The sequence below is a fragment of the Oncorhynchus kisutch genome, linkage group LG23 (genome assembly GCF_002021735.2).
Source record: "Oncorhynchus kisutch isolate 150728-3 linkage group LG23, Okis_V2, whole genome shotgun sequence".
Lineage (NCBI taxonomy): Eukaryota > Metazoa > Chordata > Actinopteri > Salmoniformes > Salmonidae > Oncorhynchus > Oncorhynchus kisutch.
The window spans coordinates 32,835,007-32,907,095 of record NC_034196.2 but is presented as its reverse complement, the minus strand read 5'-3'; the positions used below and the strand labels follow the sequence as shown (position 1 = coordinate 32,907,095).

General features: G+C 43.5%; 2 protein-coding genes across 4 annotated transcripts in view; both read left to right on the top strand.

The window, feature by feature from the left end:
* Positions 1–3,904, top strand: part of LOC109868604 (KN motif and ankyrin repeat domain-containing protein 1) — a 23,935-nt gene extending 20,031 nt beyond the window's left edge. For both annotated transcript variants that reach the window (XM_020458284.2, XM_020458285.2), the window contains 7 exons: positions 1–86; positions 259–346; positions 1,809–2,028; positions 2,379–2,521; positions 2,694–2,894; positions 3,004–3,102; positions 3,239–3,904. The exon at positions 1–86 is cut by the window's left edge and continues 85 nt beyond it. In XM_020458284.2, coding sequence (XP_020313873.1) covers positions 1–86; positions 259–346; positions 1,809–2,028; positions 2,379–2,521; positions 2,694–2,894; positions 3,004–3,102; positions 3,239–3,301 — 900 coding nt within the window. In that variant the 3' untranslated portion in view covers positions 3,302–3,904. The remainder of the gene's footprint in view (positions 87–258; positions 347–1,808; positions 2,029–2,378; positions 2,522–2,693; positions 2,895–3,003; positions 3,103–3,238) is intronic.
* A 26,567-nt stretch (positions 3,905–30,471) lies between these two features.
* On the top strand, positions 30,472–38,449 carry LOC109868804 (probable global transcription activator SNF2L2). 2 transcript variants are annotated; one of them, XM_031802216.1, is made up of 6 exons: positions 30,472–31,312; positions 34,767–34,993; positions 35,417–35,522; positions 37,017–37,118; positions 37,281–37,419; positions 37,701–38,449. In XM_031802216.1, exons 1-6 carry the CDS (start codon positions 31,145–31,147, stop codon positions 37,838–37,840), a joined length of 882 nt encoding a protein of 293 aa, XP_031658076.1. In that variant the 5' UTR covers positions 30,472–31,144; the 3' UTR covers positions 37,841–38,449. The 2 variants fall into 2 exon arrangements, with proteins under 2 accessions (XP_031658076.1, XP_031658077.1); XM_031802217.1 differs by having other exon boundaries at positions 30,475–31,312; positions 34,764–34,993.
* Positions 38,450–72,089: the final 33,640 nt, after the last annotated feature.

Genomic DNA, 72,089 nt, shown 5'->3' with positions numbered 1-72,089 from the left:
CTCCAGGATCGGAGCCGAACGGGCGGGAACAAAGGGGTGGCCAACAGAGAATGTAGTGGCCATGGGCAGACGGAGATACAGGAGAGGTGAATATGGTAGTGGTTTTAGGGGATGTACTTCACTTAATCCCATCTCCCCTCAGGGAGCATCAGCCATCAATAAGTTTGCATCGCACTCTGGGAATTATTCTCCAGCTTGTTCAGGGTATATAGTTATTGTGCAATTAGTTTATCAAGTAACTAGGTCCTATCCCTACAGTTTTCAGTTGAGTGAGAAGATGTTGTCTGCTTGCCATGCGCTGAAGACCCATCTGAGTGACGACCAGATTTTATCCAGCAGAGAACTGGTGAGTACTGCTAAACAGAGGCCGGTGGCACAAGTAGACTGAATGGAAGTGCGTATGTATGAATGTGTTTTTGTTTGTCTGTTAACAAGAATGTATGGGAATGGTCATGAACATTACTGGTTAATGACTACAATTGTGACTTTAGGAGCTCTCTAATTGCCTGTGTCCCTTTGATTCATCATACAAGAATTTATGAAACCATATAAAATGTTGGCACGAGGTCAACTCGATGTCTTGGAATCTAAACTAGAGGAAAAAATATTTCATTTGTGACATGTATAACTGAGGAATGTGCCGACTCCTGTAATTTTCTGCCGTCTGGTAGTGTTTCTGGGCAGGGACTTCAAGGCCTGGTTGTGTATGAGTTACATAGACACCCTCTCTCTCTGTGTTCCACCCAGACAACAACATCTAGCTCAGTCTTGGTTTACGTCCTTTACGCCTCTTGAAACCTAACTAACTCTGACGCCACCATATGTGTTCCACATCATCTGCTTTTTATCTTGTCATAGTGACTGGTTGAGTGATAGAAAACAGAAGGAGAAAGAAGAGCAGGGATGTAGTGATTAGTCCAAACAGTTTCAAAATGGAACGTTTTGCAACTAAAAATGTCTACTTGACAAATTCAGGTACTGTAGGTCCCTCCCCCATTTTGTTCTGGTTGCTTCCGTTTAAGAAACGTTTTTCAGAGTTGGTATAATGAATACATCCCAGGGGAGAAAGAAGAGCAGGGATGGAGAGACTGAGGTCTGAATTATTCCCATATTACAAGAACAGGATGTGATATCCAGAAGTGTTTCGGCCCTCCAGGACTGACATTGAACTGCCCTGTGCTAGACCAACCATGTGATACCCTTCACCACTGTTCCTAGTCCTAACCAGACCTAATGTTCTGAAGACTACTCAAAATGCCCTGGGCACTAGTCCCCTGTAATAGTTATTTTTGTGGTGAGAGGGAAGTTGTGGATGATCTGTCACTGCCATCGGCAGTCAGTCTTCCCCCTAAGGAAGAGGTTTTGGTGAGGTCAAAGGAACTGAAGTATTGGCTGATTATGTTTATTTTCATTCAGTAATGTCCCTATAATTACAATATGTCTTTGGTAATTCACTGTTAAAAATTCTCTGCACACACTGCATGATGGAGGGTTGCTAAATTACAGTACTGCGTGTTCGTCCTGACAGACAACAACGCCTGTTTGTGCTTTTTCCGAATTAAAAACATGAAGGCTTGACAGTGTGTGTTTGGCTGCATTTGTTTTAGCTCACCCTGGTTTGCAGGGTTTGGACATTTAGACCATGCCATTGGTTCTGAAGTGAAATCTCTGCCTGTCCAGGCGAGCTAGAACAAATTCACCCAATGTAGGTCTCTACTAGGAGTTTGTATGTCATAAATGTTTGTGTGCCCATACATGTGTTGGTTGACGTCCTGCTTAGAATGTATTATCCTGTGTCCCACCCTCAGCGGTCCTGCCTGAACATGCTGCAGCACGAGTGGTTCCGTGTGTCCAGTCAGAAGTCAGCTGCTCCGGCTGTGGTGGGGGACTATTTAACGGCGTTCCGGTCAGTTTCTCCAGCCGTGCAGAGACACGTAGCCAACTTGGCAGACGGTAACGGTAACACAGCACTCCACTACAGCGTGTCCCACTCCAACTTCACCGTCGTAAAGAGGATGCTGCTGGCAGGTACTGATTCTGACTCAGACCTGAACCTGGCTTCCATTTAAACCTCTCACTCATATGATGTTCTGTTGAGTACATTAATCTAAAATGTGTTCTTTCAGAGTATATAAAAGTTTGTGGTGGTCCTGTGAGGTGAAATGTGTATATTCTGGGATGTGAGCACTCAGTTTGTTTGGTTGACCTGACAAAGCAGTGAATTGGGAGCTTTAACAGTGTGCAGGCCTTCTTGTTCTATACTTCTTTCAGAGGATCCCCACAATCTGGTCACAAGAGTTTTAACTGAGCTACCCGTAGTGTTATTTTTAATTCTGTGCCATTGTTTTGTCACATTTCCTCTTTGGCTTCCATTCAAGATGTGTGTAACGTGAACAAGCAGAACAAGGCAGGATATACCCCCATCATGCTGGCTGCCCTGGCTGCTGTGGAGGCCCCAGAGGACATGGAGGTGGTGGAGGAGCTCTTCATTAAAGGAGATGTTAATGCCAAGGCCAGCCAGGTATGTGGAGGGGGGGGGGGGGGGGGGGGGGTGTTAAGCTTTGACAAGTTAAGTCCGAGCTTGTCTGGTCACTGGCTGAGTGTGTCGACTTCAAGCTCCCGAGTGGCCATCTCTTTGAGTCCATCTTTTTGTCTCTGACCTCTTACTGCTGACCTCTAACCCTTGACCCCAGGCTGGTCAGACAGCCCTGATGCTGGCAGTGAGCCACGGCAGGATGGACATGGTGCGGGCCCTGCTGGCCAAGGGGGCAGAGGTCAACCTTCAGGATGATGAGGGCTCTACAGCTCTAATGTGTGCCAGCGAACACGGACACGCTGAGATAGTCAGGCTGCTGCTGGCCAAGCCAGGCTGTAACGCCACCCTGAGTGACAGCGTGAGTTACTGTGTGTGTGTTTTTCACTCACCGTAGCAGACTATCACTGTGTTAGTGTCTTTGTTTGTCTGATTCACTGTTTGTGCCCTGTTTGTCTGTGTGTATGCAGGATGAGAGCACGGCCCTGTCCATAGCTCTTGAGGCTGGACATAAAGACATAGCAGTGCTGCTCTATGCCCATGTCAACTTCTCCAAATGCCAGGCCGGGGTTGGTAACACACAATATCTATAGATCGGGTCCCTCCGTTCGTTTTTATATACCTATTCTGTAAAATGATGTACATCTGTTCCATACCAACTAATCGTGTGCATATGGTGTGTGTGCATCCACCCTCTTTCCATAGGGAACCCCTCGTCTCGGTAGAAATACACCCCCCAGTTCCGCTGGAAGAGCCGTCTTTGAATGAAACTACCCGCAAGCCCCTCAAACCTCCACCCTTTGCTGCTACACATAGACGTATGCTTAGTGTATGGAATAATTTGTGAAGGTTCTATGTGGCCCTTATATAGGGTTTATGAAGGCTTCAAAGTTTATGTTCATTTTAAAGATGATGCCCTCGTATCCAAGCACTCAACAAGCGATCTGAGACCACAATTGTAAATGTTAGCCTAATGAAACGAACGAATGATGTAGCCTATATGGACTGCCTCTTCTCTTGTCCAGGTTGACAGCCTGAAACTTAGAGGTTGCTAGGCAAATCACTCTCCTACAGTAATTATATCCCCACGACCCTTGGCCTTTCTGTGTAGGAGTTTAATTTCTGACATTTTAGTCTCTAGATTGAATACATTGCATATACATGCAGATAATTTCTTTCTATGCCCTAAAACATCAATATATTTGCATATATTTTTTATGTTATTGTCATTGTATATATCATATATTTAAGCCCATTGGAAGTACAGTTATGCATTTACAATTAGTATATTAGTGTTAAATGTTTCATTGTTAGTATAATGCTCTGTGCCTTATGCTTTTAAATAATACAATAAACTGAAGTAGCTCAATATCTTCCATGTGATTTTTACCCTTTCTAAATAAACAACAGAAAAGACAGTTGATATTTGTACCTGGTGCCACCTGCTGGGACTTTCTGGTTGAACAGCTTCAGAACATCACTGTGTGAGAAACAGAACTCTGTAATGTTTCCTCCTGGTGGTGCTGTGGTGAATGGTTATCATGATATAACGCAACAGGAAAATATTTCTACATTGTTAAAAACCAACACATGCCGGGGAGTATCAGGTGAATTCTACATGCCGGAAAGGTTTACTTTTTGCAATACAAAAGCCTTCTCAAATTCTGCTTCCTTTTGTCCTAGAGAGGCTGCATATTTTATTATCTTCTGTTTGCTCTTCTGTTCACCGTGGTCCGAGGGCGAGGAAGTAGTGCTAGCAACAGGATTCATTTGTGAATGTCATCACAGTATTTCTCTGACTCACTCAGTAGGGCCTCACAGAAGTTGTCCAATAGTTACAGCAGTATTGTCTGCAACAAACCATTCATCTGGGGACCTCACCTCTAAATGGTCATTGTCTGGTTCGTTTAATTTCCTTCAGAAGCGAACAGAGAGCGAGGGCAACTCTGATTGTAGAAATTTTACTTGAGGTAAGAGGATGCAAGTCTAACTTTAGTGCAAACCCCATCTCCCTCCCTCCCACCTCCAGAGTTGACAGCCTGCCCCCATTAGAACTTATGTTCTGTTCTTACTGTTCTCCAAATGCTGAGAAATGTGTCTGAGTATTTGGAAGCGAGTGAAGGTGATTAGCAGTTTCCCCTCATTAAAACTGAGGGATTAAATGAGATGAAGCAGATACTTCCCCTCATTCATCTCCATCCTAGGCTGTGTCCCAAATGGCATCCTATTCCCCCCTTCGATCTCCAAGGTGGCATAGCAGTTCAGACGTCTTTTGTCCTCGTCTTGTCGTGTCCTGTATATATATATATATATATATTTACAACTTTTTCACATACATTTTATTTTTATTTTCCATCAACTCATCTTCAAAACACTCTCCTGCAACCCGCCTCACCAATGTATATTTATAAAAAAGTATTATTTACCTCAGATCTGTAATCCTCCAAGAAGCTAGCCAGAAACTCCAGGAGGCTGGCCTGAAACTAGCCAGTAGCTAATCCAGAAGCTAGTTCAGAAGCTAGTTGGCTCCTTTACTGGCAAGTCGTTGGTGTTCAGCTAACCACGGTTTGTGGTCATCGGCTATCCTTTGGCTCGAAAGTCTATCGCCAGTTCTGTACGGCGCAGCGCGGCTCGGAGTGGAGCATACCGGACCAATTTTTCTCTCCATGTCCCTGGATTTCGACTGCTCTCTGGACATTCATGCCCGGATCTCACAGCTAGCTAGCTGCTATCCGTGTGACTATCGGCCTTCGTCGATTCCGGAGCAAACATCAATTGTTCCGGAGCTAGCAAGCTCCGTCAATCACTCCTGAGTTCCATCAATCGCACCTGGGCTGCAGTCGCCTATCCGGACCCGTTTTGCTGCCTTCGCGGAGCCCCACCGGGCCTTCACAACTGGACTGCCGACGTTATCTACCCGAAGGAGTTATTCGGCTGGCTCCTCCGTCGCGACGTTACCTGAACGCCCATCTGCGGCCTGCTAACCGTTAGCTGTCTTACCGGCTGCTATCTGAATAGACAATCGGACAATTTTTTTTATTTTTTATTTATTTTTTATTATTATTATTATTATGTTTTCTTCTTGGGCCTCTATAACTATATCTATTGTTTTTATTTTTGTTGTTGTTGTGTGATTTGGATTGATCCCCTCTACCACACGGAACCCCACTAATCTACTGACGGAGCGCAGGAGGTGGCTAACAACAGACCTCCATCCTATGCTAGCTTGCTACCGATGCCCTGGCTAGCTGTCTAAATCACCAACCAACCTCTCCACTCACCGGACCCTTTTGATCACTCGACTAAGCATGCCTCTCCTTAATGTCAATATGTCTTGTCCATTTCTGTTCTGGTTAGTGTTTATTGGCTTATTTCACTGTAGAGCCTCTAGTCCTGCTCACTATACCTTATCCAACCTATTAGTTCCACCACCCACACATGCAATGACATCTCCTGGTTTCAACGATGTTTCTAGAGACAATATCTCTCTCTTCATCACTCAATACCTAGGTTTACCTCCACTGTATTCACATCCTACCATACATTTGTCTGTACATTATACCTTGATGCTATTTTATCGCCCCCAGAAACCTCCTTTTACTCTATGTTCCAGACGTTCTAGACGACCAATTCTCATAGCTTTTAGCCGTACCCTTATTCTACTCCTCCTATGTTCCTCTGGCGATGTAGAGGTGAATCCAGGCCCTGCAGTGCCTAGCTCCACTCCTATTCCCCAGGCGCTCTCTTTTGACGACTTCTGTAACCGTAATAGCCTTGGTTTCATGCATGTTAACATTAGAAGCCTCCTCCCTAAGTTTGTTCTATTCACTGCTTTAGCACACTCTGCCAACCCGGATGTTCTAGCTGTGTCTGAATCCTGGCTTAGGAAGACCACCAAAAACTCAGACATTTTAATTCCAAACTACAACATTTTCAGACCAGATAGAACTGCCAAAGGGGGCAGTGTTGCAATCTACTGCAAAGAGAGCCTGCAGAGTTCTGTCCTACTATCCAGGTCTGTACCCAAACAATTTGAACTTCTACTTTTAAAAATCCACCTCTCTAAAAACAAGTCTCTCACCGTTGCCGCCTGCTATAGACCACCCTCTGCCCCCAGCTGTGCTCTGGACACCATATGTGAACTGATTGCCCCCCATCTATCTTCAGAGTTCGTGCTGCTAGGCGACCTAAACTGGAACATGCTTAACACCCCAGCCATCCTACAATCTAAACTTGATGCCCTCAATCTCACACAAATAATCAATGAACCTACCAGGTACCTCCCCAAAACCTTAAACACGGGCACCCTCATAGATATCATCCTAACCAACTTCCCCTCTAAATACACCTCTGCTGTCTTCAACCAAGATCTCAGCGATCACTGCCTCATTGCCTGCATCCGTAATGGGTCAGCGGTCAAACGACCTCCACTCATCACTGTAAAACGCTCCCTGAAACACTTCTGCGAGCAGGCCTTTCTAATCGACCTGGCCGGGGTATCCTGGAAGGATATTGATCTCATCCCGTCAGTAGAGGATGCCTGGATATTTTTAAAAAATGCCTTCCTAACCATCTTAAATAAACATGCCCCATTTAAGAAATTTAGAACCAGGAACAGATATAGCCCTTGTTTCTCCCCAGACCTGACTGCCCTTAACCAACACAAAAACATCCTATGGCGTTCTGCATTAGCATCGAACAGCCCCCGTGATATGCAGCTGTTCAGGGAAGCTAGAAATCATTATACACAGGCAGTTAGAAAAGCCAAGGCTAGCTTTTTCAAGCAGAAATTTGCTTCCTGCAACACTAACTCAAAAAAGTTCTGGGACACTGTAAAGTCCATGGAGAATAAGAACACCTCCTCCCAGCTGCCCACTGCACTGAAGATAGGAAACACTGTCACCACTGATAAATCCACCATAATTGAGAATTTCAATAAGCATTTTTCTACGGCTGGCCATGCTTTCCACCTGGCTACTCCTACCCCGGACAACAGCACTGCACCCCCAACAGCAACTCGCCCAAGCCTTCCCCATTTCTCCTTCTCCCAAATCCATTCAGCTGATGTTCTGAAAGAGCTGCAAAATCTGGACCCCTACAAATCAGCCGGGCTAGACAATCTGGACCCTTTCTTTCTAAAATTATCTGCCGAAATTGTTGCCACCCCTATTACTAGCCTGTTCAACCTCTCTTTCGTGTCGTCTGAGATTCCCAAAGATTGGAAAGCAGCTGCGGTCATCCCCCTCTTCAAAGGGGGGGACACTCTTGACCCAAACTGCTACAGACCTATATCTATCCTACCGTGCCTTTCTAAGGTCTTCGAAAGCCAAGTCAACAAACAGATTACCGACCATTTCGAATCTCACCATACCTTCTCTGCTATGCAATCCGGTTTCAGAGCTGGTCATGGGTGCACCTCAGCCACGCTCAAGGTCCTAAACGATATCTTAACCGCCATCGATAAGAAACATTACTGTGCAGCCGTATTCATTGATCTGGCCAAGGCTTTCGACTCTGTCAATCACCATATCCTCATCGGCAGACTCGACAGCCTTGGTTTCTCAAATGATTGCCTCGCCTGGTTCACCAACTACTTCTCTGATAGAGTTCAGTGTGTCAAATCGGAGGGTCTGCTGTCCGGACCTCTGGCAGTCTCTATGGGGGTGCCACAGGGTTCAATTCTTGGACCGACTCTCTTCTCTGTATACATCAATGAGGTCGCTCTTGCTGCTGGTGAGTCCCTGATCCACCTCTACGCAGACGACACCATTCTGTATACTTCCGGCCCTTCTTTGGACACTGTGTTAACAACCCTCCAGGCAAGCTTCAATGCCATACAACTCTCCTTCCGTGGCCTCCAATTGCTCTTAAATACAAGTAAAACTAAATGCATGCTCTTCAACCGATCGCTACCTGCACCTACCCGCCTGTCCAACATCACTACTCTGGACGGCTCTGACTTAGAATACATGGACAACTACAAATACTTAGGTGTCTGGTTAGACTGTAAACTCTCCTTCCAGACCCATATCAAACATCTCCAATCCAAAGTTAAATCTAGAATTGGCTTCCTATTTCACAACAAAGCATCCTTCACTCATGCTGCCAAACATACCCTTGTAAAACTGACCATCCTACCAATCCTCGACTTTGGCGATGTCATTTACAAAATAGCCTCCAATACCCTACTCAACAAATTGGATGCAGTCTATCACAGTGCAATCCGTTTTATCACCAAAGCCCCATATACTACCCACCATTGCGACCTGTACGCTCTCGTTGGCTGGCCCTCGCTTCATACTCGTCGCCAAACCCACTGGCTCCATGTCATCTACAAGACCCTGCTAGGTAAAGTCCCCCCTTATCTCAGCTCGCTGGTCACCATAGCATCTCCCACCTGTAGCACACGCTCCAGCAGGTATATCTCTCTAGTCACCCCCAAAACCAATTCTTTCTTTGGCCGCCTCTCCTTCCAGTTCTCTGCTGCCAATGACTGGAACGAACTACAAAAATCTCTGAAACTGGAAACACTTATCTCCCTCACTAGCTTTAAGCACCAACTGTCAGAGCAGCTCACAGATTACTGCACCTGTACATAGCCCACCTATAATTTAGCCCAAACAACTACCTCTTTCCCAACTGTATTTCATTTTTATTTATTTATTTATTTTGCTCCTTTGCACCCCATTATTTTTTATTTCTACTTTGCACATTCTTCCATTGCAAAACTACCATTCCAGTATTTTACTTGCTATATTGTATTTACTTTGCCATCGTGGCCTTTTTTGCCTTTACCTCCCTTCTCACCTCATTTGCTCACATTGTATATAGACTTGTTTATACTGCATTATTGACTGTATGTTTGTTTTTACTCCATGTGTAACTCTGTGTCGTTTTATCTGTCGAACTGCTATGCTTTATCTTGGCCAGGTCGCAATTGTAAATGAGAACTTGTTCTCAACTTGCCTACCTGGTTAAATAAAGGTAAAATAAATAAAAATAAAATAAAGAGTAGGAAACTATATAGCCCATAGCTTTCTGGTCAAAAGAAGTGCACTACGTGTGTGGTGTGTGTGTGTGTGTTTGAGAGAGCGTGCTTGAGCATGTCCCTCAATTCCATCTTCACATTCATATGCACAAACACATACCGACACAAACACACTTGTACACTAATCATATGCTGTTGCTACTGTTCTTTATTGTACCACTGTTATTATATTCTGATGCCTAGTTACTTTACCCTGTCTTCATGTACATACAGTGCCTTCAGTGAGTATTCAGACCCCTTGACTTTTGCCACATTTTGTGTTATAAAGTGGGATTAAAATGGATTTAATTTTAAATTGTCATCCATCTACACAAAATACTCTGTCAAAGAAAAATGTGAGCATTAAAAATGACTGAAAAATAAAACACTAATGTCTTGATTAGCGAGTCGATACATGTTAGAAACACCATTGGCAGCGACTACAGCTTGGAGTCTTTTTGGGTCAGTCTCAAAGCTTTCCACACCTTGATCAAATTGTATTTGTCAGACCTTACCTTGAAATGCTTACTTACAAGCCCTTAACTTAATTTTTTTGTAAACCTGTATTGTTGGTTAAGAAAATAATTATGAAATTAACTACAGTAAGAAAAGTAACACAATAAATAAACAATAACGAGGCTATATACAGGGGTACTGGTACTGAGTGTGTGGGGGTACAGGTTAGTTGAGGTAATTTGTACATGTAGGTAGGGGTAAAGTGACTATGCTTTGATAATAAACCACGAGTAGCAGCAGTGTAAAAACAAAGGAGGGGGGGTTATTGCAAATAGTCCGGGTGGCCATTTGATTAATTGTTCAGCAGTCTTATGGCTTTGGTGAAGAAGCAGTTAAGGAGCCTTTGGGACCTAGACTTGGCACTCCGGTACCGCTTGGCTTGCGGTAGCAAAGAGAACAGTCTATGGACTCTTAGACAATTATTTTGGGTCTTCCTCTGACTCTGCATAGTATGTAGGTCCTGGATGTCAGGAAGCTTGGCCCCAGTGATGCCTTATGGTCTGATGCCATAAGTTGCCACACCAGGCGGTGATGCAACCGGTTAGGATGCTCTTGATGGAGTAGCTGTCAAACCTTTTGAGGATCTGGGGACCCATGCCAAATCTTTTCAGTGTCCCGAGGGGGAAAAGGCGTTGTCATGCCCTCCTAATTACTTTCTTGGTGTGTTTGGACCATGAGATTGTTGGTGAATTGGGGAGTGTTTGACCCTCCTTTTCCTGTAGTCCACGGGCTTCTTCTTTTATTTTGCTCATGTTGAGGGAGAGGTTGTTGTCCTGGCACCACACTGCCAGGTCTCTAACCTCCTCCCTATACAGTCGTGGCCAAAAGTTTTGAGAATGGCACAAATATACATTTTCACAAAGTTTGCTGCCTCAATTTGTATGATGGCAATTTGCATATACTCAAGAATGTTATGAAGAGTGATCCGATTAATTGCAAAGTCCCTCTTTGCCATGCAAATTAACTGAATCCCCAACAAAACATTTCCACTGCATTTCAGCCCCGCCACAAAAGGACCAGCTGACATGTCAGTGACTCTCTCGTTAACACAGGTGTGAGTGTTGACAAGGACAAGACTGGAAATCACTCTGTCATGCTGATTGAGTTTGAATATCAGACTGGAAGCCTCAAGGAGGGTGGTGCTTGGAATCATTGTTCTTCCTCTGTCAACCATGGTTACCTGCAAGGAAACGCATGCCATCATCGACATTCAATGTCTTGGTTAGCAACTTCAGTATAGATTTGGTCTTGTGATTTAGGTTTATTGTCCTGCTGAAAGGTGAATTTGTCTCCCAGTGTCTGTTGGCAAGTAGAATGAACCAGGTTTTCCTGTAGGATTTTAACTGTGCTTAGCTGTATTACATTTGATTTTAATCCTAAAAACTCCATAGTCCTTGCCGATGACAAGCATACACATGAAATGATGCAGCTACCACCATACTTGAAAATATGCTGTCAAGGCAAAGGGTGGCTATTTTGAAGAATATCAAATATATTTGTTAAACACTTTTTTGGTTACTACATGATTCCATATGTTATTTCATATTTTTGATTAGCTAATGTTCTTGATTCTAGTTACTAAGCTAAATAAAATATCTCAAATTAGCTACTTACTATAAACTTCCTTGAGGTAGTTTTTGAACAGCTTCACACTTTGTTACTCCAGTTGTCAGTTTGATCACACACCATTTACACACTCATTGTGGCGCCCCAAATTAAAAAATGACTGTTGGAACTCAACCGCAGAAAATACTTGATTATTGTTGCTAGGCTACCAGTTACAGTGATTTTAGTTTGTGTGCACCTTTATGCAGAGTGAATACAAAAATTATAGCTAGTGTATGAAAGAATGACATGGATTTAATATTTGTCAAATTATTGAGCATGTCCTCAAATAAGCATCAGAAACTGTCCTTATTTAGCATATCAAAAAGCAAATCAAGATCCTGATATGGACCTCAGGCAAGAGCATATGAATTGTATCTGCTGAGAAAATACACTATATACACTATATAACTGTATTTGTCATCATAGGCCTATGTGGACATCTTATTTTCTCTATCTCAGGATATCTAATGAGTCAATATCCGACCATATCATGTATGATATCCTGAGGGAAAGATTTTTACATAAAATAAATATCTCTTTCATATTTGTCAAGTTATTGAGCATGTGCGGAAAACTCATGCATCTGATATCGTCCTTATTTTCACCATATCAAAAAGCATATCAACATCCTGATATGGACCTCAGCCAAGACAAACATAGGCCTATCTGGAATTAATATAGCTTAACATATTGAATACTGAGAAAACACAGATATGCGATGTTGTAAACAGTCAGTATTTGTCAACATGAAGAGAGAAAATAGGATGTCTTAGGATATCGAATGAGTCCATATCCGGCCATAGGAAATGTCCATGTATGATATTTGGAGCAATCCAATATCATATACACTGAGTATACCAAACATCTGGACAGCCTGAATTCATCGGGGCATGGAGTGTGGATTTAACAAGTGACATCAATAAGGGATCATCGCTCTCACCTGGTCGGTCTTTGTCATGGAAAGAGCAGGTGTTCTTAAGGTTTTGTTCACTCTGTGTATGTCTGAAATATGTGCCAATCCACAAAACGAAATGCATTGGAAATTGTCTGTTTTCTCTAGAATATAAAAAACTTGTCACTGACTATGTTGACTCTGCAGACATACAGAGAGAGATAGAAAAACATAGGCTCTCTATCTTTCTGTCTATTTCCATTTCTTAGTCAGCAGGCTGGATAACTTCTGTACTCATTCCCTTTTGTTCCATCCTCCTTCCTTCCATCCAAGTGAGAAGATTCCTGCAAAAGAAGAGAATCAAGAATTGAGTAAGGCAGTTGAGAGTTGTAACGTTAGAATTAGTGTTGAGGGGGAGCAGGGACAGACAAAATGTGTTGTACTGTCAAATACAAGATACACAAAAATACAACGATCCCTGATGAATCAGGAACAAATTCACACCCATGTTGGGGTGGGGGGGTTCCACATTTCAAGAATTAGGCTAGCTCACAATGTCTCTCTTACACACACACACACACACACACACACACACACACACACACACACACACACACACACACACACACACACACACGCACAAACAATATTAATGTTTCCTATATGTGTATTTATCAACCATCTCTCTCTCAATCTCTTTCTCTCTCTCACACACACACAGCTAGCATGTTGACATGATGACAATCTTTCCTATAAATGATTGATAATTTCTCCCCCCTCTCTCTCTCACACAGAACACACATATGCACACATACAGCTAGCATGACAATGTTGACATTACAATGTTTTCTAAAGGTATCATCTCTCTCTCTCACACACATTTACTGTCATTAATTAAACAGATATCAAGATGTCAAAACGTTAGCTACCTAGCTAAAACCAATGGCTACAACAGGTAAATGAAGGATTAGCCATAGAGCTAACATTAGCTAGCTAGCAAATATTTCCTTACATTCTTCTACCGAACAAACCACTGCTTTACTTACAAAAGTAAAACAGTGCAGGAGAACACTGACTACCACTTAGCAGTCAAATCTTTTCAAATGTTTTGTGTAAATTTTGAGAAACTGACATTTTCCAGCTCTGTTTTTGGGTAGCATACCCAGTGCTCTGTCCCAACTGCAGTATAGAGTGTTGACTGCTCTGCCCCAACTGCAGTATGGAGTGTTGACCGCTCTGTCCCAACTGCAGTATGGAGTGTTGACTGCTCTGTCCCAACTGCAGTATGGAGTGTTGACCGCTCTGTCCCAACCGCAGTATGGAGTGTTGACCGCTCTGTCCTAACTGCAGTATGGAGTGTTGACTGCTCTGTCCCAACTGCAGTATGGAGTGTTGACCGCTCTGTCCCAACTGCAGTATGGAATGTTGACCGCTCTGTCCCAACTGCAGTATGGAGTGTTGACCGTTCTGTCCCAACTGCAGTATGGAGTGTTGACTGATGCGCTCGAGCATGCAGACTGCCTGTGCACAGAGATCTATTGCTGAGTGTGAAGCACATATTCAAATCCTAGTTTTATCTGGAACTGATATGCCTACCTCCTTATTTAGATACTGAAATTAAAATGAGATTACTGCACACTTTATGTTAATTGCTTAAAATCTTTAAGAGAAAATATAATAGTCATATTTTCAGGGTTAAATTCAGGTGCTATAATTTTGGACATATTATTGATGGAAATAAATGCGATAAAAATTGGGTTTTGTAAATCCTGGTGGATTATAGTAGGATTTTGAAATGAACGACAGGCCTATGTGTTATTTAGTTAGTCATAATTGAGTTGGTCATAATCGAACATCGAAACAACATTCAGTGCAACATACAAAATGTGCAGCTGACACACACAGCAAGATGTAGTAAAAGTGAAAGCATTTATAGCATCAGAGATTCTCTAAATTAGGGACCATCTTTGATAGCTATAGGACTGAGACTGAGAGAGACTGTCACACATTTTTGCTTATAATGATCTAGCAAATTTGATGACTAGGAAGTGAAATATATCAAATTTCTTTGGTATTACATCACCTGCCGAATAAAAATCTCAAATGACCCTACTCCTGAAAATTTGAATCGGGACAGATAAGCTGAAGTTGACTCAGCCCGAGTACCATTAGCCATAGCCCATAGTAATATGATCTGCCGGACTTGGGAAGAGCTCGGCCGGCATTAAGCTACTCTGAGTCCGAGTCCATGCTGAGTCCCCCGAGTCTCAAACGGAATAGGCCCGAGCCCAGCGTGTTGACTGGGTAGTGTATGCCACGAGACCCAAAGCCGCTTTGGTGCACTCTGCCAGCTGTTGTTTGCCAAGAGTGCTAAGCTGAACCAGGCAAAACCTGATGAAAAAAGAATATTACTCCAATTTTAATAACTGTAATGATGCCCACAAACACTATGCACATGTTTATATAGATTGGTGTTTATTAATTGAGAAGCATTTCGATAACTGGTCAGTAGTTCAATCAGATTCAAAACAAAAACTAGATATCAACCCAAAATACTTCATGAAAAATACGTATTTATTCAAATCAAATTGTACAAATCAAATTGTCACATGCGCCTAATACATGTGTAGACAGGTGTAGACCTTACAGTGAAATTCTTACTAACAAGCCCTTAACCAACAATGCAGTTTATGTTTTTATAAAAGCAAGGGATAAGAATAACAAATAATTAAAGAGCAGCATAAAGAAAACAATAGCGGGGCTATATACAGGGTGTTATGGTACTGAGTCAATGTGGAGGCTATATACAGGGTGTTACGGTACTGAGTCAATGTGGAGGCTATATACAGGGTGTTACGGTACTGAGTCAATGTGGAGGCTATATACAGGGTGTTACGGTACTGAGTCAATGTGGAGGCTATATACAGGGTGTTACGGTACTGAGTCAATGTGGAGGCTATATACAGGGTGTTACGGTACTGAGTCAATGTGGAGGCTATATACAGGGGGTACCGGTACAGAGTCAATGTGGAGGCTATATACAGTGTGTTACGGTACTGAGTCAATGTGGAGGCTATATACAGGGGGTACCGGTACAGAGTCAATGTGGAGGCTAAATACAGGGGGTACTGAGTCAATGTGGAGGCTATATACAGGGTGTTACGGTACTGAGTCAATGTGGAGGCTATATACAGGGTGTTACGGTACTGAGTCAATGTGGAGGCTATATACAGGGTGTTACGGTACTGAGTCAATGTGGAGGCTATATACAGGGTGTTACGGTACTGAGTCAATGTGGAGGCTATATACAGGGTGTTACGGTACTGAGTCAATGTGGAGGCTATATACAGGGTGTTACGGTACTGAGTCAATGTGGAGGCTATATACAGGGGGTACCGGTACAGAGTCAATGTGGAGGCTATATACAGGGTGTTACGGTACTGAGTCAATGTGGAGGCTATATACAGGGGGTACCGGTACAGAGTCAATGTGGAGGCTAAATACAGGGGGTACTGGTACAGAGTCAATGTGGAGGCTATATACAGGGGGTACCGGTACAGAGTCGATGTGGAGGCTATATACAGGGTGTTACGGTACAGAGTCAATGTGGAGGCTATATACAGGGGGTACCGGTACAGAGTCAATGTGGAGGCTATATACAAGGCGTTACGGTACAGAGTCAATGTGGAGGCTATATACAGGGTGTTCCGGTACAGAGTCAATGTGGAGGCTATATACAGGGTGTTATGGTACAGAGTCAATGTGGAGGCTATATACAGGGGGTGCCTGCACAGAGTCAATGTGCGGGGGCACCGGTGTCGAGGTAATTGAGGTACATGTAGGTAGAGTTATTAAAGTGACTATTTGTATTTTTATTTGCTTCACCTTTATTTAACCAGGTAGGCCAGTAGAGAACAAGTTCTCATTTACAACTGCGACCTGGCCAAGATAAAGCATAGCAGTGCGACAAAAACAAAAACACAGAGTTACACATAAATAAAAGTACAGTCATTAACACAATATAAAAAAATCTATGTACAGTGTGTGCAAATGTAGAAGAGTAGGGAGGTAAAGCAATAAATAGGCCATAGAGGTGAACAATTTATCATTAACACTCTAGTGATAGATTTGCAGATGATGATACCGGGGTGCAAAAGAGCAATAAAATAAATAACAATTTGGGGATGAGGTAGTTGGGTGTGCTGTTTACAGACTGGCTGTGTACAGGTACAGTAAGCTGCTCTGACAGCTGATGCTTAAAGTTACAGAAGGAGATTTAAGACTCCAGCTTCAGTGATTTTTGCAATTCGTTCCAGTCATTGGAAGCAGAGAACTGGAAGGAAAGGTGGCCAAAGGAAGTGTTGGCTTTGGGGATGACCAGTGAAATATACCTGCTGGAGCGTGCTACGGGTGGGTGCTGCTATGGTGACCAGTGAGCTGACATAAGGTGGGGCTTTACCTAGCAAAGACTTGTAGATGACCTGGAGCCAGTGGGTTTGGCGACGAATCTGTAGCAAGGGCCAGTTAATGAGAGCATACAGGTTGCAGTGGTGGGTAGTATATGGGGCTTTGGTGACAAAAAGGATGGCACTGTGATAGACTACATCCAATTTGCGGCTATTTTGGCTATTTTGTAAATGGCATCTCCGAAGTCAAGGATCGGTAGGATAGTCAGTTTTACGAGGTTTGGCAGCATGAGTGAAGGAGGCTTTGTTGCAAAATAGGAAGCAGATTCTAGATTTAATTTTGGATTGGAGATGCTTAATGTGAGTCTGGAAGGAGAGTTTACAGTCTAACCAGACACCTAGGCAAGTCAGAACTGTCCACAGTAGTGATGCTAGTTGGGCGGGCCGGTGCGGGCAGCAATCGGTTGAAGAGCATGCATTTAGTTTTACTAGCATTTAAAAGCAGTTGGAGGCCACGGAAGGAGTTTTGTATGGCATTGAAGCTCGTTTGGAGGTTTGTTAACACCGTGTCCAAAGAAGGGCCAGATATATACAGAATAGTGTCGTCTGCATAGAGGTGGATCGGAGAATCACCAGCAGCAAGAGCGACATCATTGATATATACAGAGAAAAGTGTCGGCCCGAGAATAGAACCCTCGTAGAGACTGCAAGAGGTCCAGACAACAGGCCCTCCGATTTGACACACTGAACTCTATATGAGAAGTCGTTGATGAACCAGGCGAGGCAGTCATTTGAGAAACCAAGGCTATTTAGTCTGCCGATAAGAATGCGGTGATTGACAGAGTCGAAAGCCATGGCCAGGTTGATGAATACGGCTGCACAGTATCGTCTTTTATCGATGGCGGTTATGATATCGTTTAGGACCTTGAGCGTGGCTGAGGTGCACCCATAACCAGCTCGGAAACCAGATTGCATAATGGAGAAGGTACGGTGTGATTCGAAATGGTCGGTGATCTGTTAACTTGGCTATCGAAGATTTTAGATTAGGCAGGGCAGGATGGATAGAGGTCTATAACAGTTTGGGTCTAGAGTGTCTCCCCCTTTGAAGAGGGGGATGACTGCGGCAGCTTTCCAATCTTTGGGGATCTCAGACGATCCGAAAGAGAGGTTGAACAGGCTAGTAATAGGGGTTGCAACAATTTCAGTGGATAATTTTAGAAAGAGAGGGTCCAGATTGTCTAGCCCAGCTGATTTGTAGGGATCCAGATTTTGCAGCTCTTTCAGAACATCAGCTGTCTGGATTTGGGTGAAGGAGAAGTGGGGGGGGGGGGACTTGGGCAAGTTGCTGCAGGGGGTGCAGAGGTGTTGGCTTGGGTAGAGGTAGCCAGGTGGAAGGCATGGCCAGCCGTAAAAAAACAAATGCTTATTGAAATGATTGATTATCATAGATTTATTTACTGGTGGTGACAGTATTTCCTAGCCTCAGTGGGCAGCTGGGAGGAGGTGCTCTTATTCTCCATGGACTTTAGTGTCCCAAAACGTTTTGGAATTAGTGCTACAGGATGCAAATTTCTGTTTGAAAAAGCTATTTTTAGCTTTCCTAACTGACTGTGTATATTGGTTCCTGACTTCCCTGAGAAGTTGCATATCGCGGGGGCTATTCCATGCTAATGCAGAACGCCACAGGATGTTTTTGTGCTGTTCAAGGGTAGTCAAGTCTGGGGTGAACCAAGGGCTATATCTGTTCTTAGTTCTACATTTTTTGAATGGGGCATGCTTATTTAAGATGGTGAGGAAAGCACTTTTAAACAGCAACCTCTACTGACGGTATAAAGTCAATATCCTTCCAGGATACCCGGGCCAGGTTGATTAGATTGGCCTGCTTGCTGAAGTGTTTTAGGGAGCGTTTGACAGTGATGAGGGGTGGTCATTTGACCATGGACCCATTACAGACGCAGGCAATGAGGCAGTGATCGCTGAAATCCTGGTTGAATACAGCAGATGTGTATTTAGAGGGCAAGTTGGTCAGCCCAAGGTTACTGATTTAGTGTTGTACCTGGTAGATTCCTTGATCATTTGTGTGTGATTGAGGGCATCTAGCTTAGATTGTAGGACGGCGGTGTGTTACTTAAGCATAACCCAGTTTAGGTCAACCTAACAGTACGAATAGATGGGGGGCAATCAATTCACATTTGGTGTCCAGGGCACAGCTAGGGGCTGAGGGGGGTCTATAACAAGCTGCAACGGTGAGAGACTTGTTTCTGGAAAGGTGGATTATTAAAAGTAGAAGCTCAAATTGTTTGGGCACAAACCTAGATAGTATGACAGAACTCTGCAGGCTATCTCTGCAGTAGATTGCAACTCCAACCCCTTTGGCAGTTCTATCTTGTCGGAAAATGTTTTCAGTTGGGGAGGAAAATTTCTGGATTTTTGGTGGCCTTCCTAAGATAGGATTCATACACGGCTAAGACATCCGGGTTGGCGGAGTGTGCTAATGCAGTGAATAAAACACACTTAGGGAGGAGGCTTCTAATGTTAACATGCATGAAACCAAGGCTTTTACGGTTACAGAAGTCAACAAATGAGAGTGACTGGGGAATGGGAGTGGTGCTGGGGCTGCAGGGGTTAACCTATACATCACCAGAGGAACAGAGGATGAGTAGGATAAGGGTACGGCTAAAGGTTATAAGAACTGGTTGTCTAGTGCATTCGGAACAGAGAGTAAAAGGATCAGATTTCTGGGCGTGGAAGAATAGATTCAAAGCATAATGTACAGACAAGTGTATGGTAGGATGTGAGTACAGTGGAGGTAAACCTAGGCATTGAGTGACGATGAGAGAGGTTTAGTCTCTAGAGGCACCATTTTAAGCCAGGTGAGGTCAGCGCATGTGTGGGGGGTGGAACAAAAGGGCTATCTAAGGCATATTGGGCAGGGCTGGGGGCTCTACAGTGAGATAAGACACTGATCACTAACCAAAACAGCAATAGACAAGGCATATTGACATTAGGAAGAGGCATGTGATCATAGGGTCCAATGGGTCACGGAGCCGATTCAGTAGTCACTACTACGCTAGGCGAGCTGGAGACACGGCGATTCAGACAGCTAGCGGGCTAGTGCTAGCAGATGGGCCTCTGGGGACGTCACAACGGAAGAGCCTGTTGAAACCACCTCGGACGATTACGTCGACAGACCAGTCGTGATGGAGCGGCGGGTCTCCGTGTCTGCAGTAAAGGGTTCAGGCCAATTGGCAAAAGAGGTATTGTAGCCCAAGACTTGGCTGGTGGACCTCTTCAGCTAGCCGGGAGATGGGCCTAACTCGAGGCTAGCTCAAGGCTAACTGGTGCTTTCTTCTGGACAGAGACATTAGACAGGAGTAGCCACTCGGATTGCAGCTAGCTAGCTGCGATGATCCGGTGTAAAGGTTCAGAGGTTGCGTTAGGAATCCAGAGATGTGGAAGAGAAAAAGCAGTCCGATATGCTCTGGGTTGATATCGCGCTGTGCAGACTGGCAGGTATTGACTGAGCTGAGGCTTGCTGGTGTCTGAGCAGTGGTTAACTGACTACTACCTAGTAGCTAGTTTGCTGGCTAGCTTCTGATGGGGGTTCTGGTTCTAAAGTATGAAAATAGCAATATCCGTACCACATTGGGTGAGGCGGGTTGCAGGAGAGACTATATTCAGTCCGTAGATGGAAAGTGAGATTAAAATATATACAAAATATATACTAAAAAACGAGGAAGAAATCGATATTTAAAGGACAAGACGAGACAAGAGAAAACACACATCCGACTGCTGTGCCATCTTGCAATGAAAAAATGCATAGATAATAACAGAGAGTAGCAGCAGCGTAGAAGGGGGGGGGGCTTTGCAAATAGTCTGTGTAGCCATTTGATTAGATGTTCAGGAGTCTTATGGCTTGGGGGTAGACACTGTTTAGAAACCTCTTGGACCTAGACTTGGCGCTTCGGTACCGCTTGCCGTGCGGTAGCAGAGAGAACAGTCTATGACTAGGGTGGCTGGAGTCTTTGACCATTTTTAGGGCCTTCCTTTGACACCACCTGGTATAGAGGTCCTGAATGGCAGGAAACTTGGACCCAGTGATGTACTGGGCCGTACGCACTACCCTCTGTAGAGCCTTGCGGTCGGAGGCCGAGCAGTTGCCACACCAGGCAGTGATGCAACCCGCCAGGATGCTCTCGATGGTGCAGTTGTAAAACCTTTTGAGGATCTAAAGACCCATCCCAAATCTTTTCAGTCTCTTGAGGTGGAATAGGTTTTGTCATGCCCTCTTCATGACTGCTTGGACCATGTTAGTTTGTTGGTGATGTGGACGACAAGGAACTTGAAGCGCTCAACCTGCTCCACTACAGCCCCGTCGATGAGAATGGGGGCGTGCTCGGCCCTCCTTTTCCTGTACTCCACAATCATCTCCTTTGTCTTGATCACGTTAAGGGAGAGGTTGTTGTCCTTGCACCACACGGTCTGGTCTCTGATCTCCTCCCTATAGGCTGTTTCATCGTTGTCGGTGATCAGGCCTACCACTATTGTGCCATCAGCAAACTTAATCATGGTGTTGGAGTCGTGCCTGGCCGTGCAGTCATGAGGGAACAGCGAGTACAGGAGGGGACTGAGCAAGCACCCCTGAGGGCCCCCCGTGTTGAGGATCAGCGTGGCGGATGTGTTACCTACCCTTACTACCAGGGGGCGGTCCGTGTTACCTACCCTTACTACCTGGGGGCGGTCCGTCAGGAAGTCCAGGATACAGCTGCAGAGGGAGGTGTTTAGTCCCAGGGTCCTTAGCTTAGTGATGAGCTTTGAGGGCACTATGGTGTTGAATGCTGAACTGTAATCAATGAATAGCATTCTCACATAGGTGTTCCTTTTGTCCAGCTGTGAAAGGGCAGTGTGGAGTGCAATAGAGACTGCATCATCTGTGATCCACAGATGTGGATCTGTTGGTGCGGTATGCAAATTGGAGTGGGTCTAGGGTTTCTGGGATAATGATATTGATGTGATCCATGACCAGCCTTTCAAAGCATTTCATGGCTACAGATGTGAGTGCTACGGGTCGGTAGTCATTTCGGCAGGTTACCTTCACTTTCTTGGGCACAGGGACTATGGTGGTCTGCTTGAAACATGTTGGTATTACAGACTCAGACAGGAAGAGGTTGAAAATGTCAGTGAAGACACTTGCCAGTTGGTTAGCGCATGCTCGGAGTACACGTCCTGGTAATCCATCTGGCTCTGCGGCCTTGTGAATGTTGACCTGTTTAAAGGTGTTACTCACATCCTTCCTGTTTGGCCCTGTCCGGGGGTGTCATCGGATGGGGCCACAGTGTCTCCTGACCCATCCTGTCTCAGCCTCCAGTATTTATGCTGCAGTAGTTTATGTGTCGGGGGGCTAGGGTCAATTTGTTATATCTGGAGTACTTCTCCTGTCCTATCCGGTGTCCTGTGTGAATTTAAGTATGCTCTCTATAATTCTCTCTTTCTCTCTTTCTTTCTCTCTCTTGGAGGACCTGAGCCCTAGGACCATGCCTCAGGACTACCTGATATGATGACTCCTTGCTGTCCCCAGTCCACCTCCAGTTTCAACTGTTCTGCCTGTGATTATTACTATTTGACCATGCTGGTCATTTATGAACATTTGAACATCTTGGCCATGTTCTGTTATAATCTCCACCCGGCACAGCCAGAAGAGGACTGGCCACCCCACATAGCCTGGTTCCTCTCTAGGTTTCTTCCTAGGTTTTGGCCTTTCTAGGGAGTTTTTCCTAGCCACCGTGCTTCTACACTTGCATTGCTTGCTGTTTGGGGTTTTAGGCTGGGTTTCTGTACAGCACTTTGAGATATCAGCTGATGTACGAAGGGCTATATAAATACATTTGATTTGATTTGACATCGGCTGCGGTGGGTGTGATCACGCATTCGTCCGGAACAGCTGATGCTCTCATGCATGTTTCAGTGTTATTTGCCTCAAAGCGAGCATAGAAGTTATTTAGCTTGTCTGGTAGGCTCGTGTCAATGGGCAGCTCTCGGCTGTGCTTCCCTTTATAGTCTGTAATAGTTTGTAAGCCCTGCCACATCGGAACCGGTGTAGTACGATTCGATCTTAGTTCTGTATTGACGCTTTGCCTGTTTGATGGTTCGTCGGAGGGCATAGCAGGATTTTTTAAAGCTTCCGGGTTAGAGTCCCGCACCTTGAAAGCGGCAGCTCTACTCTTTAGCTCAGTGTGAATGTTGCCTGTAATCCATGGCTTCTGGTTGGGGTATGTATGTACAGTCACTGTGGGGACAACGCCCTCAATGCACTTATTGATAAAGCCAGTGACTGATGTGGTGTTCTCCTCAATGCCATCGGAAGAACATATTCCAGTCTGTACTAGCAAGACAGTCCTATAGTTTAGCATTAGCTTCATCTGACCATCTTTTATAGACCGAGTCACTGGTGCTTCCTGCTTTAATATTAGCTTGTAAGCAGGAATCAGAAGGATAGAATTATGGTCAGATTTGCCAAATGGAGGGCGAGGAAGAGCTTTGTACATGTCTCTGTGTGTGGAGTAAAGGTGGTCTAGAATTGTTTTCCCTCTGGTTGCACATTAACATGCTGATTGAAATTAGGATAACTGATTAAACTTTCCTTGCATTAAAGTCCCGGCCACTAGGAGTGCCACCTCTGGATGAGTGTTTTCCTGTTTGCTTATGGCAGTATACAGCTCATTGAGTGAGGTTTTAGTGCCAGCATTGGTCCTTGGTGGTATGTAGACAGTTGCGAAAAATACAGATGAAAACTCTCTAGGTAGATAGTGTGGTCTACAGCTTATCATGAGATACTCAGGCGAGCTGTCCCGTAGGCAGGATATAGGTGCTTTCAGTTCGACCCATTTATTTTACAGCGATTGAACGTTAGCTAGTAGGACGGAAGGCAAAGGCAGATTAGCCACTCGTCACCTGATCCTAACAAGGCACCCTGTTCTTTTTCTGCAAAATCTCCGTTTCCTTCTCCATCGAATGACGGGGATCTGGGTCTGGTCGGGTGTTTGTAGTATATCCCTCCCGTCCAAGTCATTGAAGAAAAACTTTTTGTCTAATCTGAGGTGAGCAATCGCAGTTCTGATGTCCAGAAGCTGTTTTCGGTCATTAGAGACAGTAGCAGCAACATTATGTATAAAACAAGTTACAAACAATGCTAAAAAACAAACAAAATAGCACAGTTGGTTAAGAGCCGATAAGATGGCAGCCATCCCCTCCGGCACCATCTTTAATCCTTTAATCTGGTTGTAAAACGTTCTGACCAGATATCAACCAGTAAAATACGTCTTTATCACATCGTATGCCAACTGGAATATAACTCCATTCTTATGTATTTTATTCCTCACATGTTGCTATTTTTACTAGATAAAAAAAAAAAAACTCTGCATCATTGGGAATGGTTTGTAAGCAAGCAGTAAAGTCTATACCCGTTGTATTTGGCGCATGTGACAAATGTAATTAGATTTGATGATTAGATTTTTTGTGTGATTCCCCAAGTCAGTGATGGAATACAGAAGCATAACTGCCTTTGAGGTCCACCATCAAAATGTGATGTTGCTATGGTAACAAGCAGCAGCAGAAATTATGTTTTGAGCAAGTAGCGTTCTTGGGGGAGATGAAAATAAAATTATATTTCTGTCTCAATGGAATGAACATGTCTAGACACTGTTACTCATACATCCAAATCAATATTTGCAAATAAAATCAACTCTTCACAACATTGATTTGATATTGATCGTCTCGCTAACATCAAAGGTCCAACCAAGAGGTTTTTCTTTTTCCTATTTAATCGCCCCTGTTGCCATGGTGAGGGCAGGACCATGAGGGATTATTACCACAAAAAAATGTAATTTCAAGATGGAGCAATAATAAGACCATTAGCCTGAAGTGGCGTATTGGCCGAATTATGTCATGTTCTATTCAGGACAGACACAGACAGTATGCCTGAACATGGCTGGAATAGCAGATAATTCATGGGACAGGAGACTCGAGGACAATGAGTAGGATGAAGATCATGCAGAAAAATGTAAGTACAAATGTAATCAAACAAGTCCAATTCAAATATTCATCTTTCCATTAGAACATGTCTGACATACTTTGCTGAATTCATATCAACAGGTCCCTAGTCAAGGTCTTTCAGAATGCTTCATATGTAATTTCAGTTTTATGTAAATGGTTCACCAACCCCAGTTTTTTTGTTTTTGTTTTTTGTTGTTGAAATTATAACCTACAATATAATAATATCATAAAGATCAATGTTTAAAAAATAAACTACAAAATCATTTTATTTTAATAAATACATTTCAAAATGCATGTACTTGCATTTTAAAATACAGAAATGAATTTGCAAGTAGTCTGCCCGAACAAAAACAACATTCTCACCAACGGTTACAAAAACTTCTTACTTGCTATAACTGTGATATGTTGTTGTTTAGCTACATCAGTTGAATGCACTGACTGTAAGTCATTCTGGATAAGAGTGTCTGCTAAATGACGGAAATGTGAAAGTGAACATACCAAAATGAACCACAAAGCACACTGGGTATTATAATTGGCCATGTTACGGGGTAGAGCTCATTACAATAATACTCAGAATGCTTTGCAACTGTCCATTTTTACTTATAAACTCAGCTAATGTAAACTGTGTTTATTTTCAGCAAACTTAAAATGTGTAAATATTTGTATGAACATAAGATTCAACAACAGAGACATAAACTGAACAAGTTCCACAGACATGTGACTAACAGAAATTGAATAATGAGTCCCTGAACAAACGGGTGTCAAAATAAAAAGTAACAGTCAGTATCTGGTGTGGCCACCAGCTGCTTTAAGTACTGCAGTGCATCTCCTCCTCATGGACTGCACCAGATTTGCCAGTTCTTGTTGTGAGATGTTACGCCACTCTTCCACCAAGGCACCTGCAAGTTCCTGGACATTTCTGGGAATGTCCCTAGCCCTCACCCTCCAATCCAACAGGTCCCAGACGTGCTCAATGGGATTGAGATCCGGGCTCTTCGCTGGCCATGGCAGAACACTGACAATCCTGTCTTGCAGGAAATCATGCACAGAACGAGCAGTATGGCTGGTGGCATTGTCATACTGGAGGGTCATGTCAGGATGAGCCTGCAGGAAGAGTACCACATGAGGGAGGAGGATGTCTTCACAGTAATGCACAGCGTTGAGATTGCCAGCAATTACAACAAGCTCATTCCAATGATGCTGTGACACACCGCCCCAGACCATGACGGACCCTCCTCCTCTAAATTGATCCCGCTCCAGAGTACAGGCCTCGGTGTAACGCTCATTCCTTCGACAAAAAAGCGCGAATCCGACCATCACCCCAGGTGAAACAAAACCGCAACTCGTCAGTGAAGATCACTTTTTGCCAGTCCTGTCTGATCCAGCGACAGTGGGTTTGTGCCCATAGGTGACGTTGTTGCTGGTGATGTCTGGTGAGGCCCTCTGTCCAGCCTCTCTCAGCCTATTGTGGATAGTCTGAGCACTGATGGTGTCACGCCCTAACCAAGAGAGCCTTTTTATTTCTCTATTTTGGTTATGTCAGGGTGTGACTAGGGTGGGTACTCGGAGGCAAAGAAGGAACAACAACGACGACACAGGGTTCGCTGCCACGACGGAAGCCCGAGAGGCAGCCTCAAAACATTTTTGGGGGGAAGGCACACGGGGTGGTTGGCGGAGCCAAGGTGGGAACCAGAACCAACTCCCTGTACTCACTGTATGGAGTTGGTCACCGTTCAGGTGCCATGTTTTGTGGTTCTACGCACCGTGTCTCCAGTGCGCCTCCACAGCCCGGTGCGTTCTGTGCCAGCTCCCCGCATTTGTCGTGCTAAAGTGGGTATCTGTCCAGGACAGGTTGTGCCAGCTCAGCGCTACTGGTCTCCAGTACGCCTCCTGGGTCCAGTATATCCTGCGCCGGCTCTACGTACTGTGTCCCCAATATGCCTTCACAGCCCTGTGCCAGCTCCCCACACTTGCCGTGCGAAGATGGTCATTTGCCCAGGACGCGTTGTGCCAGCTCTACGCTCCAGGCCTCCAGTGCGCCTCCACGGTCCAGTATATCCTGCGCCGACTCTACGCACTGTGTCCCAAGTGCGCCTTCACAGCCCAGTGTGTCCTGTGCCAGCTCCCCACACTTGCTGTGCGAAGGTGGTCATTTGTCCAGGACGCGTTGTGCCAGCTCTACGATTCAGACCTCCAGTGCGCCTCCACGGTTCAGTATATCCTGTGCCGGCTTCACGCACCCGGCCTCCAGTGCGTCTCCCCAGCCCGGTACGTCCTGTGCCAGCTCCACGCACCAGGCCTCCAGTGATGATCCACGGCCCGAAGCCTCCAGTGATGATCCATGGCCCGAAGCCTCCAGTGATGATCCATGGCCCGAAGCCTCCAGTGATGATCCATGGCCCGGAGCCTCCAGTGATGATCCATGGCCCGAAGCCTCCAGTGATGATCCATAGCCCGGAGCCTCCAGTGATGATCCATGGCCCGGAGCCTCTAGAGACGATCCAAGGTCCGGAGCCTCCAGCGACGGTTCCCAGTCCGGAGCCTCCAGCGGGGGTTCCCAGTCCGGAGCCTCCGGCGATGATCCACGATCCGGTTCCTCCGGTGACCATCCACGGTCCGGAGTCCCCGGCGACGATCCACAGTCCGGAGTCCCCGGCGACGATCTACGGTCCGGTTCCTCCGGCTACGATTCACTGTCCGGAGCCTCCGGTGACGATCCATGGTCTGGTTCCACGGAAGCGGAGGGATCCGCGAGCTGAGCAGGGTCTAAGCCACCGAGGCTAGATGCCCACCCGGACCCTCCCCCATAGAGTCAGGTTTTGGGGCCCTGAGTCTGCACCTTTTGGGGGGGGGGGTACTGCCACACCCTGACCTTAGAGAGCCTTTTTATTCTCTATTTTGGTTAGGTCAGGGTGTGAATTTTTTAATTTTTAAATTATTTTTATTTTACCTTTATTTAACCAGGTAGGCAAGTTGAGAACAAGTTCTCATTTACAATTGCGACCTGGCCAAGATAAAGCAAAGCAGTTCGACAGATAAAACGACACAGAGTTACACATGGAGTAAAAACAAACATACAGTCAATAATGCAGTATAAACAAGTCTATATACAATGTGAGCAAATGAGGTGAGAAGGGAGGTAAAGGCAAAAAAGGCCATGATGGCAAAGTAAATACAATATAGCAAGTAAAATACTGGAATGGTAGTTTTGCAATGGAAGAATTTGCAAAGTAGAAATAAAAAATAATGGGGTGCAAAGGAGCAAAATAAATAAATAAATTCAAATTAAATACAGTTGGGAAAGAGGTAGTTGTTTGGGCTAAATTATAGGTGGGCTATGTACAGGTGCAGTAATCTGTGAGCTGCTCTGACAGTTGGTGCTTAAAGCTAGTGAGGGAGATAAGTGTTTCCAGTTTCAGAGATTTTTGTAGTTCGTTCCAGTCATTGGCAGCAGAGAACTGGAAGGAGAGGCGGCCAAAGAAAGAATTGGTTTTGGGGGTGACTAGAGAGATATACCTGCTGGAGCGTGTGCTACAGGTGGGAGATGCTATGGTGACCAGCGAGCTGAGATAAGGGGGGACTTTACCTAGCAGGGTCATGTAGATGACATGGAGCCAGTGGGTTTGGCGACGAGTATGAAGCGAGGGCCAGCCAACGAGAGCGTACAGGTCGCAATGGTGGGTAGTATATGGGGCTTTGGTGATAAAAAGGATTGCACTGTGATAGACTGCATCCAATTTGTTGAGTAGGGTATTGGGGGCTATTTTGTAAATGACATCGCCAAAGTCGAGGATTGGTAGGATGGTCAGTTTTACAAGGGTATGTTTGGCAGCATGAGTGAAGGATGCTTTGTTGCGAAATAGGAAGCCAATTCTAGATTTAACTTTGGATTGGAGATGTTTGATATGGGTCTGGAAGGAGAGTTTACAGTCTAACCAGACACCTAAGTATTTGTAGTCAGAGCCGTCCAGAGTAGTGATGTTGGACAGGCGGGTAGGTGCAGGTAGCGATCGGTTGAAGAGCATGCATTTAGTTTTACTTGTATTTAAGAGCAATTGGAGGCCACGGAATGAGAGTTGTATGGCATTGAAGCTTGCCTGGAGGGTTGTTGACACAGTGTCCAAAGAAGGGCCGGAAGTATACAGAATAGGGAGGGTACTCTAGTTTTTTGTATTTCTATGTTGGCCTGGTATCGTTCCCAATCAGAGGCAACTGTCTATCATTGACTCTGATTGAGTATCATATTTAGGCAGCCTTTTCCCACCTGTTGTTTGTGGGATCTTGTTTTGGTACTGTGCGGTTTAGCCCTACTAAACGTCACGTTTAGTTTGTATTTGTTGTTTTTTCAGTTATCATTGAATAAAATTAAGATGTACGCCTACCACGCTGCATCTTGGTCCGATACTTCCATCAACGAGCATAACAGATGGAGTGATTGTGCGTTTCTGGTGTAACCACGGAAGTTGTTGTTGCCATCCTGTACCTGTCCCACAGGTGTAATGTTCGGATGTACCGATCCTGTGCAGGTGTTGTTTCAAGTGGTCTGCCACTGCAAGGACGATCAGCTGTCTGTCCTGTCTCCCTGTAGCGCGGTCTTAGGCGTCTCACAGTACGGACATTGCAATTTATTGCCCTGGCCACATCTGCAGTCTTCATGTCTCCTTGCAGCATGCCTAAGGCACGTTCACACAGATGAGCAGAGACCCTGGGCATCTTTCTTTTGGGTTTTTTCAGATTCAGTAGAAAGGCCTCTTTAGTGTCCTAAGTTTTCGTAACTGTGACGTTAATTGCCTGCCGTCTGTAAGCTGTTCATGTCTTAATGACCGTTCCACAGGTGCATGTTCATTAATTGTTTATGGTTTATTGAACAAGCATGTGAAACAGTGTTTAAACCCTTTACAATGAAGATCTGTGAAGTTTTTGGGATTTTTACAAATTATCTTTGAAAGACAGGGTCCTGAACAAGGGACGTTTCTTTTTTTGCTGAGTTTACATTTACATTATTTTATTGAGCAGATGCTCTTGTAACAGTATAACTTTAGACCGTCCCCTCGCCCATACCCGGGCGTGAACCAGGGACCCTCTGCACACATCAACAACAGTCACCCACGAAGCATCGTTACCCATCGCTCCACAAAAGCCACGGCCCTTGCAGAGCAAGGGGAACCACTACTTCAAGGTCTCAGAGCAAGTGACGTCACTGATTGAAACGCTATTTAGCGCGCACCGCTAACTAAGCTAGTCGTTTCACATCCGTTACACTCTTATCACACCATAGTGTCACACCATAGACTTTTGATACCAATAAAGGGTGAAAAGGTGCCACAAAATATATATATATTCTAAAATAATATATATATATATATATTTTAGAAAAGTAATTTGTATTTTGAAAATACAAATTACAGCTCTCGAATGTATCATGTTAGAAAATACATTGGAGTGTAGTTCAGCCCAGTGCAATACAAATGACAAAATACTCAGAAGTAGTTGAAATACATATTCAAATACATGTAACATGAATACTGCCCATCTCTGGTTGTTATCAGGTTTCCTAGTGGAGTCCCTGAATCAGAGCTTCAGAATGTCTGGAATGAATTGTGTCTACACACACACACACACACACACACACACACACGACATGACCTAAAACCTTGAATTACCACCAGCATGACATCATCGTGGCAGCACTGAGCTTGAATAATTTGTGTTCAGACTGAGCCATGTGTGTGTAACATGCACATTATAGACCACCCCTCCCCCGACCACACACTCAGCCTCCACACAGAGTCTAATCCCCACATGCTGAAACGTAATGCAAAAATCGTTCATGAAAAAAAATGGACCCGATAACTTTAACAGGATCGGGGGGAAAAAAGCGTCTGGCAACAGTCGATATTAAAACATGCAGAGGCAGACGAGCTTGGGGCCTTACTGAGAGGAATGAGACTGCAGCAGAGGGGAGAGGAGAGGGAGAGCTGCCTACTGCAGCCTGCCTGCCACACAGAGTCAGAGACAGATGACTACTACTATTATCACATGTTATTTTCCCCCGCTCAGCTACCCGTTGATTTGTGTATGAAAACCTAGCGCTTTTCTTTTACTCCTGCATGCTTGCCCCCCTTCTGGGTTTCTGCTTTTCGAGTGATCAGCTGATGAAGAGGCTAGCAGCTCGCCGCTATGCTGGCTTGCTAATTCTCTCCCCTCCAGCTGCAGCCGCAGCCCATCCAGCTACAACCCATTCTGATCCACAGAGTCAGACTGCAGACTGCAGCCAGGTAAATATTTGTCCTTCCTTTTAGCGTTGCTTACACCTAGTGACTTGTTTTTTGTCCTTCCTTCTTCCATTGTCTTCTTTCATTCGCCCTCGCTTCCTCTATTTATTCTGAGGATAGGATTCAGCCAGGCTGCATCGCACAGACCGGCACAGAGGGAGAGAGGGAGACAGGAGAGAGAGAGAGCATGTGTGTGAGTGTCTGTCTGTCTGTGTGAGTGTCTGCAGTGTCTGTGTGAGCGGGAGAGGAAGTGAGTGTGTAGGTGTGAGCTGTAACAGATGAGGGGGTATCGTCTGCCAGTCGAGGAGGGGAAGGAAGAGGCAGGCTTGTTTGGTGATGATGGTACAAGCATAGAGCAACACACGCATGCACGCACGCACTCACACGCGCACGCGCGCGCACACACACACACACACACACACACACACACACACACACACACACACAGGGTGTTTAGCTATTTTATCCGTTTTTTAGGATTACTCTGTATCCCATTGCATTCCACTGTAGCCCTGTAGAGAAGGCTTTATAATGATAACCTGACCGATTATCCGCATTATGTCTTTTATTGTCCTTTTTACTGTTCTTTTTGCGCTCGATCATTCTCTTTTGTTCATGCTTTTCTCGCTTTCACTGTGTGTGTGTGTGTGTGTGTGTGTGTGTGTGTGTGTGTGTGTGTGTGTGCAAGTGTTTATTAGTGTACGTGTGTGGAAGTGCACATGCATATTCCACCGTTGGTAATGTCATAAAGATCCTTCGTCATTGATGATGGTTATTAGGCCACTTTCGATATGGTCCCCCAGGGTGTGTTTGTCTGTTTGTGTCTGTGCTTATGGTGAGAGGGAGAGGTTGACTGATCGTATATGCATTCATAAGCACAGATTACATATTTATTTAAATATACAGTTGCATGCACTTTCATCTCTGTTTCCTTGTAGATTTTCACATTCTAATACAATATAATATGACGTGGGTGTGCACTATTTTGGCTGCATTTCTGTATGGTTCATACATCAATATTCCGTTCAGATTGGAGTGCATTCCTCAGTCTCTGCTGAATGTGAACACATATTCACACCCTCTCTCTCTTTCTCGCCCCCTTTCTGTCTCCCTCCCTCCCTCTCTCTCTCTCTCTCTCCCTCTCTCTCTCTCCCTCTTTCTCTCTCGCTCACTCCCCCCATCTCTCTACCTCTCTCTCTCTCCCCCCCCTCTCTCTCTCTCCCTCCCCCCCTCTCCCCCCCCTCCCTCCCTCCCTCCCTCCCTCCCTCCCTCCCTCCCTCCCTCCCTCCCTCCCTCCCTCCCTCCCTCCCTCCCTCCCTCCCTCCCTCCCTCCCTCCCTCCCTCCCTCCCTCCCTCCCTCTCCTTCTCTCTCTCCCTCCTCTCTCGCTCTCTCTCCCTCTCTCTCTCTCTCTCTCTCACTCCCCTCCCTCCCTCCCTCCCTCCCTCCCTCCCTCCCTCCCTCCCTCCCTCCCTCCCTCCCTCCCTCCCTCCCTCCCTCCCTCCCTCCCTCCCTCCCTCCCTCCCTCCCTCCCTCCCTCCCTCCCTCCCTCCCTCCCTCCCTCCCTCCCTCCCTATCTCTCCTTCTCCCTCTCCCTCCCTCTCTCCCTCCCTCCCTCCCTCCCTCCCTCCCTCCCTCCCTCCCTCCCTCCCTCCCTCCCTCCCTCCCTCCCTCCCTCCCTCCCTCCCTCCCTCCCTCCCTCCCTCCCTCCCTCTTTCTCTCTCTCTCTCTCTCTCTCCCTGCCAGCCTGGACAAGTAATGCTGCATGCATACGTCTACTTTAATTGCCTTTGTGTAAAATACAGCAGTTGCTTACTGCAGACATTTGCAGCTATGAGAGATTAAAATAAGATAGACACCACCATGGTGAATCTCCACTGAGGATTTACCCCATTGTTTTGCCTCAGACTTTAGTGTTTCCACCTCCACGACCTGGTTCCTGGTTCCTGGTTCCTGGGCCATGGCCTCAGTGGACCTGCTTTGACTTGGGACCAAGGCAGCATTTACATAACAGCATTTACATAACAGCATTTACATAACATTGGCTAACTGCGAACATGGGTTTACACCTTCCACAGTTAACACCTTCTTACAAAGAAACTGACCTGTATTTAACCCTTTTTTTTAGGCACTAAAGTACTTCCATATATGCGTACATTCATTTTTTAAAAACTGGTGCCAGGCTGCCTTCAACCAAGTCTTGTGAGGCTTGTGGGTGTCCTAGAGCAAAACATGTATGTGTTCGTTTGAGTCCCACCTTTCCATGGTGGGGTCATATTAGTGTATAGACCAAACTGTTCGGACGCTGCAGACAGAAATGAGCAGATCTTCGGTAATGACTTGTTAGGGTCCTGTCTTTCCAGAGGGGTCATATTAGTTTGTAGGCCAAACCGTTCAGAGGCTGCAGACATTTTTGTGAGAAGACCGATTTTTTGATGTCTCCTGGTATAATAAACACAGCAAATGCGGAAGGGGAAGAGCACATGCAAAAAAACATATCTCTAGCGTAAACAGTTTGAGTTCTATGGGGATATTTCAATTATGCTAATGTGATTTCTGTGGGGTGCAGACATCAACTCTAGGTTAATGAATAATTTAATAGTGAAATCAATAATCTATGCACATTTAGTTCATTCTTTGAAATAGTTTTTGGAAGAGGCTGTTGAATTGTTTTTCAAGGTCAAACTTTGACTGTCTAAATCGTTAAGTCATCTAACTGCTAGACTTTCTTCAGAGAGGAGATCAATTGAACAGCTATTTAAGAACCACTAAACTGTCAGGAGTGTAGCTGACAGGAGTTACAGGGGTCAAATCACTGTCAAGAGCACAGTTGTTTCTTATCCCATCCCCAAACTTATTTCCAAATCCAAATTTGGTCCTATTGCATTTACATTTTATTGGGCCAATCTTTCTCCTCTTGAATAAGAAGATAACTTGTACACAACCCTGATTAATGTGTGTAAATTCTCTCTCCACTCAAATATTTGTTAATATACTGTATATTCCGGGCAGCAGGTAGCCTAGAGGTGGGCGGCAGGTAGCCTAGCGCTTAAGAGCGTTGGGCCAGTAACCGGAAGGTTGATGGTTCAAATCCCTGTGCCGGCAATGTGGAGAAATCTGCTGTTCTGCCCTCGAGCAAGGCAATTAACCCCCAACAACAGCAGCTCCCCGGGCACCGATGACATCGATCAAGGCTACACACTGCACCGGTTTAATTCAGACAGCTTGGGTTAAATGTGGAATAACATTTCAGTTAAATGCATTCAGTCGTGCAACTTTCTAGGTATCCCCTTTCCCACTTCCAGCAGCTTGTGCATTCCTATATCCATCCTTTGTTTTCTGTGGTTCCCAGGAAGTGTAGATGTTCCTTAAGTAACAGCTAATTGAGATCCAAATAAACAAACAAATCCCCTCCCCTTCTTTTCTTCCTCCTCCTTGACCTCCCCCCATGTGGAGGAGAACGGGGCCTTGGAGGACATGGAGGAGGACATCAGCCTAAAGAAACGGAAAGGTGATCACCATGGCGACAAAGACTCTGAGTCCCGAGACTCCGGCCAGGAGGCTGGAGGTGAAAAGGTCAAGAAACGCAGAGGTCGACCTCCGGCAAAGAAACTGCCCCCCAACCCTCCCGAGCTCACCAAGCAGCTTAACACACTGGTGGACATGGTTATCAACTACAAAGACGGGTGAGATTACCAGGGAGAATTGGGGGCGCTGTGGTAATTATGTATTAATGGGTAATGCAATTATATCCACACAATATTAATTAACTACTTATTAGCGATGTGTAGATATGAAGGGCAATGGTGTTTGATGTCAGACCATGTAGGGAATGGTTAGACATGAATTACTTATATTTTGTGCCTCTATTTCACAGTGTGAGCATTGTGTTGCAGAAATGATTAGACAGAGAGGACCAGCCCTGACTTCTAAAATAGCATGTTTTCTTTCAAATTCTTTAGTTACACTTGATTAGACTTGCCTGGAACAATGGAACTAAATCTGGCCAATCTGCCACTCCAGGGAGTCTCAATAAAATGCTCAAAGCATTTGAAATAAAACAAATACTATTGTTGGTTGGTAACAGTGCCTGTGCATACTAATTCCAGGTTGGGCCGTCAGATCAGCAAAGGCTTTGTCCAGCTGCCTTCTAGGAAGGAGGTGCCAGAGTACTACGAGTTGATCCGCAAGCCTGTGGACTTCAGGAGGATCAGGGTAGGCTCTGCGGACCATCTACACTGCATCTATAGGCACAGCACCAACCCACCCAAATCTTCCCACATACCAATTCAGCTCAGCACCAACTCTCAGCCTTTCAGCCTACTGGTGGCTCACCACTAACCCACCAACTGATCTGCTCTTCCCCCAAATCTTCCCACATACATCATAGATGAAAGCGCTAACCTTTCATCTGTCTAACTGTCCTTCCACAACCCTGTGGTTGTCATTAACAAATTAATATACAGCATTTCCCAGCATCATCCGAGCAAACCTTTCTGTTGATGTTGACTTCAGGTACTATACTGAACAAAAATATAAATGCAACATGTAAAGTGTTGGTCCCATGTTTCATGAGCTGATATAAAATATCCCAAAAATGTTCCATACTCACAAAAAGCGTATTTCTCTCAAATTTGGTGCACAAATGTGTTTATTTCCTTATTAGTGAACAGTTCTCATTTTCCAAGATAATCAGACAGGAGTGGCATATCAAGAAGCTGCTTAAACAGCACGATCACTACGAAGGTACACCTTGTGCTTGGGACAATAAAAGGCCACTATAAAATGTACACAATGCCACAGATGTCTCAAGTTTTGAGAGAGTGTGCAATTGGCATGCTAACTGCAGGAATGTCCACCAGAGCTGTTGCCAGAGAATTTCATGTTAATTTCTCTACCATAAGCTGCCTCCAACCTCGTTTTAGAGAATTTTGTAGTACGTCCAACCAGCCTCACTACTGCAGACCAGTGTATAGAGTTGTGTGGGCGAGTGGTTTGCTGATGTCAACGTTGTGAACAGAGTGCCCCATGGTGGGAGTGGGGTTATGGTATGTGCAGGAATAAGCTACAGACAATGAACACAATTGCATATTATCAATGACAAATTGAATGCAAGAGATACCATGACGAGATTCTGAGGCCCGTTGTCGTGCCATTCATCCGCCACCATCACCTCATGTTTCAGCATGATAATGTACGGCCCCCCATGTTGCAAGTATCTGTACACAATTCCTGGAAGCTGAAAATGGCCTGCATACTCACCAGACATGTCACTCACTGAGCATGTTTGGGACGCTCTGGATCGACGTGTACGACGTGTATATCCAGCAGCATCGCACAGCCACTGAAGAAGAGAGGGACACCATTCCACAGGCCACAATCAACAGCCAGATCAACTCTATGTGAAGGAGATGTGTTGCGCTGCATGATGCAAATGGTGATCACACCAGATACTGACTGGTTTTCTGATCCACGCCCCTACCTTTAAAAATAAAAGGTATCTTTAACTAACAGATGCATATCTGCATCCCAGTCATGTGAAATCCATAGATTATGGCCTAATGCATTTATTTCAATTGACTGATTTCCTTATATGAACAGTAACATCTTTGAAATTGTTGCATGTTGCACTTATATTTTTGTTCAGTATAATGTGCATTGTATTTATGTGAGAGTACATGTTTTCTGTCCATGTGTGTTTTTTTGTAGGAGCGTGTGCGCAATCACAAGTACCGGAGTGTGGGAGATCTGGAGAAGGACATCATACTGCTGTGTCACAATGCCCAGACCTTCAACTTGGAGGGATCTCAGGTTTGCCTCAGGGATGTGATCTAGGCCTGCTGGAGTTCACACCACTGCCTACCGTTTCTACATGAAATCCACATGCCATGATGCCACCAGCTCTTGATTGTGAGAGGCTAATTCGGTGGCTAATTTGGTTCATGTTATGTTATATGTGTGTGTTTGCTTTAGATATTTGAGGACTCAATCGTTCTCAAGTCTGTTTTTGAGAGTGCACGACAGAGGATCGTCATTGACGATGAGGAGAAAAAGGACAGCACTGCCATCTGTGACGATGGAGGTCGAGACAATCAGTTTGGTTCATCAGAAGGTGAGAGACCCGGCCTTTGTGATCTCAAAATAAACTGTTTGAATGACACATTCTTTTAAAACCCCAATAGTAAGATCAAGATGATGCAGTTCAGTTAACAATGAGAAGATCATTTTCACTTTTACACACCCAAACCATTGTGAGTCTTATCAAGCATTATAATTATTTAGATTTTTTGAATAGCTTGAAAGGATTTATTTTCTCAAAGATCAATGACAGAACAAACTATTATATGGTTGTCATTATAAAAAGGATATACGATATGTTGTTCCTCTTTTCAGTGAAAACGGTGACAAAGCAGGTGAAACAGAGGATGAAGAAAGAAGAGCGGAGCAGAAAAATGAAGGTCAAGAAGACAGTCTACAGTGATGTAGACAGCGATGAGGATCTGGAGGACAATACAGCTAAAGATGAGGGTTGACCTGGAGGACCAATGCTAGTTCATTTATCCTCTTTCTTTTCTCTCCGCTGTCACTGTTTTTGCAATGCAGCTTATTAGTTCTCACCTTGATAAAGATTTGTCTCATCTCAAGTCAAGAAGGCTACTCAAAGAAAGGAATTTACATACCTAATGATGTTGGTCCTCAAGTAATTCATGCAGCCTTAAACTTTCATGTCTCTTTACTATTATTTTGCCTTTTTGTTCTTTGGGATTTTATGGTGTTGCTCTCTTGGTCCTCATATGGAAGCTATTGTGTGTATCCTTAATGCTTAACCAGAGGTTATCTCCACCCTCTTTTTTCATGAATTGTTTTTGTATTTGAAAATGTTATTACTGTATGTGTGAAATGCCTTCATACGTCTTGGAGCATGATGATGTATTTCTGCTAAGACGGAGACCGCCCTCAGAGAGTGGCGCATGTTGATGACATCAATATATGTTGTGTTACAGGTGTGGGAGATGGCAGAAAATGGTTGGTCAGTTCTTCAATATGACTAGGATGGACACTACTGGATTGTTTCAAATCTCAAAATGTGTGGATTTAAAATGAAATATGATTCTGTAATAAAACTCCAAATGGGAGAATTGTATTTGAAGAATATTGTGTGTTCTGAATGACCTTACCACCAACATTTATTTCATACTTAGTTAGCAGATGTAAACAGATAAAGTTGTACTGTTTCAGCTGTAAGTTTTATATTGTATACTCATGGGCTTCTTGTGTTATTTTTCATTTTTTCAGTTTGGTTTAGAGTGGCAACTGCCAAGTCCCAGGTGACAAACAAGGAGGAAATAGATCTTCCAGCAGGAGACTGTAGGGATTTGTGTTGAGGTATTTTGTGTTTCTCTCTCTTGGCAAGACTGAAAGTTGTCACCCTATTCCTATAAAGACGGTCGGTCCTTGGCAGAACATGTCAACAACCAATGGGGAGACCAATTCTGGCAAGAAGTACAAGTCGCTGCAGTAGCTGTACTAAGATCAATTCTGGCAAGAAGTTGCTACAGTTCTTCTATACTAATCATGGGTTGTGTAAAAAAAGCAATACATCAGTCAGTGTAGCCAGCAGATACATATTCTATAGCCCACAGACTGATTATATGGATATTCTTGTATTGTTCAAAGTAACTGTCCACTGAAAATCTCCCTTTTAAAAGTTCATAGTTTGCCCAAATAATGTTGTTGACTCATCCTATACTCCTATTGGTGGCCAAAGCATAAATTATAGGAAAAAACACTTAAATGAGAGAAAACACACCTCAAACTTGTATATCAAACAGACTGTGCAAAAAAATGCTTGCTCTTTCCTCGTAGAATATGGTCTCGTACTCCTGAGGAGGTTGAGCTGGCCAATCAGCGGTCTACTCTCATGAATATTTTTATGACCAGTATACACCCACACTATTCCAATGCAGAAAAGGAGCTTTTTAACATGTTAATTACCGTTTTTTGTTGCCGACCGCCTTCATTCTCTCTTGTGTAACAACATTTGAAATAGTGTTTTTTACAATAGATAAAAGTAGAGACTCAGAGCTACAAAATGGCATATCATACACTGCATTTGAGGAACAATTGGGAAAGTAATTCTGCTTTGAAAGTTGATAAACTTGTAACCTCACTTTTGAGATAATGGCCTTTGAATCTTTTGGTACCTACTGGACAGCTATTATTTGTCTCCACCCATTCAGCATCGTTCACACCCTCTTAAGCTTTAGCCCCACCTGTCTCTAAAGGTTGATCCTAGCATTCTGTCCTAACAAAAGCAGTCAAGCACTCAAGCTAACTGGCTGGTTAGCTTGCTAGCTACTTCCAGACACAAATGAGAGAACAGCTAACTGACCATTTTACTCTCCATAGCAGAGCTAGTTAGGCTGTTTTATGTTATCCACAGCGTTGGTGATTGCAACTGTGCTGCAACTGTAAATTCGTCACCTATTGTACGCTCTGGCACACTCAGATGAGAGTACTCTGAAATCGGAATAGATAGCCAGAGCTATCAACAGTTGTCGCAGTGACATTCTATTGAAATGGTAGCTAGGTAAACAATGAGCCATCATCCCAACTCAATACGTTACTACCCTGCATGAATCTGCAGGTACAGTTGAATTTGGAAGTTTACATACAGCTGGGCCAAATAGTTTTTCACAATCCCTGACATTTAATCAGAGTAAAAATTGTCTGTCTTAGGTTAGTTTGGATTTTAAAGAATGGCAAATGCCAGAATAAGAGAGAGAGGAAGATTTATTTAAGCTTTTATTTATTTTATCACATTCCCAGTAGGTCAGAAGTTTACATACACTCAATTAGTATTTGGTAGCATTAACTTTAAATTGTTTAACTTGGGTCAAATGTTTCGGGTGGCCTTCCACAAGCTTCCCACAATAAGTTGGGAGATGTTTGGCCCATTCCTCCTGACAGAGCTGGTGTAACTGAGTCAGGTTTGTAGGCCTACTTGCTCGCACATGCTTTTTCGGTTCTGACCACACATTTTCTATAGGATTGAGGTCAGGGCTTTGTGATGGCCACTCCAATACCTTGACTTTGTTGTCCTTAAGCCATTTTGCCAGAACTTTGGAAGTATGCTTGGAGTCATTGTCCATTTGGAAGACCCATTTGCGACCAAGCTTTAACTTCCTGACTGATGTCTTGAGATGTTGCTTCAATATATCCACATAATTTTCCATTCCTCATGAAGTCATCTATTTTGTAAAGTGCACCAGTCTATTTTGTGAAGTGCACCGCCACGTGCACCCCCGGTGTTCTTCGGCTTGCAAGCATCCCCCTTTTCCCTCCAAACATAACGATGGTCATTATGGCCAAACAGTTCTATTTTTGTTTCATCAGACCAGAGGACGTTTCTCAAAAAAATATGATCTTTGTCCCCATGTGCAGGTGCAAACCGTAGTCTGGCTTTTTCTATGGCGGTTTTGGAGCAGTGACTTCTTACTTGTTGAGCGGCCTTCAGGTTATGTCGATATAGGGACTCCTTTTACTGTGGATATAGATACTTTTGTACCTGTTTCCTCCAGCATCTTCACAAGGTCCTTTGCTGTTGTTCTGGGATTGATTGGCACTTTTCGCACCAAAGTACGTTAATCTCTAGGAGACCGAACGCGTCTCCTTCCTGAGCGGTATGACGGCTGCGTGGTCTCATGGGGTTTACACTTGCGTACTATTGTTTGTACAGATGAACATGGTACCTTCAGGCGTTTGGAAATTGCTCCCAAGGATGAACCAGACTTATGGAGGTCTACAATTTTTTTTCTGAGGTCTTGGCAGATTTTTTTTTTCTTCCCATGGTGTCAAGCAAAGAGGCATTGAGTTTGAAGGTAGGCCTTGAAATACATCCACACGTACACCTCCAATTGACTCAAATGATGTCAATTAACCTATCAGAAGCTTCTTAAACCATGACATCATTTTCTGGAATTTTTCAAGCTATTTATAGGCACAGTCAACTTAATGCATGCAAAACTTGGACTCACTGAAATTGTATACAGGGAATTTTTATTGAAATTATATGTCTGTAAACAATTATTAGGAAAATTACGTGTGTCATGTACAAAGTAGATGTACTAACCGACTTACCAAAATTATAGTTTGTTAACAAGAAATTTGTGGAGTGGTTGAAATACGAGTTTTAATGACCCCAACCTAAGTGTATGTAAACTTCTGACTTCAACTGTAGCTAACCAACCAGGTTCAATGTTTGCTAGCTAACATTAGGCTATAACTAGCAAAGCAAATGGCTCTGAGAAACAAATAATATTACTACACAGATCATACATGTAACGTTAGCTAGCTGACCCAACAACAGCAGTCAAGCAGCAAGCTAACTGGCTAACGTTGGATAGCTTGCTAGCTACTTCCATACACAAATGAGAGAACAGCTCACTGTCCATTTTACTTGCCCTATTGAAATGAATACATGCATAGTGGAGTCTTTTGTTAGCTAGCAAAAAATGTAACCATAATCCCAACTCATGACGTTACTACCCTGCATGAATCTGCAGGTAGCTTATCAACCAGGTTCAATGTTATCTAGCTAACATTAAGCTATAACTAGCAAAGCAAATGGCTCTGAAATACAAATAATAAGATCATACACGTAACTTTTGCTAGCGAGCCAGCCAGCTAACATTAGCTAGCTAGCTAACAGTACACTTTAACTTGAAATGAAATTGATATTCTGTCAAAATTAGAAATGTGTAATATCTGAATATGTAGCTAGCTAGACTATCTTTTACATCATGGATGGACGCTTCTCTCTGTCACGGATGCCATGGTTTCCCTAATTTGAAGATAAAATCAAATCAAAATTGATTGGTCTCATACACGTGGTTAGCAGTTATTGCGAGTATAGCGAAATGCTTGTGTTTCTTGTTCCATCTCCTTAGTTAACTTTAATTCCACTGATTTCAAAACTACAGAAAGTGGAGAGCAACACTTATGCAGTTCTACTACACAATATATATATATATATATATATATATATATATATATATATATATATATATAAAAGATGAGTTAGACAGGATTACCTACACATACTGACCAGCTCAAATAGACAGAAGCATGCTACATGGCAAGACCAATCCGAACTAATTTCTCGGCATGTCCAGCCCACTCATTATCTCAGCCAATCATGGCTAGAGGGAAGGTTGCTGTCTTGTTCTGTGGCTAAACCAACTAGGCTTGTAATTTAACAATTGTATTCATATTGCAGATGGTATACAAGTTTGTTATTAAGGCACATGAAAGTTCCCATGTTCCAGAAGGCATTTCTGCAAAAAAAAAAAATTTGATAAACAAAGAAGTTTATGCTTAAATGGCTCTCCTGTGAAGTAGTGACCTGCGACATGTGCCAAGTTTCCTGAAATGAGTCACATACTGTAATTAATCATAGGTCACATTTCATGGAAATCTGGAAACACTGGACAGTTACTTAGATTTTTAGATACACGTAAGGTTTGCTGAGACACAAGGAGAGAGGTTCATTACTCATTATTGTGCTTATCACTCTTTTGAAAGTAGGATAATGTGGTAGAGAGGGACTTAGCCATCCGCTACACTTGTATAGTCTCAGCCAGGAGAAGGGAGAAAGGTAAGTGAAGTGTATCTAGGCTATTATATGCCACTCTCTCCCAGAGCCACTTATGACGTGATGAAAAATGTGTCTGAATTGCTTGCATCACTCTTTCTCTCTGAAACAATGATGAATTCATTATGCAAGATAGATTTTGACATGGTATGGAATCTGAAACTGAATGACTGTATTCTGTTCGGTTTTGTGATGTGAAAGTCTGTTTACAACAATGTCGTTTACAGAGTACAATACACATAGAATCAATCAGAAGAGGACTAAAACATATTCAGTCTTAAATTAAATTATTCATAATTGAGTGAGTGGTTTTGTTTCAGTATCCTAAACCACATTTTCTTTGCACGTACTACAGCTCTCTTGTCACGTTCTGACCTTAGTTCTGTTGTTATGTCTTTGTTTTAGTATGGTCAGGGCGTGAGTTGGGTGGGTTGTCTATGTTCGTTTTTCTATGTTGTGTTCTGTGTTTGGCCTGGTATGGTTCTCAATCAGAGGCAGGTGTCATTAGTTGTCTCTGATTGAGAATCAAACTTCGGTAGCCTTTTCCCACCTATGTTTCGTGGGTGATTGTTTCCTGTTTTGTTGTTTGTGTCACCATTCAGGACTGATTCGGTTTTCATTTACATTCACTTTGTTATTTTTGTATTGAGTCGTGTTCAGTTATTATTAAAGTATCATGGACACTTACCACGCTGCGTATTGGTCCGATCCTTGCTACTCCTCCTCAGAAGAGGAGGAGGAAAGCCGTTACAGAATCACCCACCACCAAAGGACCAAGCAGTGTGGTATCGGGCAGCAGCAGAAGTCTCGGGACTCATGGACATGGGAGGAGATTCTGGATGGCAAGGGACCCTGGGCACAGGCTGGGGAATATCGCCGCCCCAAGGCAGAGCTGGAGGCAGCGAAAGCCGAGAGGCGGCATTATGAGGAGGCAGCACGGCAGCACAGCAGCGCGGCTGGGACGAGAGGCAGCCCCAAAAATGTATTGGGGGGAGCACACGGGGAGTGTGGCTAAGTCAGGTAGGAGACCTGAGCCAACTCCCCGTGCTTACCGGGTAGAGAGGTGGACCGGGCAGGCACCGTGTTATGCCGTGAGGCGCACGGTGCCCCCGGTGCGCAGGCATAGCCCGGTGCGTTACATCGCAGCGCCTCGTATCGGCTGGGCTAGAGTGGGCATCGAGCCAGGTGCCATGAAGCCGGCTCAGTGCGTCTGGTCTCCAGCGCGTCTCCTTGGGCCGGGGTACATGGCACCAGCCCTCCGCACGGTGTCACCGGTTCGCCAACACAGCCCAGTGTGGTCTGCCGGTATCGTCCTTCACTCTGGGGCTGCCGGAATCGCCCTTTACTCCGGCGCTGCCGGAGTCTCCCACCTGTCCGGTGCTGCCGGAATCTCCCGTCCATCCGGGCCCGCTGCTAGGGTCCCCAGTCCGAGGTCGGCGGAGAGGGTCGCCGCTCTTAAGGCGCTACGGAGGCGGGTTAAGAAGCGGGTAAAGACTATGATGGAGTGGGGTCCACGTCCCGCGCCAGAGCCAGAGCCACCACTGCGGACAGACACCCACCCAGACCCTCCCCTCTGTGTTTGGCCTGGTATGGTTCTCAATCAGAGGCAGGTGTCGTTAGTTGTCTCTGATTGAGAATCATACTTAGGTAGCTTTTTCCCACCTGTGTTTCGTGGGTGATTGTTTCCTGTTTTGTTGTTTGTGTCACCATTCAGGACTGTTTCGGTTTTCGTTTCCATTCACTTTGTTATTTTTGTATTGAGTCGTGTTCAGTTATTATTGAAGTATCATGGACACTTACCACGCTGCGTATTGGTCCGATCCTTGCTACTCCTCCTCAGAAGAGGAGGAGGAAAGCTGTTACATCTCTCAGTAAGTAATGAGTTTAGTGAGTAATTTACCTGAAGAGGGTCTTTTTTTCCAAAAGAATGGCTGCTGGGAAATTCCTTTTCCCTATCAAACAAATGGGTTTGTACCAAAACTCTAGTGCTGAATTACTAATCGACCCCTAGCCTGTATTACTCTGGGTCCACCCGTACATAGAATGTATGCATGCATGATTTTAAGTTGCTTTGGATAAAAATGTCTGCTAAATGGCATATTTTATATTATTGAGGAGGATTGGATAGGTGATGCTTATTGCTTCACCTTGCTTTCTGATTGGCTGGGACCATAGAGATAGATAGAGGACTCATCTTTATATTAGTTCCGATATAGCTTTGACAGCATGGGCAGCGCCATTGAGGCTATCTACATTTTGAAGTAGTCTGTTTTTTTCACGATTGTTTTACCAATATGACTCAAAGGGGGTCACCAGGAGGGATCAGCCAATGAATTTGGAAGAACACCCAGTGAACTACATAAAAATAGTGGAAGCTCTCAACGGCACTTCCCATGCTAATACTGCCTTTTTGCCACTAGAGGCCTCTATCATTCTCTATGGACGAGCCTTAGGTGCCTAGGGCTTAGACTAGGGTTGTTTCTGGATAAGATCTATAGAAAGATCAGAAGTAACCATGCATCACCCATACTCTCTGTGTCCCCCCTCCCCTCTTTACCAGCAGATGGTGCAATCGAGCCATTCAGTCAAATCATGTCCCTCTCAGATCATCACACAATCAAAACTTCAGTCCCCTGGGACTGCTGTATTTGCTGTTGGTGTTGGTTGCCCTGTCTCACTGAGACTACAGTAACAAATTAAGTAATTCAGTAGGTAATGACTGAAATGTTTCTGGTTCGAATCCCCGTGCCAACTAGGTGACTCAACCCTTGTTGTTCTGGATAAGAATGACATAAATGTAAGTAATTGTCTTTACTGGCTGGAGAGAGGGACCTATAGGTCTCAGAGGAAACAGAAAGGAGGAATAACAGCAGAGACTGTGGTCTCCAGGGAAAGGAGCAGTGTGCTCTTAAATCAAACTAGAAACTGTCATCTCAAAGTAGGCTATGTATTGTGTACCATAGTAAACAAAACAAAAAATGCTGTGAAACTCATTAGCAAAAGGGCCCTTTTAATTTTATTTCACCTTTTTCTGCAGTCCTTTACCCAGTTTCAAAAAATTACCTTGATGGATGGCTCTGTGTTTGTGTGGCAGTGAACAATGACAGTTGTGCTGTAGTAGCTATAATGTTACTTGCAACTGGGGAAAAATATTCAAGCACTGAAGGTGAGGCCATTAAAAGAATTTCCCCAGTAGAGAACCTAACATGCATAAACAACACACACATTCTCTCACTCTAATACACACACACGCACACACACACACACACACACACACACACACACACACACACACACACACACACACACACACACACACACACACACACACACACACACACACACACACACACACACACACACACACACACACACACACACACAGCTTCTTTGCTTTACTTCAGCTCTGTGTGCTAAAACAGGTCAACATGAACCCCACTCACATATATACTGTATCTATGTATAATATTAAAATGCTAATGATTTCAGATGGGGTGCCAGCCAGATATCCATGTGGTTGTGAAATTTAATTGTGCCATACATACTAAAAGGGATTCATGAGTTCTTCATTTGTAATGCAGGAATTTCAATAGGCATCTGTTTTTCTATACACACAATTATGCTGTCCAGGAAGGAGCTACATTAATAAACAATGGAATTCAGGCCCATTTTAATAAGCCCAATTGTTTTGGTTTCTTTCATTCATTAAAAGGATTTATAACTTTGCCCAACTTCCCAATTTACTGCTCTGTTGTAAATATACCTATTTGCTCAGTATCTAAATGCTGATGGGTATATTTGACGCTCGGATACAATGTCGTAATTTGATTGGCCAAACAAGTTATTGACTAATCAATCTCTAATTGCATTCTTTGTTGTTAGCAGCTGTCTGTGTAATCTCTAATGTTTTCAGTTTACATTAGAGACACCAGGACAATGTTTCACAATCTGAATAAATGGAATTCGGGCAATGTGTGTTTACACAGCCGTTTATTCATGCTCTGAGATAATGTGACTCAGGAACTCAGGACAACCATCTCCGCAGCACTCCCCCAATCAGGCCTTTATGGTAGAGTGGCTAGACGGAATCCACTCCTCAGTAAAAGGCACATGACAAGCCCGCTTGGAGTTTGCCAAAAGGCACCCAAAGGACTCTCAGACCATGAGAAACAAGATTCTCTAGTCTGATGAAACAAAAATTGAACTCTTTTGCATGAATGTAAAGCGTCACGTCTGAAGGAAACATGGCACCATCTCTATGGTGAAGCATGGTGGTGGCATCATCATGCTGTGGGGATGTTTTTTAGCGACAGGGACTGGGAGACTAGTAAGAGAGAAAGATGAACAGAGCAAAGTACAGAGATGAAAACCTGATCCAGAGTGCTCAGGACCTCAGATTGGGGCGAAGGTTCACTTTCCAACAGTACAATGACCCTAAGCACACAGCCAAGACAATGCAGGAGTGGCTTCGGAACAAGTCTCTGAATGTCCTTGAGTGGCCCTGCCAGAGCTTGGACTTGAACCCGATCTAACATCTCTAGAGAGACCTGAAAATAGCTCAACATCCAATCTGACAGAGCTTGAGAGGATCCTTTCAAGTGGAGAAGAATTGGAGAAACTCCCCAAATACAGGTGTGCCAAGTTTGTAGCATCATACCCAAGAAGACTCGAGGCTGTAATCGCTTCCAAAGGTGCTACAACAAAGTACTGAGTAAAGGGCCTGAATACTTAAGTAAATGTGTTCTTTCAGTTTTTTCTTTTAAACATTTGCAAAATTATATATTTTTTTCTTTGTCATTATGGTGAGGTATTATGTGTAGATTGATGAGGAACAATTTTTATGTAAACAATTTTAGAACAAGGCTGTAATGTAACAAAATGTGGAAAAGGAAAGAGGTCTGAATACTTTTCGAATGCACTGTAATTAATTTGGGGTTTTCCTCTTTGCATGAGGCAGGCAGGCAGGCAGGCAGGCAGGCAGGCAGGCAGGCAGGCAGGCAGGCACACTCACTCTTTCTATTTTTCTCACTCTCTATAACTCTGACATTCTCCTTGGCATTTCTGAAAAACAACTCCTCAGTTTCAATCTCTGTAACCTCAATACACACTCTGACCTCCCTCCAAACACCAGTGAGCCCTGCCCTCCCTCCCGCCCTCCCTCCTAACCTGAGATGATTGATATACTGTATAAGACCCCTGGTATGCAAGGTTACTCACTACCTACTCAATGTCCATCTGGACCCTGTAAAACAGCAACTCACAACTTATTTTGTCTGTACTGGCAGGGGAGTAGATAACACAGTCGGACAGTGACAGTCCCATCGTGAGTGCCAAAACTGGCTGAAAATCCACCTGCTGTGTCACTTTGACAAGCTAGTCATTTTCCTGAAGTTCCTCACCATTCACAGCTCTCTCCTCAGAACTCAGACGAAACTGTCTGGAACTGAGATAAAAATATGAATTAATATTTTCAGCGCTTTTTGGCAGTCCAATTTGTCTTTCATTTGAACGCCCAGAAAAAAAGTTTGAAAGGCAGAAAAGAAGCCCATTACACATATGAATAACCGTGAAAAGAATTGACCTATAAAATGTGCAGGAGAGTAACAGGGCCAAGTGGCCTTTCAACTGCACTTAGGCCGACCACTGAATTGATCAACCATTCACTCAGGCATAATAGACCCCAAAGAGTTGCAGAGGAGGTGATTGTGTAACAAGGTAATGTTATTACTCACTCTTTTGCAGGTTTTATTATATAATTTCTTCTATCCTAGCCAAATTTCCTCATCTGCTTACATGCACCTCCCTATATCAAGGTGTTTTGGTACTTCCCTTACGCACTACACTTTTCCGCGAACTAACTTTTACTATACCACAGGTCAGTATAATCTACCAGTCTAACTGTTAATCCTTCCCTCAATCCACCATTCATTGTGACAATAGTGGTAGGTGGATTCTTTGTCTAGATCTGCAATAAGCTAACTGTCAATCATACCACACATAAAAGCATTCAAAGCTGCATCAATTTTCAATATGAGTCTACAAGAACAAATAGGAATAGCTGATAGGCAGCAGAGAGGCCAGGTGCATCATTGCGCATGAAAGAACAGTGAAGATAGCGCCGTATTGGATGGCTGCCGTTTTGCAAGCTCCGACCCAACTTTGTTATTTTTGTTTATTTTTACTATATTTTCACAAAATGTATCCACTATTATTTCTTACAACCGACAAAAACTCTTGAACATCAGATCGGCAGTTACTTACCCCAATTCCGGCTTCTACTTTGACTCATCTGCCGTGATCAGACATGGCAGCTCTGCTTCTAGCTTCGAAACAACTTTGCAGTATTTATTATATATTTGTGTTTTTATTTCTTACATTATTAGCCCAGAATGATTTTTGTGTTATTACAGTGACTTGCGAAAGTATTCACCCCCATGGCATTTTTTCTATTTTGTTGCCTTACAAACTGGAATTAAAATAGATTTTTGGGGGGGTGTGTATCAATTGATTTACACAACATGCCTACCACCTTTAAGATACAAAATATTTTTCATTGTGAAACAAACAAGAAATAAGACAAAAACACAGAAAACTATTCACCCCCCCAAAGTCAATACTTTGTAGAGCCACCTTCTGCAGCAATTACAGCTGCAAATCTCTTGGGGTATGTCTCTATAAGCTTGGCACATCTAGCCACTGGGATTTTTGCCCATTCTTCAAGGCAAAACTGCTCCAGCTCCTTCAAGTTGGATGGGTTCCGCTGGTGTACAGCAATATTTAATAAGTCATACCACAGATTCTCAATTGGATTGAGGTCTGGTCTTTGACTAGGCCATTCCAAGACATTTAAATGTTTCCCCTTAAACCACTCGAGTGTTGCTTTAGCAGTAAGCTTAGGGTCCTTGTTCTGCTGGAAGGTGAACCTCCGTCCCAGTCTCAAATCTCTGGAAGACTGAAACAGGTTTCCCTCAGGAATTTCCCTGTATTTAGCACCACCCACCATTCCTTCAATTCTGACCAGTTTCCCAGTACTTTACGATGAAAAACATCCCCACAACATGATGCTGCCACCACCATGCTTCACTGGTTTGCGCCAGAGATAGCGTTTTTCTTGATGGCCAAAAAGCAACATTTTTGTCTCATCTCACCAGAGTACATTCTTCCATATATCTGGAGAGTCTCCCACATGCCTTTAAGCAAACACCGAACATCTTTACTTATTTTTTTCTTTAAGCAATGGCTTTTTTCTGGCCATTCTTCCGTAAAGCCCAGCTCTGTGGAGTATACAACTTAAACTGGTCCCATGGACAGATACTCCAAGGAGCATTGCAGCTCCTTCAGGGTTATCTTTGATCTCTTTGTTGCCTCTCTGATTAATGCCCTTCTTGCCTGGTCTGTTAGTTTTGGTGGGTGGCACTCTCTTGGCAGGTTTGTTGTGGTGCCATATTCTTTCCATTTTTTTATGATGGATTTAATGGCGCTCAGTGGGATGTTCAAAGTTTTGAAACTTTTTTATAACCAAACCCTGATCTATACTTCTCAACAACGTTGTCCCTGACCTGTTCGGAGAGTTCCTTGGTCTTCATGGTGCCACTTGCTTGGTGGTGCCCCTTGCTTAGTGGTGTTGCAGACTCTGGGTCCTTTCAGAACAGGTGCATATATACTGAGATCATGTGACACTTAGATTGTACACAGGTGGACTTTATTTAATTCATTATGTGACTTCTGAAGGTAATTGGTTGCACCAGATCTTATTTACGGGCTTCATAATAAAGGGGGTGAATACATATGCACGCATCACTTTTCCGTTTTAAATGTTTAAGTATTTTTTGAAACAAGTCATTTTTTTCATTTCACTTCACCAATTGGGACTATTTTGTGTATGTCAGTTACATGAAATCCAAATAAAAATCTATTTAAATTACAGGTTGTAATGCTACAAAATAGGAAAAATGAAAAAAATGAATACTTTTGCAAGGCACTGTACATACACTGTACATACACTGTACATACAGCCAGAAAGAGCGCCGGTAGCTCACCAGCATTCCGACCAGAAATACGACTTTCCCGGATTGTATTTTTCGTTCGTACCCCCCAAGGCAACTGAACTTATTCAAAAGGCTGCTCCAAGATAGAGCCGGTGGAGAAGAGGTAAATCTAGTCTGACTCAGGAGGCGTGCACACCATCCACTGCTTCCTCGTATGTTGCTCACTAATGTTCATTCCCTGGACAATAAAGTAGACAAGCTCAGGGCTAGGATCTCCTCTCTGGACCTCCTTCCAGAGAGACATCAGAGACTATAACATACCCTGTTTCACAGAATCATCCCTCTCTCCACATGCATTGTCCCCATCCATACAGCCAGCTGGCTTCTCAGTACATTGCGCAGACAGGAATAAAGAAGAAAGGCAGAGGTGTATGTTTCATGATTAAGTACTCGTGGTGTGATTGTGATAACGTACAGGAACTCAAATCCTTTTGTTCACCCGACCTAAAATACCTCACAATCAAATGTCGACCGTATTACCTCCCAAGAGAATTCTCTTCGGTTACAGTCACAGCCGTGTATATTCCCTCTCAAGCCGATACCACAACGGCCCTCAAAGAACTCCACTGGACTTTGTGCAAACTGGAAACCACATATCCTGAGGCTGCCTGTATTGTAGCTGCAGTTTAACCATCGCAATTCTGAGGAAAATGCTACTGAAGCTCTATCAACACATTGCCTGTAGTACTTGTGGTGATTAATTTCTTTACTATCAAATGAGGAGAGATAAACTTATCACACAAGTTTGAGTTATACCTAAACTAAATCTTTATTCACTTATTAATAAGGGAGCAGGTCAATACAACACACACATATAAAGTGAATCGATTGAGCGCTCTACGATAATGATGGCTGGTCGACGAATCAGCCTCAGATGATTCGTTGAGAGCCCCGAGACAAAGGTACAAAGGTCTTTTATAGCCAAGATACACCCCCTTCAGTCTACATGACAAACAACAGATGCATGGAATGGGTCACATGATTAAGATTTGTATGAAATATACTTATAATTGACAGCAGACAGTACCTGCTGTTTTTATTGTGTAGAAACCAGGGTCTGGCCCCGAGCCATCTCTCCCTGGAACCTTATAGAACAGAAATATTAACTCATGCTCTGGAATGCGGTATCACCCAAAGAAATTGTAAATCTCCTGTCAGTGTTAAATCTCCCAGAGGCCCACTTTCAGTACACACAGACACAATAGAGTTATAAGAACCTCCTATTCTGTTACATAAAACAACCATTTGATGCAATTACAGTATTATAGCATAATCTTGCAAATTTGTTCTCACATACTCAAAAACTCTACCATTGTCTCTCTCCCTTCCGGGATGGCTACAAGGCCCTCCCCTGCCCTCCCTTCGGCAAATCAGATCACAACTCCATTCTGCTCCTCCCTTCCTATAGCCAGAGACTCAACAGGAAGTACCCGTGCTAAGGTCTATTCAACGCTGGTCAGACCAATCGGAATTCATGCTTCAAGATTGGTTTGATCTCTTGGACTGGGTTATGTTCCGGGTTGGCTCTGAGAATATCATTGACGTATACGCTGACATGGTGACTTAGTTCATCAGGAAGTGTATGGGGGATATTGTTCCCACTGTGACTATTAAAACCTACCAAACCAAAAACTGTGGATAGATAGCAGCATTCATGCAAAACTGAAATCGATAACCACCGCATTTAACCATGGTAAGGTGACTGGGAATATGGTTGAATCCAAACAGTGCAGTTATGCCCTCCATAAGGAAATCAAACAGGCAAAAGTGGAGTCGCATTTCAACGGCTCAGACATGAGACATATGTGGCATGGACTCCAAACAATCACGGATTACAAATGGAAAACCAGCGGACACTGACGTCTTGCTCCCTGGCAAGCTAAACACCTTCTTTGGCCCCATTTTGTTGATAACACAGTGCCACCGACGCAGGCCGCTCATGAGGACCGTGGGCTCTCGTTCTCCGTGGCTGACGTGAGTAAGCCATTTAAATGTGTTAACCCTCTCATGGCTGCCGGCCCAGACGGCATCCCTAGCCGTGTCCAAAGAGTATGCCAGACCAGATGGCTGGAGTGTTTACATACATATTCAATCTCTATTCCAGTCTGCTGTCCCCACTTGCTTCAAGATGTCCACCATTGTTCCTGTACCCCAGAAAGTAAAGGTAACTGAAGTAAATGACTATCGCCCCGTCCAACTGGCCTCACAAACGTAGACCACGTGTAACCACACCAACACAGGACCTCCACGTCCGGCTTCTTCACCTGCAGGATCATCTGAGACCAGCCACCCAACAACTGATGAAACAGGAGTGTTTCTGTCTGTAACATTTAAGGAGTGTTTCTGTCTGTAACATTTATGCTGCAGTAGTTTATGTGTCAGGGGGCTAGGGTCAGTCTGTTATATCTGGAGTACTTCTCCTGTCTTATTCGGTGTCCTGTGTGAATTTAAGTTTGCTCTCTCCAATTCTCTCTTTCTTTCACTCTCTCTCTCGGAGGACCTGAGCCCTAGGACCATGCCTCAGGACTACCTGGCATGATGACTCCTTGCTGTCCCCAGTCCACCTGGCCGTGCTGCTGCTCCAGTTTCAACTGTTCTGCCTGCGGCTATGGAGCCCTGACCTGTTCACCGGACGTAAAATCTGTGCCAGACCTGCTGTTTTCAACTCTTTAGAGACAGCAAGAGCGGTATAGATACTCCCAGGCCCACCCATGGCTGCGCTCCTGCCCAGTCATGTGAAATCCATAGATTAGGGCCTAATTTATTTATTTTAATTGAGTGATGTCCTTATACGAACTGTAACTTATTAAAATCATTGAAATTGTTGCATGTCGCACTTATATTTTTGTTCAGTATATATTTATACCCCGGACTCTGACATTGCGCATCCTAATATTTATATATTTCTTAAATCCATTCTTTTACTTTTAGATTTGTGTGTGTTGTTGTGAATTGTTAGATATTTATGCACTATTGGAGCTAAGAACACAAGAATTTCGCTACACCAGCAAAAATGGACGAGGCAAGTGGAAGGGGGAAGAAGTAAGGAACTTTTCTGTCGGCCCTGCATTAAAGACCAGAATTGGTTAAAGAAAATTGTGAAAAAAAAAAAATCTACCAGTTTCATTTAAGGACCAAAATATTGCCAGCGGTGCCAAAGATATTGCAAAATAGTTGGGAATAGATTTTTTACCTTTATTTAACCAGGTAGGCCAGTTGAGAGCAAGTTCTCATTTACAACTGTGACCTGTCCAAGATAAAGCAAAGCAGTGTGACACAAACAACAACACAGAGTTACACATGGAATAAACAAATGTACAGTCAATAACGCAATAAAAAAAATCTATATACAGTGTGTGCAAATGAGGTACGATTAGGGAGGTAAGGCAATAAATAGGCCATGGTGGCAAAGTAATTACAATTCAGCAATTAAACACTGGAGTGATAGATGTGCAGAAGATGAATCTGCAAGTAGAGATACTGGGGGTGCAAAGGAGCAAAAAAAGAAATAGCAATATGGGGATGAGGTAGTTGGACAGGCTATTACCAGATGGGCTATGTACAGGTGCAATGATCTGGGAGCTGCTCTGACAGCTGATGCTTAAAGCTAGTGAGGGAGATATGAGCCTCCAGCTTCAGTGATTTTTACAATTTGTTCCAGTCATTGGCAGGAAAGAACTGGAAGGAAAGGTGGCCAACGGAGGAATAGGCTTTGGGTGTGACCTGTGAAATATACCTGCTAGAGTGCGTGCTATGAGTGGGTGCTGCTATGGTGATCAGTGAGCTGAGATAAGGCGGGGCTTTACCTACCAAAGACGTATTGATGACCTGGAACTAGTGGGTTTTTGCGATGCATATGAAGCGAGGGCCAGCCAACGAGAGCATACAGGTCGCAGTGGTGGGTAGTATATGGGGCTTTGATGACAAAACAGATGGCACTGTGAAAGACTGCATCCAATTTGCTGAGTAGAGTGTTGGAGGCTATTTTGTAAATGACATCGCCAAAGTCAAGGATAGGTAGGATAGTCAGTTTTACGAGGGTATGTTTGGAAGGAGAGTTTACAGTCTAACCAGACACCTAGGTATTTGTAATTGTCCACATATTCTAAGTCAGAACCGTCCACAGTAGTGATGCTGGACGAGCGCGTAGGAGCAGGCAGAAATCGGTTGAAGAGCATACATATAGTTTTACTAGCATTTAAGAGCAGATGGAGGCAACGGAAGGAGAGTTGTATTGCATTGAAGCTCGTGTGGAGGTTTGTTAACACAGTGTCCAAAGAAGGGCCAGAAGTATACAGAATGGTGTCGTCTGCAAAGGTGGTGGATCAGAGAATCACCAGCAGCAAGAGCGACATCATTGATGTATACAGAGAAAAGAGACGGCCCTAGAATTGAACCCTGTGGAACCCCCATAGAAACTGCCAGAGGTCCGGACAACAGGCCCTCCGATTTGACACACTGAGCTCTGTCTGAGAAGTAGTTGGTGAACCAGGCGAGGCAGTCATTTGAGAAACCAAGGCTATTGAGTCTCCCATAAGAATGTGGTGATTGACAGAGTCGAAACATTTTGGCCAGGTTGATGAATACGGCTGCACAGTATTGTCTTTTATCGATGGCGGTTAGGATATCTTTTAGGACCTTGAGCGTGGCTGAGGTGCACCCATGACCAGCTCAGAAACCAGCTTGCGTAGCGGAGATAGTACGGTGGGTTTCTAAATGGTCGGTAATCTGTTTATTAACTTGGCTTTCGAAGACCTTAGAAAGACAGGGTAGGATAGATAAAGGTCTGTAGCAGTTTGGGTCTAGAGTGTCTCCCCCTTTGAAGATGGGGATGACCGCGGCAGCTTTCCAATCTTTGGGGATCTCAGACCATATGAAAGAGAGGTTGAACAGGCTAGTAATAGGGGTTGCAACAATTATGGCGGATCATTTAAGAAAGAGAGGGTCCAGATTGTAGAAACTGGATGGACACATAATATACAGTAGATGGGAGAGGTTGAGGATAGAGAAAATAAAAACAAGCAAAATATAACTATTGTAAAATAGATTATGTCCGTAAAATGTATATAGTATGTATAAGCTAGAAGTAGAAGCCTAAGTGTTGTTGTTCATTAGTTTACTCCAATTAGAGGAGGGGAGATAGGGTAAGCGGAAAATAATAATGGAAAATATATTTCAAAAAGATGTGTGTGTATATAGTACCAGTCAAAATTTTGGACACACCTACTCATTCCAGGGTTCTTCTACATTGTATAATAATAGGGAAGACATCAAAACTATGAAATAACACATATTAAATCATGTAGTAACCATAACAGTGTCAAAATATATTTTATATTCTTCAAAGTAGCCACCCTTTTCCTTGATGACAGCTTTGCACAGTCTTGGCATTCTCTCAACCAGCTTCATGAGGTAGTCACCTGGAATTAATTTGAATTAACAGGTGTGCCTTGTTAAAGGTTAATTTGTGGAATTTATATCCTTCTTAATTTGTTTGAGTCAATCAGTTGTGTTGTGACAAAGTAGGGGTGGTATACAGAATATAGTCCTCTTTGGTAAAAGACCAATTCCATATTATGGCAAGAACAGCTCAAAGAAGCAAAAAGAAATGACAGGCCATCATCACTTTATGACATGAAGGTCAGTCAATTCGGAAAATTTCAAGAACTTTGAAAGTTTCTTCAAGTGCAGTCGCAAAAACCATCAAGCGCTATGATGAAACTGGCTCTCACGAGGACCGCCACAGGAAAGGAAAACCAGAGTTACCTCTGCTGTAGAGGATAAGTTCATTAGAGTTGCACCTCAGATTGCAGCCCAAATAAATGCTTCATGCAGTTCAAGTAACAGACACATCTCAACATAAACTGTTCAGAGGAGATTGTGTGAATCAGGCCTTCATGGTCGAATTGCTGCAAAGAAACCACTACTAAAGGACACCAATCAGAAGAAAAGACTTGATTTGGCCAAGAAACACGAGCAATGGAAATTAGACCAGTGGAAATCTGTCCTTTCGTCTGATGATTCCAAATGTGAGATTTTGCACTTAGTGGGACTATCATTTGTTTTTCAACAGGACAATGACCCAAAACACACCTTCAGGCTGTGTAAGGCCTATTTGACCAAGGAGAATGATGGAGTGCTGCATCAGATGACCTGGCCTCCACAGTCACCCGACCTCAACCCAATTGAGATGGTTTTGGATGAGTTGGACCGCAGAGTGAAGGAAAATCAGCCAACAAGTGCTTAGCATATGTGGGAACTCCTTCAAGACTGTTGGGAGAATGCCAAGAGTGTGCAAAGCTATCATCAAGGCAAAGGGTGGCTACTTTGAAGAATCTCAAATATAAAATGTTATTTTATCGTTTTGATGTCCTCACTATTATTATACAATATACAAAATAGTAAAAATAATGAAAAACCCTTGAATGAGTAGATGTGTCCAAACTTTTGACTGGTACTGTATATGTACAAAAAATATATATGGGGGATTGGAAATTATGCACACAATTACAATTACGTTGATGGAAGATACACTCTCTAATATTAAAGCTGATATACCCCCTAAAAAATATATTTAAAAGATTTAAAAAACAGTGACCACCTCCGTCACTGGCTTCATTAGAACATTTATCAGTAACATTGTACCCACGGTGAGGGTTCGCTGCTTCCCTAACCAAAAGCTTTGTATTAACACCAAGGTTGGCACTAAACTAAAGAACAAGGCTACCGCACGTAGAGCTATCGTAGACAACACTGAGGCTATGGCCGAAGACAGGAATAAGTACAAGAAGGCCCGCTATGACCTCCGCAGAGTCATGAAATGAGCAAAAAGACAATATAGGAATAAGGTGGAATCATATTTGTTATGACTGGCCTGTGAGGATCAGCTTACAGTGGATCAGCTCTACAGAGATCTCTCCCTCCCACAGAGGGGGAGAGTGATTGATGGGGGGTTTATGACTGGCCACCCCTCATAGCCTGGTTCCTCTCTAGGTTTCTTCCTAGGTTTTGGCTTTTCTAGGGAGTTTTTCCTAGTCACTGTGCTTCTACACCTGCATTGCTTGCTGTTTGGGGTTTTAGGCTGGGTTTCTGTACAGCACTTTGATATATCAGCTGATGTAAGAAGGGCTATATAAATACATTTGATTTGATTTGATGACACCTCACCGATATCGTATATTTTAAGGCAGCAGACAAATCCTATTTCCTTTAGTATTGGGGATTGGAATGTCTGTGTGTGCCTTACGAAGAGTCTACCTCAGAACTGTAACATGCAATAAATGGACTTTGGGACATTATATTTCATCAGCCAAAATGGTGGTAACAATGACAGATGGAATATGAAATTGAATGTTGACTTTGCGGTGTCATTAAAGTTAAATGAAGATGTTTTAACAAAGACATTGTAACTTGAAGAGTTTTCATAATGTGCATATGATGTTTACATCCTTTTTGTTGTGTAGAAAATATCCAGATTAAAGAGAATGTTTTTGTCACGGCGAACTGTGATTTTAGTTGTCTAAACGAGATCTAAGGTCTTCGAAAGCCAATTCTAATACCTTGCCTCGTAACGAGCTACGCCCCAGGGAACCCAGAGAGCGTCTTATAAATACAGAAACGCCCCCTTTTGACCCGAGGGTATTAAGCATGTGAGTTAAGAATTAACATACTAGACTAGAGGACCACGCGCTGCAGCCAGGGTCCACGATTAGTCATGACCCTATAACACAACATGAGGTTGAAGAGGACAAAGAAACCTCTTAACAATCAATGCTACAGTTGAGTACTGTATCTAAGAAGGTGAATTCAAGCAGGACCAACTAGTTATTCTGTTCAAGTCACCGGTTGTCTACACAGCCCTCCTACCCACGCTGGGAGCGTCGACACAGCTGATTAACCTCCTCAGAAGACCACTCTCACAGAACGAGTGCAAGGAAACAGACAACTAAGAGAAAGGACATTGTGACATCTTGTGGACAATCAAAAACTTACACCCGATAACGAAGGAGACGGCCATCGAAAGAACAAGGCGTTAACCGAACAAATCCCACTAAGTGGAACTCGGCCCACAAAGATATACCCATCAGAGACCTCGACTGCTATGATATCGAGATTCTGATTTATTCTTGAGTTCATTTGGGAAATTAAACAAACTTTTCCCGTGGTGATCCAGGTTACTGAGTTAATTGTTACATGATACATTTAATTACGCAATAATTAACACAATTAATTATTCGATAAATATCATGTCATCACATTAACGATAGCAACGTCACGACATATTACACAGGCTCCGATGCCCGCTGCATGGGCAGGGGCTACAGTCTATTACGAATTAGAAGGGACGACCTAACCATGATCTGCCCAACGATGCATCTCTAACAGACGAACTCAATGCATTTAATGCATGCTTTGACAACAACAACATCGAGCCTGGTCTGAGGGCTGTCACCGACCCAGAGGATTGGGTGATCTCGCTCTCGAGGCCTAAGCGAGAAGGGTCTTTAATCAGGTCAACACCCGCAAGGCTGGACTGTATTCCAGGGCGCATTCTCAGAGCATGCGCAGGACAGCTGGCAGGCATATTCAAAGTAATTTCCAACCTCTCCTTGTCACAGTCTGTAATCCCCAGATGTTTTAAGATGACCACAATTATTCCTGTTCCTGAGAACTCTAAACCTTCATGCCACAATGTCTACCGCCCTGTAGCATTGACTTCTGTAATCATGAAGTGCTTTGATAGGCTGGTTATGGCACACATTAACGACTGGCTGGTTATTGCACACATAGACGACACAATCTCAATTGCTCTCCACACTGCCCTCACCCACCTAGATAAGATGAATGCCTACAGTGGCAAGAAAAAGTATGTGAACCCTTTGGAATTACCTGGATTTCTGCATAGATTGGTCATATAACTTCATCTGATCTTCATCTAAGTCACAACAATAGAAGAACACAATCTGCTTAAACGAATAACACACTAACAAGTATATGTTTTCATGTCTTTATTGAACACACAGTGTAACCATTCACAGTGCAGGGTGGAAAAAGTATGCGAACCCTTAGATTTAATAAGTGGTTGACCCTCCTTTGGCAGAAATCACCTCAACCAAACGTTTTCTATAGATCAGACCTGCACAACGGTCAGGAAGCATTTTGGACAATTCCTCTTTACAAAACTGTTTCAGTTCAACAATATTCTTAGGATGTCTGGTGTAAACCTATCTCTTGAGGTCATGCCACAGCATCTCAATCGGTTTGAGATCAGGACTGACTGGACCATTCCAGAAGGTGTATTTTCTTCTGTTGAAGCCATTCTGTTGTTGATTTACTTCTGTGTTTTGGGTTGTTGTCCTGTTGCATCACCCAATTTCTGTTGAGATTCAATTGGCGGACAGATAGTCTTACATTCTCCTGCAAAATGTATTGATAAACATGGGAATTCATTTTTCTGTCAATGATAGCAAGCTGTCCAGGCCCTGAGGCAGCAATGCAGCCCCAAACCATGATGCTCCCGCCACCATACTTTATAGTTGGGATGAGGTTTTGATGTTAGTGTGATGTGCCTTTTTTTCTCTACACATAGTGTTGTGTGTTCCTTCCAAACAACTCAACTTTAATTTCATCTGTCCACAGAAAATGTTGCCAGTAGCGCTGGCAACCAGGCACATCCAGGTGCTCTTTTGTGAACTTCAAAAGTCCAGCAATGTTTTTTTGGACAGCACTGACTTCTTCCGTAGTGTCCTCCCATGAACACCAATCTTGTTTAGTGTTTTACATATCTTAGACTCGTCAACAGATATGTTATCATGTTCCAGAGATTTCTGTAGGTCTTTAGCTGACACTCCTGGATTCTTCTTAACCTCATTGAACATTCTGTGCTTGTGCTCTTGCAGTCATCTTTTCAGGATGGTCACTCCTAGGGAGAGTAGCAACAGTGCTGAATTTTCTCCATTTATAGACAATTTGTCTTACCGTGGAGATACTTTTGTAACCCTTTCCGGCTTTATGAAAGTCCACAATTCGTAATTTTAGGTCTTCTGAGATCTCTTTTGTTTGAGGCATGGTTCACACCAGGAAATGCTTCTTGTGAATAGCAAACGCAAATGTTGTGAGTGTTTTTTATAGGGCAGGGCAGCTCTAAACAACATCTCCAATCTTGTCTCATTGATTGGACTCCAGGTTAGCTGACTCCTTACTCCAATTAGCTTTTGGAGAAGTCATTGGCATAGGGGTTCAAATACTTTTTCCAACCTACACTGTCAATGTTTAAATGATGTATTCAATATAGACAAGAAAAATGCAATAATTGGTGTGTTATTAGTTTAAAACCTGTTGTGGCTAGGGGGCAGTATTTTCATTTTTGGGAAAAAAACTTTCCAGTAGTAAACGGGATATTTTGTCAGGACAATATGCTATAATATGCATATAATTGACAGCTTAGGATAGAAAACACTCTAAAGTTTCCAAAACTGTAAAAATATTGTCTGTGAGTATAACAGAACTGATGTTGCAGGCAAAAGCCTGAGAAAAATCCAATCCGGAAGTGCCTCATGTTTTGAAAGCGCTGTGTTCCAATGCGTCCCTATTGAGCAGTGAATGGGCTATAAACCAGATTACTCTTTCTCCGTATTCCCGAAGGTGTCTACAGCATTGTGACGTAGTTTTACGCATTTATGTTGAAGAATAACTGAGGTAGCCATTACTCCAATCGGTCCTACTGAAAAACTAATTGTCCCGATGGATATATTATCGAATAGATATTTGAAAAACACCTTGAGGATTGATTATAAACAACGTTTGCCATGTTTCTGTCGATATTATGGAGCTAATTTGGAATATTTTTCGGCGTTTTTGTGACTGCAATTTCCGGGTGATTTCTCAGCCAAACGTGGAGAACAAACGGAGCTATTTCGCCTTCAAAAATAATATTTTTGGAAAAAAGGAACATTTGCTATCGAACTGGGAGTCTCGTGAGTGAAAACATCCAAAGCTCATCAAAGGTAAACGATATTTTCTAGGAATATTTATGTCCGTTGCGTTATGCTAATTAGTGTCAGATGATGACAACGGTCCCGTTCACGGGATGAGGTGTCACTAGAGGTTAAGCAAACTGTTTGTCTATTGTTGACTTAGATTAAGATCAGAGAAAATTCTATGACCAATTTACACAGAAATCACTAAAGACTTAAAGACTTAAAATGGTCCAAACATACACGTACAGGTGTGAAGAAGGCTCAACAGTGCCTCTTTCTGCTCAGGAGGTTGAAAAGGTTTGGCATGTGCCCTCAAATCCTGAAAAGTTTGTACAGCTTTACCATTGAGAGCATATTGACTCGCTGCAACCCTGCCTGGTATGGCATCAACATACCAAGCAGGTTGTGTGGACAGCCCAGTACATCACTGGGGCCGAGCTCTCTGGCATCCACTACCTCTAAATCAGGAGGTGTGAAAAGAAGGCCCGGAAAATCATCAAAAACTCCAACCACCCAAACCATATACTATTTTCTCTGGTGCCGCATGGCGCATGGTACCGGTGCATCAAGTCTGACACTAACAGGCTCTAGAACAGCTTCTTTCCCCAAGCAATACGACTGATAAATAGCTACACGGACTCTCTTGAAGGACCTTTTCTTTCAATCTCTGTCTCTATGCATACTCACAGGGCCCTACACACACACACACACACACACACACACACACACACACACACACACACACACCAACAAACACACAAACACTCAAACCATATTTTGCTCACTCACACATAATATGCACATACATTTATATTGACTCTACACACCCACTTACACACAAGCTGCTGCTACTCTGTTTTATCTTAGATCCTGTTGATTGGTCACCTTAACCCTATACATATCTACCTCCATCACCCCAGGATCCCTGCACATGTAAATATGGTATTGGAACTGAATTTTTAAATATTTCCTCTATATAGTTTGCTTACTTACTTACTTACTTTATTGTGTATTCATATTTCCTATTCTTATTTCTAGTGTGTGTTTTTTTCTAGTTGTCACACCTTGACCATAGTTTGCTTTGTACGTTTCTATGTTTTGTTTGGTCAGGGTGTGATCTGAGTGGGCATTCTATGTTACATGTCTACTTTGTCTATTTCTATGTTTGGCTAGATATGGTTCTCAATCAGAGGCAGGTGTTAGTCATTGTCTCTGATTGGGAACCATATTTAGGTAGCCTGTTTGGTGTTGGGTTTTGTGGGTGATTGTTCCGTTACAGAATCACCCACCACAACAGGACCAAGCGGCGTGGTAACGGGCAACAGCAACAGCAGCGAAAAGAGGAATGGACATGGGCGGACATTTTGGACGGCAAGAATATGGACTATACTACTTGGGAGGAAATAGACAGGTGGGCGGTCGACCCAGGAAGAGTGCCGGAGCCCGCCTGGGATTCGCTGGAGCAGTGCGAAGAGGGGTATAGGAGAATGGAGTTGGAGAGACAAGCACGGCGGCGCGGTAGGAAGCCCGAGAGTCAGCCCCAAAAATGTCTTGGAGGGGGCACACAGGAAGTGTGGCGAAGCCAGGTAGGAGACCTGCGCCAACTTCCTGTGCTTACCGGGGGGCTAGAGAGACCGGGCAGGCACCGTGTTATGCTGTGGAGCGCACGGTGTCTCCAGTGCGGGTGCATAGCCCGGTGCGGTACATACCAGCTCCTCGTATCAGCCGGGCTAGAGTAAGCATCGAGCCAAGTGCCATGAAGCTGGCTCTACGCATCTGGTCTCCAGTGCGTCTCCTTGGACCGGCTTACATGGCACCAGCCTTGCGCACGGTGTCCCCGGGTTCGCCTGCATAGCCCAGTGCGGGCTATTCCGGGAGCATTCAACCGGGTAAGGTTGGGCAGGCTCGGTGCTCAAGAGCTCCAGTGCGCCTGCACGGTCCGGTCTATCCAGTACCACCTCCACACACCAGCTCTACGGTGGCAGTTCCCCGCACCAGGCTTCCTGTGCGTGTCCTCGGCCCAGTACCACCAGTGCCGGCACCACGCATCAGGCCTACAGTGCGCCTCGCCTGTCCAGCGCTGCCGGAGCCTTCCTCCTCTCCAGCGCTGCCGGAGTCTCCCGCCTGTTCGGTGCTGCCAGAGCTCCCGCCCCTCAGTCCAGAGGCGCTAGAGCCCCTCATTCCAGAGGTGCCAGAGCTACTCAGTCCAGCGCTGCCAGAGCCTATGTTTTGTTTGGTCAGGGTGTGATCTGAGTGGGCATTCTATGTTACATGTCTAGTTTGTCTATTTCTATGTTTGGCTAGATATGGTTCTCAATAAGAGGCAGGTGTTAGTCATTGTCTCTGATTGGGAACCATATTTAGGTAGCCTGTTGGGTTTTGTGGGTGATTGTTCTTGTCTCTGTGTTTGCACCAGATAGGGCTGTTTTAGGTTTTGACGTTTCTTGTTTTGTTAGTCCGTTCATGTATAGTTGTATTTATTAAAGAACCATGAATAGAAACCACGCTGCGTTTTGGTCCGCCTCTCCTTCACCACAAGAAAACCGTTACACTAGTAATACATTGCTACTAATTATTGCATTGTTGGGTTTTGAGTTTGCAAGAAAGGCATTTTACTGTACTTGTGCATGTGACATAAAAAATGTAAACTTGAAAAAGACAGACACACAGGTCAAAAAGCTCCCCTATTGTGCTTGTTTGATCCATCTCTGGACAATAGTAGCCTACAACACCACAATGCAATGAATAATTGAATTATTGTTTTCAAGTGAGTACACAATTCTACTCTAGACTGCAAGGAAAATGACATTTGAAAAACTGCACAAAAGCCTTGTGATAAAGAATGTTTCATTCCATTTGGCTCAGTTGGGGCTCTACTCTGGACAGTTCATACGGTCTAAAACGGCACAGTAGCAGGCCAGTCTGGCTGTATTTCTCCTTCTGATACTGAAATGCGCTGTCTGTTGCAGATCATTCTCCTAAGTCTTCCTATAATAATAGGCCACATACAGTGCACTCTGAAAATATTCAGACCCCTTAACTTTCCACATTTTGTTTAGTTCCAGCCTTATTGTAACGGCAGATTTCCTCTTCGTCTGAAGAGGAGTAAGGATCGGACCAAGATGCAGCGTAGTAAATGTTCATGACGATTTATTAAAACGAACTGAACACTGAAATACAAAACAATAAACTATGTGATGAAAACAAAAACCGAAACAGTACCGTGTGGCGACAAACACTCACACGGAAACAAACACCCACAAACCAACAGTGAATCCCAGGCTACCTAAGTATGATTCTCAATCAGAGACAACTAACGACACCTGCCTCTGTTTGAGAACCATACTAGGCTGAACACAAAAATAAACGTAGAAAAACAAACATAGACTGCCCACCCCAACTCACGCCCTGACCATACTAAATAAAGACAAAACAAAGGAAATAAAAGTCAGAACGTGACACTTATTCTAAAATTGATTAAATCATGTTTTCCCCTCAGTCATGAAGTCACCCAGGTGTCCCACACAAGCAGCCCAAATGTAGCCCAAAAGTGGCCAAATTGGTGAAGTTATACATTTTGAATGGAATAACTATATACAAAATACCAAAATTGTATTCTAACATAACCCCCCAAAAATGGAGAAAAAACATGAAAAAATATATATACATTTACAAAATAACACTTTCAATATTTGGAAGACCCTCAGTCCTCTACACAATATTGTGCTGCGGATGCCAGGTGCCATAGCAGTCTCTTTCTGCTGTAAAGCAAAGGGTCACCAAGCATGTGGTGCAGGTGATGGGGGACTACATTTAGCAAAGAACACAGTGGCGCCTCCATGCTGTGCCCTTTTGGCCCTGAGGCATATCCATGCCTGCAGAAATACATTTGGGCAGATGAATACCAGTTGTGGCAGGAGCAGAAGGGACAGAGGTAGAGGGGCCATAACGTGGTGCAGTGGTGCTGTGGTGCTGTAGACAGCAAGCTCCTTGATGAGCAGCTCTCTGAAGGCTAGCTGTGAGATGGGGGGCTTTCCACAGCTCTTAGCCATTTCCTTGTGTAGGATGAATGCATTCACCACAGCAATGTCGATGAAACGATAGAAGAAGGTCTTGTACCATTTCATCGTCTTATGGAGAACATTGTACTAGCCTATCAGCGCATCTGACAGGTCCACACCTCCCATGCTCTTGTCGTAGTCCTTTATTGCAGTTGGAATGGGGACATTTTTTGCGGTCCATGCCCCAGTAGCGCTGAGACAACAGGTGTCCGGCTGGATGAACCAGCTTCAGTGGGGGATGGACACCTTGGCACTGGGGGCTCCTATTCGAGTCAGTGTCACTGTGAAAGAAAATGTTCAGTTAGAATAGTTTCACATGAGCCCTGTATCAACAGGTATAATAAACAGATATATATAGAGTACAGGGAACATAAGGTTGAATATATTATTATAGACCTGCTAGATCTACTGTCTCATTTATATTATGACAGACCAGCTAGATCTACTGTCTATTTTATATTATGACATTTCAGCTAGATCTACTGTCTTTATTATATTACAACAGACCAGCTGTATCTACTGTCTCCATTTCACTTTGGCCATTGTTGTGGGCCTGCCCTCCCCTCAACAGCCTCAAATGGGCTATTTCACGTGGGGGTGGGGTGGGGTGGAGCGGCAGACACATGCATCTCGGCCATGCTCCCTCTAATCAACAATATGTATATATACACACACAAACATAGGCTATGGGTCATACACATACATATAAACATAGGCTATGGGTCATACACATACATACAAACATACCCTCACCCAAAATGTATAGCCAACGTGTACTTTACACATTTCATTACATTTTTATATATTGCTACTAACATTTTTTAAACCACAAATAATATTTTAGATTATTAATTTTAAACAAAGGCATTAGCATGAGAAGAATTTACCAGTCCAAAACGATGTCCACTCCGTTAAAAAAATATTCCTCCATTTGGGAATCAAAGCTATGCTAGCTAAATAAATCATCCTCCAACAATCTCTGTCTCACTTTCCAGATTAATTTCTTCTAAAATTCTGTGTACATCTGTATATCTAGACTTAGATTTAACTTTCCCTGACTTAGTCGCCATACTGATTGATATATAAACAGCTGAAGATGCGCTTTACCAAAATAGTGCTGTGTGTAACATGCGTGGCTCCTTCCAGTATCTTCAATGGTGAATGACCCTCTTTACGCCGGAGTTTACTACATGGGTTGGTCTTCCAACACATAACCATTACATATTGCCGTTTGTGGTGGCCACAAGACGATAAGATTTCAAGACGATTTCTTTTAATCCTGCGTTTGTGATTGCATCTTTTGTTCGACAAAATGGCTATATATTGGTGTAGTGTGGTGTGTGGTGGTTTGACATAAATATGTGCTATGTTTTCGCCGTAAAACATTTTAGAAATCTGACTCGCTGGGTAGATGAACAAGGTGTTTATCTTTCATTTGAGCTATTGGACTTGTTAATGTGTGGAGGTTAAATATTTCGAAGAATATTTTTGCATTCTGTGTGCCATCTTTTGAGTTGAGCATGGGGGGGGGGGGGGGGCCCTAGGGGAACGTGGTAGCGTGAACAAGTTTTAACAAAAGGCTAAGCTGTGTTCCAATATATTTCACTTGTGATTTTCATGAATAGGAAGATTTTCTAGGAAGATTTATGTCCGTTGCGTTATGGAAATTAGTGTCAGATGATGATAACGGTCCTGTTCACGGGCTGGGCGTCACTACAGGTTAATGGATGCCTCTCCAACAAAATCCGGGTAGAATCAGGAATTCCACAGGTCGGCTGTCTAGGCCCCTTACTTATGTCAATCTTTACTGACAATATGCTACTGGTTTTGAGTAAAGCCAGTGTGTCTATGTATGCAGATGACTCAACACTATACACGTCAGCTACCACAGCGACTGCAATGACAGCAACAATTAACAAAGAGCTGCAGTTAGTTTCAGAATATTTAAAAAACTAAAAGCATTGTATTTGGGACAAATCATTCACTAACCTCAACTGAATATTGTGATGAATGATGTGGAAATAGATCAAATTGATCAAACTGTCATGGTCAAAACATATCGATACAACAGTAGCTAGGATGGGGAGAAGTCTGTTTATAATAAAGCGCAGCTCTGCATTCTTAACAGCACTATCAACACGGCAGGCCCTAGTTTTGTCGCACTTTGACTACTGTTAAGTCATGTGGTCAGGTGCCAGAAAGAGAGACTTAGGAAAATTGCATTTGGCTCAGGACGGCTGGCTCTTGGATGTACACAGAGAGCTAACATTAATAATATGCATGTCAATCTCTCCTGGCTCAAAGTGAAGGAGAGATTGTCTTTATCACTACTTGTATTTAAGAGAGTTATTGCCATGTTGAATGTGCCGAGCTTTCTGTTTGAACTACTGGCACACAGCTCGGACACCCATGCATACCCCACAAGACATTTCACCAGATGTCTCTTCACAGTCCCCAAGTCCAGAACAGACTATGGGAGGAGCACAGTACTACATAGAGCCATGACTACATGGAACTCTATTCCACATCAAGTAACTCATGTCAGAAGTAAAATTAGATTTAAAAAACTGATAAAAATACACCTTCTGGAACAGCAGGGACTGTGAAGCAACACAAACATAGACACATGCATACAAACACACAGTAACATATGCACTATACACACATGTAGACATGGATTTTGTGTTAAAGAAATGTGATAGTAGACTGGGCACACTCTTAATATGCTGTGAAATCTGTTATGAATGTATTGTAATGTTTTTAAAATTAATAACTGTAAAAATTTTGCTGGACGCCAGGAAGAGCTAATGGGGATCCATAATAAATACAAATACAAAATACAAAACCAGCTCAATTGGATTGAGGTCAGGTGATTGTGGAGGCCAGGTCATCTGATGCAGCACTCCATTACTCTCCTTATTGGTCAAATAGCCCTTAGACAGCCTGAAACTTTCTCTAGCATATATGTAACACTGTCGGTTCATTCGGTTCATTTTTGTTTCAGTATCTATGTTCAGTATTGCTTTTTTCTCAGTAGCTCTTTTTTCTGCCCTCCATCTACAGTATGCACATGCAACACGTTAGTTCATTCGGGTCACTTTTGGTTGGGCCCATTTTCTATAGGTATAGCATGTCTGTTTTGATATTTTTCTGTGCTCCTTTGGATGAAAGCTTTCTCAGTAAGTATCTCTTTTCTCTTTGCTCCATCTACCCTATGCACATGCAACACTTATTTTTCAGTTAATTCACTTCACTTTCGGTTGGGTCCATTTTCTATAGGTACAGCATGTCTGTTTTGATGTTTTCACTGTGCTCCACTGGATGGGAGGTATTTGAGTGTAATTACTGAGAGAAAGTTATGTTATATATGTTATGTTCTCTTCAGGTCTATTCATAGCACTCTCTCTACCCAGGAGGAAGCAAAGACATACCTTTATTACCACTCTCAACACACGCAACTCAACACTAAAGCCTCTAATTGCCAACTGAAAGGCAATAATTGCAACTTACAGTCTGTGGAAAAGGCAGCTGTGAACCATTATTCAGTCCTATCTACAGAGAAAGAGGGAAAAGAGATCACAGTTGTCAGAAAAAAGCACAAATAAGCCTAACCCTCATTGTCACTTCATGAAAACATCTCTGACCTGTTTTTGAAGGAATGGACAACACTTGGAATGACAGCTAGGAGAGTTAGGATGAAAACATTTAAAATATCCAAATGCGGGACAATAGGAGGATTTTGCAGAACAGTGTAGCCTACATGAATAATGTTTGGGGGCAGCACCCCCCACACCACAAATATCACCCTCCCGCTGCACCAAGTGAGCTAACTGAAGTGCACCTAGCCTACTCATTTGCCTCGTGCAAAATGTGGTGATGTAGAAACAAGAGACCACATGCATGGCTGTTTTATGAAAATCTTGGGGGGATAAAAAAAAGTTGTTGTTAATTTACTGCATTTCTATCCAGTGGCAGCTCCTTAGAGGAGGAAGGGGAGGACCATATTGGTAAATATTGAAAATATAAAAAAGTTATGCTTTTTAGATAAATCTATACTAAATATATTCACATCACCAAATAATTGATTAAAACACATTGTTTTGCAATGAAGGTCAACAGCAATCTCTGGGGTAGCACTATGGTGTATGACAGCTAGTTTCTGCCCTCCTCTGAGTACATTGACTTCAATACAAATCTAGGAGGCTCGTGGTTCTCACGCCCTTCTACAGACTTGCACAGAAATTATGACAACTTCTGGAGGTCGTCCTCCAACCTATCAGAGCTCTTGCAGTATGAATTGATATGTTGTCGACCCAATAAAAGTGAATGAATCTAGCACTGAATGCATAAGCTACAGCTAGCTGGCACTGTGTGAAGGAATTATTCAAACGTTTTAACAAACGTTAAAAAGAAAAACTGAATGAAATGGGGATAAACATACATGAATTTGTCCAATTAAAACTCTTGTTTACAAATGTTGGACTAATGTTTACACCCTAGATCAGTTAGATGCAGGCAAGAGTGTGAAAGGCGGTATTGAACATGTCACTGTCTGTCACGTTGATTACAAAAAAAAAATCTCTCGACCTGTGCACCTACGTTGTAAACTTTCATTCGTATTGAGGTTGTAGCAACCTCATGAAAATGTGGGTATCATGTAGTAGATTAAACCTATCAATGTTACATTGAGCTGGGTGAATGGAATATGAATGACAGTCAACAATATGCTGTAATACAAATAAGACCATGCTCATAAAAAAATGGCCCTCCCTCATCTTAAACAGCACTGACCGCCACTGTTCTATGCAATTAAAAAACGTAACAAATTCTTCAATCTAAGATGTTGGGGGAGGGGGGATTGTTTTAAGATGATCATACTATGGATCATTTATCAATTTGAGTTTGGATTTTAGGACCCCTTTAGGAATCAAAAACAAATATATATACATGTATTTATTTATTTAACTAGGCAAGTCGGTTCAGAACAAATTCTTATTTACAATGACGGCCTAGGATTTTACCTTGTTAGCTCGGGGATTTGATATAGCAACCTTTCGGTTACTGGACCAACGCGCTAACCACTAGGCTACCTGCCGCCCCAACTATATACACAGTACCAGTCAAAAGTTTGGACACGCCTACTCATTCAAGGGTTTGTCTTTATATTTGTACTATTTTCTACATTGTAGAATAATAGTGAAGACATCAAAACGATGAAATAACACATAAGGAATCATGTAGTAACCAAAAAAGTGTTAAACAAATCAAAATATATTTTATATTTGAGATTTCTCAAAGTAGCCACCCTTTGCCTTGATGACAGCTTTGCACACTCTTGGTATTCTCTCAACCAGCTTCACCTCAAATGCTTTTCCAACAGTCTTGAAGGAGTTCCCACATATGCTGAGCACTTGGCTGCTTTTCCTTCACTGCGGTCCAACTCATCCCAAACCATCTCTGTGATTGTTGAGGTCGGGTGATTGTGGAGGTCAGGTCATCTGATGCATCACTCCATCATTCTCCTCCATAGTCAAATAGCCCTTACACAGCCATGAGGTGTGTTATGAGTCATTGTCCTGTTGAAAACAAATGATAGTCCCACTAAGTGCAAACCAGATGGGTTGGAGTATCGCTGCAGAATGCTGTGGTAGTCATGCTACTTTAGTGTGCCTTCTAAATAAATCACAGACAGTCTTACTAGCAGAGCACCCCCACACCATGATACCTCCTCCATGCTTCACGGTGGGAACCACACATGCGGAGATCATCCATTCACCTACTCCGCGTCTCACAAAGACAGCGGTTGGAACCAAAAATCACAAATTTGGACTCATCAGACCAAAGGAAAGATTTCCACCAGTCTAATGTCCATTGCTCGTGTTTCTTGGCCCAAGCAAGTCTCTTCTTATTATTGGTGTCCTTTAGTAGTGGTTTCTTTACAGCAATTCAACCATGAAGGTTTGATTCACACAGTCTCCTATGAACAGTTGATGTAGAGATGTGTCTGTTACTTAAACTCTGTGAAGCATTTTTTGGGGTTG

Coding starts and splice junctions, on each gene's coding strand:
- LOC109868804 (XM_031802217.1), top strand. CDS start 31,145: ATGCTTGCCCCCCTTCTGGGTTTCTGCTTTTCGAGTGATCAGCTGATG. Junction 35,523..37,016: donor TGGACTTCAGGAGGATCAGG/GTAGGCTCTGCG, acceptor GTTTTTTTGTAG/GAGCGTGTGCGCAATCACAA. Junction 37,420..37,700: donor TCAGTTTGGTTCATCAGAAG/GTGAGAGACCCG, acceptor TCCTCTTTTCAG/TGAAAACGGTGACAAAGCAG.